Source organism: Barbatula barbatula, assembly GCF_947034865.1.
Source record: "Barbatula barbatula genome assembly, chromosome: 5".
In the NCBI taxonomy this organism is placed as follows: domain Eukaryota; kingdom Metazoa; phylum Chordata; class Actinopteri; order Cypriniformes; family Nemacheilidae; genus Barbatula; species Barbatula barbatula.
The window spans coordinates 21,162,223-21,234,311 of NC_136769.1; the positions used below are offsets into that span (position 1 = coordinate 21,162,223).

The 72,089-nt window shown below is 39.9% G+C and overlaps 2 protein-coding genes and 1 long non-coding RNA gene across 4 annotated transcripts; 1 reads left to right on the plus strand and 2 right to left on the minus strand.

Moving 5' to 3' along the window:
• Nucleotides 1–322: 322 nt before the first annotated feature.
• On the plus strand, nt 323–12,476 carry prpsap1 (phosphoribosyl pyrophosphate synthetase-associated protein 1). Of its 2 annotated transcripts, XM_079457015.1 has the most exons (11): nt 377–681; nt 1,182–1,234; nt 1,841–1,907; nt 2,082–2,254; nt 2,331–2,446; nt 2,555–2,610; nt 3,067–3,212; nt 5,681–5,719; nt 8,022–8,092; nt 8,804–8,950; nt 10,715–12,465. In XM_079457015.1, the coding sequence occupies exons 1-11, from the start codon at nt 599–601 to the stop codon at nt 10,871–10,873; spliced, it is 1,110 nt and encodes a 369-aa protein (XP_079313141.1). In that variant the 5' UTR covers nt 377–598; the 3' UTR covers nt 10,874–12,465. The 2 variants fall into 2 exon arrangements, with proteins under 2 accessions (XP_079313142.1, XP_079313141.1); XM_079457016.1 differs by lacking the exon at nt 5,681–5,719 and having other exon boundaries at nt 323–681; nt 10,715–12,476.
• Nucleotides 12,477–15,745: 3,269 nt separating this feature from the next.
• On the minus strand, nt 15,746–17,021 carry rasd4 (rasd family member 4). Its single transcript, XM_079455876.1, has one exon. The coding sequence runs from the start codon at nt 16,866–16,868 to the stop codon at nt 16,242–16,244; it is 627 nt and encodes a 208-aa protein (XP_079312002.1). The 5' UTR covers nt 16,869–17,021; the 3' UTR covers nt 15,746–16,241.
• A 14,579-nt stretch (nt 17,022–31,600) lies between these two features.
• LOC306894657 lies at nt 31,601–34,637 on the minus strand. Its single transcript, XR_013786715.1, has 3 exons — nt 34,163–34,637; nt 33,625–33,933; nt 31,601–33,367 (listed from the first exon to the last, which is right to left on the minus strand). It is a non-coding gene; the product is annotated as an uncharacterized lncRNA (long non-coding RNA).
• Between the last annotated feature and the right edge of the window lie 37,452 nt (nt 34,638–72,089).

A 72,089-nucleotide genomic window follows, 5' to 3' on the forward strand; every position in this document is an offset into this window, starting at 1 on the left:
TTTAAAAAAACGAAATGCTGGAAATAAAGCAAACAGTGACTTCAGTTTCATCTGTTATTAACAGATGGTTATAGGAGTCATTCTCCTGGGACTTTACAATAAGCTTTACACTGACTCATCCGATATGTTTGAACACAGACTGAAGACCTCAATTGTCCGAAGCTGAACACCATTTTGCCAACCATAGATATATATGGGTTTTGCCAACATACGTTTCTTTTAAAGCATACTGAAGCATCTCCACTATCCACTGACATCCATTCATTCACTAAAGCAGCTTTTGTGCACCGTGATACAGATGTGTTTGTCCTCCACGCCGGTTGAGGGCGCTGGTGATTATTGTGCGCTCCCAAACACACCGGCAGAAATCCCCTGCACTCCCTGCACTGGTTGATACTGTTTAGAAACCGCAGTAAACTTCAGAAGCTGCGCACACAGTCACTAGACTTCAATTAGCTCATCGACCATCATTCACTTCTCGCTTTACTGCATGAAGACGAAGACAAGACCGCGCATTATAACTCACAGTGTTGCCTTATCCGCAGAGCCGAATCAAAGCGTTACGTTAGATCTGTTGTTGATCGTTGAGTAGGTGACAATGAACGTGGCTAAAAGCGGCTATCGTGTCTTCTCCGCGAACTCTACTCCAGCATGCACTGAACTTGCTAAGAAGATCACAGAGTACGTATGGCGTTGCAAACACCATATTTGACCCGCATCGTAATTTAAGTGACTCGTTGTAACTTATGTGCGTGCAGTGATGTTATTGCGCATTTTTGGCCTTTAGATAAGCAGAACACATGACAGGTCGATCTGGCCCTGGTTTCTTCGCATTATCGCTCTGATTCCAAAGGCCGGAGAACAGGTTGTGGTGGTCTGGACCAGATGTTTAAGGTCTAGGCCACGTCAGCCGGACTGCAGCTGTATTATTGAGTATACTGTCATGTGGGATGTGATGGTACAGATTCGAGTAACTCTTCGTGGTTTTACACGAAGAGGCCATCATCGGGGTCTGTGGTGGGCTTTGTGTCACGTGACCTGATCTTGTGACTGTCTTAAAAAATCATTGCTTTCTGTAATGACAGCTGTTCCCAAAATAGCATCAAGTGCATTTTAAAGTTACATTATAATGATTCAAAATATATGTTAATCCTGACTTTGTGGTTGTTTTTTCACCTCAGGCGTCTCGGTGTGGAACTGGGGAAGTCTGTCGTTAACCAGGAAGCGAACAGAGGTGCATTACAGAAGTTATATTATATGTCATATTGTAAGCCATGCAACATTGTTGTGCGTCATGGGATATTTTTGAGTATTGTAACAAGATTTCGTCATTATCTTATTGCAATAGTAAGAATGATCAATTTGTACAGATAGGGAACGCACAAAAACATTTTGACACATTACAGTAATGACAATGAGGTGCTTTCACGTTAAAGCAAAACGAAATCGCAGGATAGTTCCTATACTATCCATTTTTATAAATCTTAACACTTCTAATAGTCAACTTTATTTTCTTTGTGCAAAATATACTCGTATTTGGTTTCGGTTCTTAAAGCGATTCAACCACGCAACACATGCAGGTGTAATGCTGGTCCAGAAGAACCCCCTGTTGCCTTACGCAAACATTTGAACAACGTACAACCAACAGAACATTTATAGCTGATTTAAAATGTTAAACCAATATCTCAATACTTGTAAGTCGGATGATTTAAAACGCCACTATTAAGTAAATGAAAAAGACCTGTGTTACATCTTGCGAAGTGGTTTATATGATATTGTTCATTTCACATAAACTCTCTTTATCTGCTCTTGTTCTGATGAGTTTGCTCTTGTCTGACAGAAACCAGAGTTGAGATCAAAGAGTCTGTCAGAGGACAAACAATCTTCATCATTCAAACCATCCCCAGGTAACAATGCCAATCATTAGAAGGATTAAACTACTGGGTTAAATTCATAACAAGAAATGATTGTATCGCATGTTAAGACATAGTTTGAGCCCACCTATTGCATATACCTGCATATACAGATATATTGAATAAACTACCATCTTAAAATAAAGTTAACGTTTCTGCATTTTGAAGAGATGTTAATACGGCCATCATGGAGCTGCTGGTCATGACGTATGCGCTGAAGACCTCCTGCGCCAAGAACATTATCGGCGTGATCCCATACTTCCCCTACAGTAAACAGTGTAAGATGAGGAAGAGAGGATCTATAGTGTGCAAACTGCTCGCTTCCATGTTAGCTAAAGCAGGTATTGGCTTTTGATGGCTTCTGTTTTCATGCGAGCTGTGTGCAGAGTGACTTCATCGATGCGTTATGTTGACTAGGTCTGTCTCACATAATCACCATGGATCTGCACCAGAAAGAGATCCAGGGTTTCTTCACTATCCCTGTGGATAACCTGCGGGCGTCTCCGTTTCTCCTGCAATACATTCAGGAGGAGGTCAGCCGTTATGTGATAGAGAATGACTTCCTCTTACTAACAAAGAAAAACAGATGTAGTGAAACAAATCATGTTGTGTTTTTTCGTTTTGTTTATCTTCCAATGTAGGTTCCTGATTATAGAAATGCAATCATCGTTGCCAAGTCTCCATCTGCTGCGAAACGGTAACAAGCTCATAGGTTGGGTTTGCATTACATTTCACATTCGCAGCGATAATAAGCAGTCTTTAAATTCTAAATTGACACGTGATGAAATGTATTCGATCGAGCCAAGAGTACTGAACTCAAACGCATTTTCTTTTTAGACAATTATACTGAGATTTGTGTAAGATATGTGATACGTGGTTATTTGTGCATTATTTGAGAGAGATGGTTCATTTGTAGTTCAGCTAAGTGTGGTTATCACAGATACATAACACATAAGGATAAATGTCTAGAATCCCAACATACAAACATTTTTTTATGCACTCTTTCTGTCAACACTCACACCATATAGACATTTTTAGGCATTCTGTTCTATGTTTTTTTACGGGCTCTTACAATATTGCTCATTTGTCAGTCACTTTGGAGAAGCATCTGCTAAATGATTAACTGTAAATTCCCTTGGCACGTTCTTTTCAGGGCGCAGTCATACGCAGAACGCTTGCGTCTTGGTTTGGCCGTCATGCACGGTGAAGCTCAGTGTTCAGAGTCGGACATGGCGGATGGACGTCACTCTCCTCCCTGCGTCCGCAACACCACCGGACATCCCGGATTGGAGCTGCCATGTAAGAACCATCACATGCATGTACAGGTTTATAAACCTATAGACCAGCAACACAGTAGATGTTTTGAAATGGACATCAGTGAACGTCACGCATCATGCCTGGGTCATATTTCACTCCAAACACAAAAGAAAGAAGTTTAGGCATAGCGTCATTTGTGGTAGGGACATGTCCCCACCACATTTTTGAAGAAATCAAGAAATTCCTTCGGAAGGTGTGTATTGTTTAGGACTAGTAACATCTAAAATTTGTGGAAAATGCAGAACGCGCTGCTTTCTCGCCGTCTCCCATTGCTCACACACTCGTAAGTTATGTTTACAGAAGACAGAGAGCCGCGACTCCAGAAACGCGGCCAGTATGAAATGCGTGAAGCATCCGAGCTCGCATTGCAAAAAAGTAAAATTTTTAGTCAAAGAAATAAACTGTTTTTAAGTGTAACCCACCGCAACAGCCAAGTGACCTTCCCTGAATGACAATTTTCTGAAATCTCATTCTTATTACTATAGTATAAACAAAATTATTTATTATTTAAATTGTTAAACATGAATACATGATGGAAGATTCGGTCATAGGGATGTAACAATATCAAAATCTACCTGTACTATAATACCTTGGTGTAAAGCCCATGGTAGGATATGTATTGCAGTATTTTAAATGGAAATGTGCCATTAAAAACTGTTGCTTAGAGGAATGAGTTATAGTATGAGATGGGTGAAATGACATAAAGCCCTTTTATAAAAAAATCATTGCACCAGAGGGACATCGACAAAGATAACATCTATAATTTTTTCTAACATTCTCTATCGTTTCATACAGTCATGTGACCAAGATAATATTGAGACATTTTGCTATATCACTTATATTGTTACATCCCTATTCGGCCTCGATTGTTGCCACAGGTGTAACTAACAAATTTGAAAGGTGGTCATGTTGATTTCCATGTTTTATTTGAGGGTGAGTGATTTATCATTACAATTCCAAAAGACTAAATAACTTTCAATTAAGATGTTACATTTCTATTGTAGCGCAATTGGTGTCATCATGTAAAAAATGTGCTAGAATGATGCAAATAACATCCTAGAAGGGCTGTTTTATTTTCTTCTTTTGACTTTGGCATGAAAAGTGACCCGGTGTGTTTTCATTAGATTGACCTAGAGTTCACACAGTCTTATAATGAATGGGTTCCTTAGCATTCTGCTCTCAGGATATGTAGCTCTCAAGATTGGTTTCAAGTTGAACGGAAGGTAAAGATGTTTTTTCACTTGCACGTCGTCTCAAAACCTACACAACCGATATCCAGCCGTCTAGACGGCACTGCTCTCTTCCAGCTTGACTGTTAGAGATGGTTAGAAGTTCTGCAAAACAACAGCCATCTGTCATCAAACATTTCCTATATCAAAGATATTGTTTGGTGGGTGAACTCTTTCAACCTCATTCATCTCAAAATGTTGATAACCAGAGGAAATAATTTGAACCTCACAGTTTTACATGCAAATTAAAATGCAAAGCACAGCCTGCATCTGAAAACGAAGCCAGATGACTTGTTTCCTCGCAGTGGCTTTATAGTCAGCATAAGGGAGTTCTATTTGAAGGATTGGTAACACTTTAACATAAGGTTTTATTTCTTGACAGCAGTTAATGCATACGCTTACATCAACATACAATAAGCATTATTTCTACAGCATTTATTCATCTAAGCTCATGTTCATTTCAGCATTTACTTAAATAAATAAATATTTTTTAACATCGAACGTTGTAATTGTTAACATAAGTTAATGCACCAGGAACTAACCCAAAAACGAAAATTCTGTCATCATTTACTCACCTTCGAGTTGATCCAAACCTTTATACATGTATTTGTTGTGATGAACACAGAGACAGATATTTAAAAGAATGCATGTAACCATACAGATCTTGGACCCCATTGACTCCCATAGTTTTTTTGTTCTGTTGAAAACGAAAGATATCTTTAAGAATGTAGGACAGCAAACCATTCATTGTATTTTCATCCTATGGTAGTCAATGGTGGCCAAGATCTGTTTGGGTACAAGCATTCGTCCAAATATCTTATATATAAAAATAAATGATATCATTTATACATGTTTGGAACGACTAGAGAGTAATAAATTCATTAAAAGTTAGTTAAAATAAAAGTTCACTCAAAAAAATGAAAATTCTGTCATGAATTAATGTTAACAAATACAACGTTATTGTAAAGTGTTACTGAAATATTAATAGAGCTTCACAGACAACATTTTATGGAGCTTCAGTCTGTACCTCAGCAGTCCTCGAACCTTTGCTGTATTTTCTTTCAAAATTGGTATGATGTCTTTTTATAATAAAAGCTTGCTTGAAAGCTTTTAAAGTATATATTACTATGGTTGTGTGGATTGTTGAAGCTTTCTACTGTATGTTCTGTCATTTTTGTGTGTGGATTTTTGTGTAACATGATGTTTATTTATTGCTAATAGGCAAACAACAAGCTGCGTTTCCAGGCATAGAGCTTCCAAGTACGACAGTTAACTCTGTTTGTTACCGATCACAGCCGTAACGCTAAAATGGTTCCTTATTGCATGTGTGCTGTGGCTCTGTGTTAGGTTTCTCAGCGTCTGTAGTCCAAGCACTCTGAAGCACTTACACTATTCACCATCGGCAGTGATGAGTCTTTCATAGGGATGTAACAATATTATAGATATCGTGTTATCGCAGTAGCAAAATTGTCTCCATTTTACCTTGGTCACATGACTGGATGAAACGATAGGTCTTCCGGGACTATCACAGAGAATGTTGGAAAAATGAATAATGTTATCTTTGTCAAGGTCCATCTGGTGCAATTATTTTATTTTATAAAAGGGACTTTTAGGTCATTTGACCCATCTCATACTATAACCCATAGCAACAGTTATGATGAGAGGTTTAAAAAAAGAGGACGTTTCCATTTAAAATATTGCAATAAATTCTGTACCGTGGGCTTTATATGGAGGTATTATCGTACAGTGAGATTTGGATATTGTTACATCCCTAGTCTTTCATTATTACTGTGAACAAAGGAGAAAACATAATATAAACATGTATTCATATAATGTAAAAATTGTAATGTAGATTGTATTTACTCTAATGTATATCAGGAATATTTCATGAAAATTCTCTCGTAATTTACTCGCCTTCTTGAAACAATAACAAGCAGATCTGAGTGGCAAACGTGACGTGTCAATAAGTTATTTTGAATCTTATTGGTTGTTGTCTGTCATATGATGTTTTCTCATGAGTCACTGAAATGTGCTGAAGTAAATTTAGCCATCAGGTCTGTTTGTTTATTTTTCCGCTCAATAAGCTCAAAAGGAACTCGTTTTCTTATATTATCATTTTCTTCAGTCACGTTTATCAGTCAACTGGAGTCATTTGAATTACTTGCATCTGCTTTTTGGAGCCTTTACATTTTAAGTCCCATATGTGATAAACATGACACAGGAAAGGGACTCGTATACACCTGGGATGGAGTGAAGGCGGGTCATTTATGAGAAAAGTTCATGTTTGGATGTTTTGTAAGATTGCGGTGGAATATTTACATGTGCAAACTTCAGAGGGCTTCCATACAGAACTAAGAAGCCTCAGATGGAGTGCTTATTGTTAAAATCCATGTAAACGTCATTGTTCGAAAAGGGAACCATTGAATGTCTGTCCTGAAAAATATGCCTTTGTTTGTGATCCGGGCTCATCTTGCTGATCTACACCTCATGCCTGCTAGAGATTTTACACTGTGATCGATGAGCGGCTTGTGAGCAATTCTTCTGCATCATCTTAGAAGAGCATGACCTTGAGAAACAGATGAAAGTTTGGTGCATCTGTCAGATGTTAGATCAGCACATGCTTCTTGTCCGCATGAGCTTGAAGAAATACACAGTGTGACAATAGTGTTCATATGTTACTACTGTAGGTGAGATCGTTCTGCTGGAAAGAAATCGTATTTACAAAATGTAGTACATATTGTGCTATCGGTTTGAAGGTCACGGTTCCATTCCCAGGAAACACATACTGATCAAATGTAAAACATGCAATAGGAATGATCTTTTAATTTATGCAACATATTCTACCCTGGGAAATAACACATCAAGCACGTGTGAGCAAGGCAGTATTGATCTTATTCTGACATATTGTGGCGAACTCTTCAGCATCACTTGTTTGTCCTTTATGTGATGGTCTGTAAGCTAAAACGGAGTCATTGAAAGTGGAGACTTTTCGAGGGGTTGCGTTCTCAATGAAAGGCATGAATAACTCCTTTAACCCCCATGTGTATTCTCAGAGTGACCCTGCAGTCTTCCTCTCTCGTCTTTTTTGGGTTGAAGTGTGTGTTGTGGTGTTTGTTTTGGCTGTGTGTTCCTCTGTCTTTCCTCTGGCTGAATGACATTGCGATCAGGTCCTGGAGTCTGTCATATTAACTTATGACTAAGGGTTAATATAGCTGAAGTTTCCTGCACTTCTTGATCATTCCAGCGGGCGTGATGGGGAGCGAGCGGCCGATTTGATTTTTGCATGGCATGTGGCGCAATGAGTTTCTTCATTACTAATTTGTATTGAATTGTAGGTGGGGTAAAATGGGATGCAAACCTAAATGAGTTGATGTTATGTGGACTAACAGAGTCCCTGCAGGACTCCTCAGATTTGACATGGGTGAGATTTAGGCCATTAGATACGCTTAAGCCCATTTTACCCAATCTACTCTGATGGTGGAATTTGATTGATTGAATTTTGCTTTAATATATTTTCCTGAAATTATTATTTTGACAAAATAGTTGTTGATTTTCTTTTTAGTAATGATGGCCAAGGAGAAGCCACCCATCACTGTTGTCGGAGATGTCGGAGGTCGCATCGCCATCATTGTTGTAAGGATTTTGTTTTGTAGTTACCAGCATTGTTTTTCTAAAAATGTAATATACATTTATAATGTAATGTGTAATCTAATCTGATGTATTATAATAGAAAATAGAATATTATAGTAAAACGTAATGCAATATAGTATAAAGTAATATAGTATATTATACTATATTACGTTATGTTATAATAGAATGCAATATAATGTTAAATGTTATATAATATAGCATTATCATAAATTATTTAATTAAGAGGTAATGTACATATTATGCTTCCTCATCAAGGTTATTTTTTAGTTTACTAAAATGAAAACTTTGAAAATTGTACTGTTCATAACAAATAACATATTGAGCTAAACATTATTGTAGTAAGTTTAAAGCTGAATTATAATAAAAAACAAAAGCTAAAATAAAAATAAATTAATCATATATACTGTTATATACATAAACCAATAAATTATAAAATCACAAAAGCATTTACTAAAATTGAATTGAATAAACTAAAATTAAAACACAAAATCTTAATATAAAAGCTCATTTAAAATATTAAAACTAAAATCAGAACTCTGTTCTTTTTATATTCCTTTTAATAATACTATGATTTCTAGGATAAAATATTGCTGTATGTTTTTAATAAGTTGTTAGGACTAGCTGGCTTGTATTTATATTTTGATATTATTTTAGATTCCCTGATTAGTGCATGATGTTTGTTTTCTCCTGTAGGATGACATCATAGATGATGTAGAGGACTTTGTGGCAACGGCTGAGATTCTTAAAGAGAGAGGAGCTTATAAGATCTACATCATGGCAACTCATGGCCTCTTGTCTGCAGATGCTCCGCGTCTCATCGAAGAGTCGGCTATTGATGAGGTGAGTCTGTGGGGGGACCAAGATAACAGGGGACGGAGTTACACCTCAAATTTTCCATATTTTTTATGAAATAGCCTCCAAATCACATCAATAATAAAAGTTTGTTGTTACATAATATATGTGTGTATTATTATTATTTATTTATACACACATATTCATGTTTATATTTATATAAATGACAATCAAAATATTCTAAATATATACACATGTGTATGTGTTTATAAATACAAAACAAATATGCACAGTACAGAGACATATATTATGTAAACTTGGGCTGGGAAAGTTAACACATAATTATCGCATTAATTAATGCAGACAATTATTTTATCCTGCATTTATGCAGTTTTATTATATACATTTATTATATTAAGTATTATTTTATTTTGAAAGTCCGTTGCTCACTGGCTCTGAAACCCACAGAAGGGGTGGGGATGTTGATCGGGTGGGATGTTGACCTGCACTGCCTGGGAACGGCGTCGCCATGCGTCTCAACCAATGAGAGCATTTGGGTTTGGCCTAAGACTGAAGCGTGCGTGCACATGAACCAGGAACACCAGAACTGAATGGAACAGTACATAACACATACATGGACATTTAGTTTTAATTGTCTTCCTAACGGCGGAGTTGATAGAACAAACCACTAAATTTCGTCTCCCCTCCAGACATGCGCTTATCTATCAGTGCCCTCGACCCACAAAGATGTATTATGTGCGGTTGTACAAGGCTTATTAAATGCTATTGATGATAAAGCAGAAGGAAATCAACACCTGCATAATACAACAAATTCCCTGCAGAAACATGTTTAAACATACGCGCCTGGAGTCAGAGCGCAAACTACCAAACTGAGTTCTCTTTCACATCTGCTTACTCTGAAACGGACAAATAAACACAGAAATATGTCAAAATTTCCATATTAGCAAGGGTCCACGTAAAAGTAGTCCGTTTTATGAACATTAACAGCCAGGAAAAAAAACAGACACGTCACAGTATATTAGATCCGTATATCTGTATAGAGCGCTCTTAAAGGGGTAGCAGCATATAATAAAGATCTCTGTTTATAATGTTCATCAAACAACAAAGGAGGGTCCCAAAACACTCAATTCATATTAAAGGAATTGTATTCTCCTTATATATACACGTGTTCTCCATGAATAGAAAAAAGTAGCATACAATAATTTAGATATGCTTTAAATAGAGTACACTCCACACTTTGTGTTGAAAGGGTGTTGAAAGAGAGATTATGTATAGGGAATAAAATCAGTAATGATTAAAACTTGTTTTTCTATATCAAACTAGACAGAACGTTTATGCCCTGGCAGTGGCAGATAGCTTTAGTTTGATGTTTAATTGGATTACATTAATGTTTAACTATGTAAAGGAAATACTGTTGTAAAAAAGCACATTATTTGGTTTAAGTGTTTGCAAACCAAATCTTAAAACACTTTTGTTCATATAGCAGTACTTTTAAAATAAAACTGCACAATACTCTACTTTTGAATGCATTATTGAATTTTACACTTAACAATACGATTAATCGCGACTAATCACAAGAAAATCGCATCAATCGCACAACTTTTCTATCGTTGCCAAGCACTGTAAGCATGTATGCGATTAATCACGATTAATAATCGAACAGCCCAAAGATCTAGTGGCATTTTCTGCATCTATACATTGATTTGTTACACTTCTAACAACCAGATGAAAAAGTTTTAAGTGAAAACTTAATGAAATGTATAACTGTCACATGTATTTTTGGTCTTTCAGGTGGTTGTGACCAACACTGTTCCTCATGAGGTGCAAAAGCTGCAGTGTCCTAAGATCAAGACGGTGGACGTCAGCATGATCTTGGCCGAAGCTATCAGACGCATTCACAACGGCGAGTCCATGGCTTACCTGTTCCGTAACATCACAGTAGACGACTAGCCATATAAAAGATTTGTGTTAGAGACAGGTGTGTGGAGTTTACGCAAAGCCTCTTGCACACGTGTGAGCTCTGCCAAGCACAGAACAAAATATATACATGTATACCTTACGTTGATATCCCAAATAAATCTCTTTTATTCTTCAACCAAATAAACACCCGCTGACAGAGTTGAAGCAGAAATACATGAAATGAAGAGTTACTGAGATCTTTGAATTGTCATTTTGAATGTGCGTATACAATCTAATGCACAGAAGGCTTCAATTACTTGATCTGTTTTGCATCTTTGTAAATCAGATGTGCAAATGTTCGTTTTATTTTGCCAGATGAACAGTTGGTCCAAAAATTAAAATGCAGTCATCGTTTACTAACATTCATGTTATTTCAAATCCACACAATCTTCCACCTTCTGTATAATACAGTAGAGGACATTTAAAAAAATATCCTGGCTACTCTTTTCCACCAAAATTAATATTTAGGCTTCTAGAAAATGATCCCACACAAAGCTTTCATTTGGTCTCTGAAGACTCGCATGAAGTCACATGAATTTCTTATATGATACTTTTAGTGCATCCTTGAATGGACAGCCCAGTCCTGATTTACTTTCATTATATGGAAAATTGGCTAGAATGTTCTTTTATAATTCACCATTTGTGAAAGACGGCAATAAAGGCTTATGATTTTACAACATAAGGGAGCGCACACAGTGACAATTTGAATTTTAGGAGTAAACTATTGCTTGATCATTCCTACATTTTTGGATTCAAACCGTTTTAGTTGGTTTATAAAGTGTCTTGAATGTACTGTGTACTGCAGAGCAGATGCGCGCCAAATGAACCAAGTACTGTGAATACTTCTCCAAAAGAAAACATCTGTACTCCTACACCACAAGACAGAGGGAGCAAAAAGGACGTGTAAAAGTTGTCTCGTCTACATCCGTTCACTAATATCTGTATTTGCTGTCTTGCCTTGTGTTGAAGACTTTAGTTTAAACCTAGTGGCCCAGTTAACTAGTGCAGATATGTGTTGCATTAACTAAAAACCTAATCCATGGATTGGCTAGTTGGCCGTTCAATCCACGTATCAGATAACATTCTTTAGTTTAGCTTCCTAATTCACCTGTGAAACCTTAGAGGTCCGCTGTAAACTCTCTTAATCAGGAATGTCAAGCGAAAAGACAACAAGTATACAGAATGACAGGTTTTGGAGACTCGGATGGCAGGGATATGCGGAAAGCATGCACCTGTGCTGCATGTAGGCCTGTGCTTTTGTCTCCGGTGTTGTGTCCTTTTGCACAGCTAAACTACTCTACCGTGACTCCTTGTGTTCATCAGTTGTATGTTCAAAAGCAGTTCATTGCTCCAGACGTTGCATCTGCAGGGCTCATTTATGTCTCTTTGAGAGCTAGAGTGGTTGCTATGGCAACCTTATTTATGCTGGTACGGTTTTCAGCTCTTATACCTACATATATTTTTGCAGTTGTGCAAACATGCGATCCTTATGGAGGACATAGAGTCGTTTTTTTGTTATGATTTTATGTACTTGCCTTTTGTTGAATTGCAATCATATTTTTGTAAATAAACACAAATTATTTGCTTTATGGTTTGCCCTTGTGTCTTTATTGAACTGGTAAATTGCAATTGTTACACTGTTTAATATAGTGCAGTGAAATCGTTTTCCATGCTTCCGTACTATGACACATTTCCCAAATTAATGAGTAAAATGGTGGGTGTGCCTTCCGTCTTTTTCTACAATTTGATTGGATGTATAGAAAACAGCCGTTGCATTTTGATATGGCACTGGCAGCAGACTGACAGCTGAAGAGGAGGAGTTAATGGATGCTCCGCCCAAGCCGTCTAACATGCTTAATTTACGAAGGAAAGTGATTACAGGAAGGAAATGCATTTAACTAAAGATTATAAGGGAACACAATGTTTTTAGAGACAACGACCCAAATTGATAAACTATTTACAATAAAAACTTCAGTATTTCATGAATAAATAGTCATTGTAATTTTTTATGTCACTGGGACTTTAAAAGTGCTGGGTTGTTTTCAAACCATGGTTACGTAAAGTATGGTGCACTGCTAAAGCCATACCGGCATAATATTCACAAAATACATTCACAAATATATTAGTGCTTTTATTAAAGAATATTGCAGAAGAAATAATACCACATTTTACAATTCATAGCATGCTATCCCTGACAAATACACTCTTAGGATTGTCTTTCATTATTTAGTTTTTTAAATGAATCAGGTGTTGATGTACCGGATCCAGTTAAGTTTCATCACGATGAGATCATCAGCGCTCTTGAGGGGTTGAGTTGGTAAAGAACCCTTTACTTGCTCTAAACTCCTCAGGTTTAGTCAGACGGCACTGAGGAGCTTAGACCAAGTCAAGGGTCCCTAACAAATCTACAAAATACACAAGAGAGAAGCGAAGTGTCAGATGTCGAAAACAGTCAGATGTCGAAGAAACATACCTGCGATTGTGAAGAGTTGTGACAGAAATGTCATCTTTTATCGGAGAGACCAGCAGCAGTCGTCTGTGGACGACTCTCAGTTTGGTCTGATGTAAGACAGCTGTGTGTTTAAACAAGACCCAATGAGGAACTAGACTTGCAGGTCACTTCCCACTTTTGGCCTCAGGAAACAATACACCTTGTTTCTACTTTTCGTATGAAAGGGGAAATGCTTCAAGTGTGTGCATACAGAGACAACTGTATCAGCAGGTGCACATTTTGGGAAACTATTAATTTCATGTAGGAAGGTGTTTGGTGGCATTATGATTGGCTCAACTTTGTGTCGCGTTTGTCTAGTTTCCTCAAAATAAGATCAATGATTAATGTTAGTCAGTATGGAGGATGAAAATGAGGCTGTATTTGAGCAGTCAAATCAGACGTTTGTATTGCGCTGCATCTTGCTGTCAACATATCAATGAAAATACACCATGCAATACTCAGGTAAATCTACTAAGAGGGGTTCTTTTGACCCGTTTGAGATAACCGGCTAAATACAATCCAGGAATATTGATAAACGGAATTTTAAAACTCATCTTCCACGTTATGCAAATCTTACAAGCAGCTACTGTATATAAAACATTTGGTGGTGGTTGTTGCTGAGTGAGAATCTACAAGTTATTATAATAAACGAATAGTTCACCCAAACTATTCTTAATATCCATCACTTTCTCAATTACTGAAGCACATACAGTATAGATCCATTAAAGTAATGCGAATGACTCTAATGGGTTAATAAATGAAGTGACAGTCTTGCGTGTTCGAAAATGATTCATATTTTGAGTTCACTGTGCAAAACTGAATCCAAAACAACCCACTTCATGGCTTTTGTGATGGACGTATGTGCTTTTTGGAGACAGTTTGGGACCTATACATAATATGGTGAATCAATCTGTGTAGATAAAATAGTGCTGAACTGGGATGTCAAGAGAAATGTCCTTTAAAGAATTTCATTTATTTATTTATAGATATACTTATGCATGATTGATTACTCATCAAAATGTGTAAACCAGCTCTAACATTTCCATTCAAAGGGCCATTGAATGAAAAGCATGTTTTATAGGAACTCGTTTACATCCTGAGAAGACAATATGCATGTTGTTATCACAGTTATTTCCTCTTTGCTCTATTGTTCACTATAGTGTAGCTGTAATACATGGAGCTTATAACGAAAGAATGTTTGGCTTGTTCACCACAGGGTGGCGGTATGAGACAGCTCTTCTAGTACTGTAATGTGGGGTTAGGCTTGAATTTCTTAGAACGCATCTCTCTTAAAAAGTATAAATTACTACATTTCTTTTCATAGTCTGTGACATTAACACAATTACTCTAATAATGGTTTAATTCCAGTGACTTCTTTAAATAATTTGTAGTAAAACCATAGTAAACACAAATATTGCAAGGTTTCACCACACAACCACAGTTTAACAATTGTATTTGTAGTGTACCAAAAGATAATACAAATGTAACCATCTGCCAAATGCAATCACGATAAAGGGATAGTTCACCCAAAAATGAAAATTCGGTCATCAGTTACTCCTTCGAGTTGTCTTTGTTCTGATGAACACAGAGAAAGATATTTGGAAGAATGCTTATTACCAAACAGATTGACTCCCATAGTAGGAAAAATTCTGTTGTGTTCAGAACAAAAAACTATGGGAGGCAACAGCAGTCAAGATCTGTTTGGTTACACGCATTCTTCTGAATATCTTTCTCTGTGTTCATCAGAACAAAGACATTTATACACATTTGGAACAACTGGAAGGAGAGGAAATGATGACAGCATTGTCATTTTTGGGTTAAGTATCCCTATAAATATTTTTTATTCTAATAAAACCATGGTTAACTTTCCTTAATATTGAGTTAATTTGTTTTATCACTTTAAAAAACTGCTCATCTATCTTTAAAATGTAAGCACATTTATGAAACAAACATATATGGTGCCTGTGTATGAAAAGTACATTTTATCAAATAAATGTATTTTTAAAAGCATACATTGGTCTGCATCGTGAAGAAAACACATCCAACATACATCATAAAGTCTAATAATGTTGAAAAAAGATCCCACGATGCACCTCGTGAATCTAGTTGAGATAATGACCATTTTAAAATAAAATGTCTTATTTATTTTTTTACAAAATAGTTTGTATTTTATTCATGTATATCATGGCTTTACAATAATATTTTAAAGTCCTAGTTCTTCCATCTGTGTCAATTTACAATTATGATCAATTCTAAGACAAATATTAATACAAAAATGCATTGGTGTGTGTAAAGAATTACACGAGCTCTTCTGTGAATCTGCTGTCAGAACGCTTTTGATTTTCCATTTATTTAATTTTTTTGTTGATCAATATACCAAAAACAAAATAAAAAATATCAGTGCAACATATTACTTACATGTTTTTGACATAAAAGTGCATGAATGGATTCTTACGGTCCAACAATAAACACAATAGCTTTAATACGCACAATGACTTGTAAACCAATTAATGTGTCTTTCATTCTGTGAACGAACATTAATACTACGATATTACAATAATGAAATGGCGAACACGTTTTGCAGTAACTCTTAACACAGATCACACAACTGAACTTCAGGAACTCGACACCACTGTCAAAACACATTCTGCAAACTCAATCCTTTTCCCTCTTCTCGGTTATCAGTTTCCCTTTATCGCTGGGAAAGAAGATGATGCTGATTTCGGAGCAGGATTATAAGGAGTTGTCATGAAACAAAACCATCAATCCGTGGCTTCAAAAAGCCATTCACATCTTCTTTTGCCTCAACGTGAGCGTTGAGAAATGGCTCTACCCAAGCCTTCCTCTGCCTGCTTTTTCTTGCCGACTTTAAGAAATCGAGCAACTGTTGGTTTTGTTCATGGGCGGCCGTACCCCAGTGTCCTTGGGAAATGTCTCTCTGCGGTGGCGCAGAGCCGGGCTCAGACGGCTCGGGAGGTTGGCTTGCTGGAGCAGCTCTCTGAACACCTCCATCACGTTGTCGTTTTCTTTGGCCGAGGCCTCCAGGAAACAGTTGTTCCAGTCCAGCTCCACCATGGCCAGGACGTCATCCGCAGACACCCTTCGCTCCTGCAGCCGGTCTTTCTTGTTGCCCACCACCACGATGGGTGTGGACTTGTCCTCCTTGACCTCCAGGATTTCCTCACGCAGGCTCTTGACGGCTTCAAGCGATTCAGGGTCATCCACCGAATAGACCAGGGCGAAAGCGTCGCCGTTTTGGATGGAGAGCTTACGCATGGCTGGGAAGGAATAACTGCCACTTGTGTCCATGATGTGGATGGTGACTTTCACCCCGGCCACCTCGTACTCTTTGCTGTGAAGCTCCTCCACCGTGCGTCGATGTTTGGGCTCAAAGGTGTCCTGAAGGAAGCATCTAATAAGAGCTGTCTTTCCCACGCCGGCAGCACCCATGAACACCAAACGCACTTGTTTGTTCTCTTTTACGTCCAGAGACATGCTTCTAAATCCCAGTTGCTTGTTTTTTTAAACACAGAAGCTCCCTGTGAAAGTCTTGGACTCTTCTTCTTTCTAGTATTGCTTCTGAAAACACACTGGATCGCTAGTACTGACAGTCTTATATGAGATGTTGAATGGGAAGCTCTTGCGGCTGCATCTGTGCGTGGTGTGTTCTTGTGCCCTATTTATGGATTTTCTCAATTGTAGAGACTCCGTCCCCTCTTCTGCTCTCAGCCAATCAGCTTCCAACAGCAACTCATATTGTTAACCCGCTGACCAATCATCTTTTCGGCAGTGTAGCATGCAGAACACATACACGCTCTTTAAAGAGAGCTGATGTTGTGAAGACCTGTCATGCTTTTGCTCTTCACGTGCATTGGTTACAGATGGGTTTAGACAAGGTTTTCCAGATTTATTTTGTATGGACTGTTTTTCATAAACATCTGCTTAACTGTCTTTAAAAAAAGAAAATATTACGGTTGTCTCCCTGTTATTATCTGACGTCTGGAAATTGTTTTTACCTCATTTAAGGCATGCAGACTTTAAACCCAAATCTCAGTCGCATAGGAGCATCCTTGAAATTCATGAGATTCATGACAAATGTTCGGTTACATATATGGGTGAATTACATGATACCTGTCAGGACTATATTCAGGCCGAACCAAAATAAAAAAGAAATAAAGAATTATAATGTGCATACAGAAGATGCTGTCTGTTTTTATGAGCATTTATATTTCATTAATATTGTTTGCAATGACATCTTACACAATGTTTGTGTACATTGAACCTCAAAATATAGTCAATGAGATATTATGTCATGTTTAATAGCATATAACACTACAAGAAGTAATAATGAATACGTAATTCAATATAAATATGTTAACATTTACATTTACATTTACTGCAACACTGCAAACCATGCAGCTTTGAAGTTTGTATTATTTGTATTGGTGCTTGTGCAGAATTTTTTACAGGCCTGTTTCCCATGGACATTCTGCACAAGCAGAATGTTTATTTGATTTTATTTTGGTTCGACCTGAATATGGTCCTGACAGGTGTCATGTAATTCACCCATATATGTAACCGAACATTTTTCATGAATCTTATGAATTTCAATCATGAACCATTTACATTCACTCGCAGTGGTGGGTCCACATCCTCTACCACATTCACACACTGTGATAATGTTGCTCACAGGTCACGTGCCATCGTACATGCTAATGAAATGCTCACTCTGTAGAGCCCTGATAACTGATATTGAGTTCCCCGAGCACTCATTTGTGAACATGTTTTTTCCTCAAACATGTAAGAAGCTCGCAGTTCTTTCATGTCTTTCAGCTTCAGAGCCTACAATTGCACTGGTGGAGACTACTAATATGCTGTCTTAAACCATGATTCATTTATTCTATTCTATTTGGAATAGATCATTAAAACGGTTGTGTGTTTCTAACATGCATCACGTTTCCTATAATGGAGCACTAACATTTTATTATCAGACTGAGTGAACAGAGATGGAAATGAAAGATTCCCAGTATCTGAATGATTCAGAAATGTTCAGGAGGCTGAGAAAAAGCCCTTTTTAAGTTTCTATGGGTTACCCATTTGATTTTCTGTTCCAGTAGGTTTGCAAGTGTCATTGAACTGTGAACGTTGAACTGATCTTGCAGATGAAATGCACGTTCTTGCAAACAATTTGCATTTTAATGACGCTAATAAAATAGAAATGTTAATATGTTCCAGAGTTTGGAGCTTTAATTCATATGCGCTGTACCTCAGTCTGAACAGAAATGAAGCTTCTGATCATACAGTGTATTATGAGAGGGTTATTTTCAGAGCTAAATGTGAGCCATTATCACACGTTCACCTTTCTTGAATGTGTGAACATTAGTGCACGGTATCCAATGATTATCACAGCCACCGGTTCTTTATTGGATCAGATGAAAAGAAAGAGGTCAGCTCTGAATCTACAATCTGCCTGGAGTACAATTCCAGTGAACTGCCATGAAAAAGAAACATTCTGCACTGTTAATCTTTTTCTAGTTGTTGGTGTTTGTCGGATCAATGTCATTGTTCCAACAAACACTGACATTCTAAATACTCAATGTAGTTGCAAATTTAGAATCTTGGTGTTTGTTGGATCAATGTCATTGAGTATTTAGAATGTCGGTGTTTGTTGGATCAATGTCATTGAGTATTTAAAATGTTGGTGTTTGTTGGAGTTGGTGTTTGTTGGATCAATGTCATTGACTATTTAAAATGTCGGTGTTTGTTGGAGTTGGTGTTTGTTGGATCAATGTCATTGAGTATTTAAAATGTAGTGGTTTGTTGGAGTTGGTGTTTGTTGGATCAATGTCATTGAGTATTTAAAATGTAGTGGTTTGTTGGATACATGTCATTGAGAATTTTGAATGTTGGTTTTTGTTGGTGTTTCAATTTCTTTGTGTTTGCTGACATTTGTTTGATCCGTGTAAATTAGCATTTAGAATGATCTGCTTTTGCACCATTGACAGTATGATTTAGGGGTGGGCATTCATTATAGAATTTTCCTTATTCACATCATACAAATACACACAAATTCACAACCTCCTAAAAGGACTGGACAGTTCTTCGTGTAAATGTAGAGATGTTCCGATACCCCTTTTCCCTTCCAAATACAGATTCCGATACCTGGGCTCCGGGTTCGGCCAATACCGAGAACTGATCCGATACCTGGGTGTGTATCTGTATACAGCTGAATATACTTCTAGCCCTGTGTGAATTGATATAATTATATTATGGTGTTTTTCAGACATATCGCTTAATAAAACATAAAAAAACACATACAGTAAACTAGAGTATTTTTATTATCTGACAGACATTTGACAGTAATATTCAGATTTTTTTTTCTGGCTGGTTGTACCACTCTGTGAAATACTGGCAAACAGGGGACATACTGCTAGCATGTTTTCATTTCTTCTTTCTTGCTCTAAACGGTTGCTTGTGATGACACAGCTAAACTTCCTGTGTTTGCATTCTAAGCAGCGAAAAAGTGATTTACCATTTGCAGCATTAAGCAATGCTAGCGGGCATAACTACGTAGGTCCTATTTAAGAAAATGGTATCGGATCGGTAAATGGATTCAAGTTCTTGCCAATATCGATACCAGAATTGTATGTGGTATCGGTGGCATTTCCGATACTAGTATCAGTATCTGAACAACCCTACTTTTATGTTTCATTAACATCACCAGTGCTGACTGAGAACCAGCTTCAGCTGACGTGACACATTGACCCAGATGTGTCACAGTGATGCTACTCTCACTTGCATCTGCATTTTTATTGTCCTGCATGAGTTGATAACAGATCAGTTGTGAAGTGTTGAAGAGGTCAATCATATACATCAGTGTTTTGAAGGAAGTCCAAAGCTAATAAAAGAGAAGCCCTCAGGACCGCAGATATCAGCAACGTTATTCAGTCATGAATTACAGGCGATCATGGTGTGGGAAGGCTAACCCTCATATTTGACCATGATCCACAACTATAGTAGTAGAGTAGGACATCACACTGATGATAATTTGAGGTAATGAGAACACTGTGCACATCATCATTAACACCGCTGACTCATCATCTGGCTTACGGCAGAAATAGACGAGGGGCTTGAGTTTGTCAGTCGGCCCCTGACCTACATGAATCATCCAAAATATTAACATGAAAACTCTTATTTGCAAACAAGAACTTCCTGAACTCTGACCTAGTTTCAGATACTCGGTCTAACTGGAGATTTGTGTCCGAAAGCATCAGGGCACTGGACTGTTCTGTGAGACAGAAACAAACATGTGGACAGAAGAAACATGTCATCAGTTCATTCAACATGCTGGAGAACAGGATCTTCTGATGGTTTAATCGTACGAATTTAATCTAAAAGGAAATCTAAAGTATTCATTTCAAACTATTTTCCATCATTCTCCAGAAACCAAAGTTTCACATACCTGTATATGCAATAAAAAGAATGTCAGCCAATTTACATGTTTTTATTTATAAACTAAATATATTATGAACAAATTCACATTGCCGTATGAAGCTCCATCTACACGTGTGCTTCTGCTGTTTGCTCGTGTGTGTAAACCCTTGCACCTCTGTGGTTTGTTGGCTGTGGAAGGTAGTGAACTGTGAAAAGAAAGTGTTTCCTGGAAACCAAACACTCTCGTCTGGAAAAAGGAAGCCCTTCAGCGTGTCTTTAAGATCACAGCCACACGTGTGTGCATTAGAGTTTATTTACCCTCATCAGTTATTGTAGGTCATGGTGCCCTCGATGGAGGAAAGCGTTTGGCCAATGTGGTGAAGGGGTTCACAACAGAATGAAGGGTCGTTTCGGTGTGTTTGTTTTCCATGCAACTAATAGACTGGACCGGGATTTACCTCTCGTGTCTCAGTCAAGCATTTCTCTTTCCATTTTTCCATCTCATGATCTTCTATTTGATGTTTACACAGTTTCCAGCCTAAGGCCCCATGAAACAACATTCACCTTACACTATCAATTATTCAAATCCTATTCAATGTTATTTATTTTATTAAAAGATTTATTTATTCACAACATGAATAAAGTAATGTATTTATGGCATATTCATTTTCTCAGAAACAATTCAACAACTAAAGTTCATCCTTTTAGAATATCCCCACTTTTGAAGCACTGATCTGGACGACATAAAGCAGATTTTAACCGAATATTATTCAAGATTATTTGATTTAAAATGTATTGTACTCATCTTTTTTTAATCGAGAAATAAATCATTTTTGTAACACACATCACGACACAAATTCTGTCGAGCTTAACAATTATAACAGGAAGAAAAAAAATCCTCTCAATCCCTTTGAAGCACTGATGGTTGTCACTTTGATTCAACTAATTTAGGCCTTAAGAACAGATGATGTCATATGAGACATATAAATGATATAAAAAGCAACTGCTTTCTATATCATCAGTTACACAACAGGTTATAAGAGCAGATCATTGCATGTAGGTCACTTTGCAAAGGCATCGCTTCAGTTGGAATACTGAAACGTGGATCTTCACTAACCAGTTTAAGTCAGGTACGTTGTTTTCATTGAATCATAAATGTTAAGTTGTTCAGCATTTATTGAAAATATAGAGTGGTGAATCCTATGGTGGTGAAAATATCTACAATTCAGGTCCAGAATATATCCATATGAATAAATTCAGTATATCCAAACATTGAGTGCACATGTACATGTATTTTTAGGGATGTATCTCGCATGTGACAATCTAATGTGCACATGTTACTGAAATGCATGGTTTCTTTGATTCCTCAAGTGCAGACCTTTGCCCATGAGCTCCAACTTCATCTTGTTGTCTTGGTAACAACATAATCCTTGGAAGAACTTGGAAGTTACATTTGAAAGAATGACCTGAGGATATAATTGAAACCAATTTAAAGAAGTAATGTAAATGCAACGTTCCTGCAATATGCCGTATGAATATTGTTTCATGATTTAAGCATGGGATTGGTAGTTCCAGGAGGTTTGAATCAGCCGTTGTCAATCACAAATCTGGATGTCAGCCTGTTTAAAGGCTTAGAGACAGCAGGAGTGCTATTATCAGTGAGGTTTGAGAACATAGCCTGCAGATGTGTGAATTGAATGGTCCCACAGCAGCCGGATGCTACAGGAATAACACATAAACTCGTGGAATTGATTCTTCTCCCAACTCAAATGAGTTCACAGCAATACTGTAAGATCTGCTATCAATAGTCATGAGATACAATCACAAATATAATTTACATATCTTTTTTATCATTTGGCCTTGTTTACCTTTCTGTCTTCATATGAAGCAAATAGTGGTTTGACAGGAATAGAACTGTGTAACCAGGACTAAGGTACGGCTGATGTCTTTGATTTGGGTTGGAGCTCACAGGGCAATTTTTCAGTTCCAGTGAATGAACACAGCTCGCTGTAAAACCTTAATAACCTTAATATACCTCTCCTCTCTACTGCAGTCCTCAGGGTCTATCACAACAGCAAGACAAATAAAATAACAACACAACAGTAGACATAAAGATTAAATGCAAAGGGTCACTGTCAGAAGTCTCAGAATAATGGTGTGTTGCTTGCAAATTCTGTGTAGTTTATATGTGTTTTGTAATCATGTAATACTGAAGCAGTATACATTTATGCAAATGTTAAAAATGCAACCATCAAAATACACATTTTATTACACATCAGTGGCTTAACAAGTCAGGTCCGGGCACATTTGCAAAAACTTTTAACCGGCCCCTCCGTCTGTTCGCGACCACGTTGTACATTACTGGACATCAGTTGTTTACTCAGCTTTGTTATTTTAATGTTCATGCGTGTAAATCACATTCAAATAACGGCAGATTCAAAGGGAGCGCAAACTCCCAAGCACCAGAAAGATGGATAAAACAACGCAGCCAGTGTTTTTTGCATGCAACATGCGAACAGCCCTAACATTTATATGGTGATACATGTAATGAACCACCAGAAGGCTGAGGATCCATTTGCAGTATTTATTGTACAGAATGGTCAAACAGGCAGAAATCAACAAATGCGTCAGGTATGTCAAGGGATATCCAAAAATCATCAACAGTCACAAGCAGAGGTCGGGGCAGGCAGCAGAGAATCACAGTCAATATCAACAGTCCAAGATAATACACGGAAGGAATAAATACATGGAAACGCTCAGAAATGTCAGACTGGCTGAACAAGACTTCGCAATGATTGAGAGTCCAAACACAGTATATATAGAGGAGTGGTAATGGGGAACACCTGGTGGTGGTTAGCATGGGATTATGTGAAATGGAGTTGGAAATGGGAATGGACACAAAATGCCAGAGTCCTGAGTGGAGTGCTATCATGGGCACTCCAGCTGACGATCGTGACAATACAGTTGTCAAACATTAAACATTTAGCTACCTACATGATCTGGCTCTTTCACGCATGTGGCCTCTGTCCATACAGCAAATCCCGCCTTCTTTCATTTGATTGGAAAGTAATCCTCGCCTTCCTTCATTTGTTTGACCACCTCAATCAGATTGACATTGAGGAGCTCAATGACTTCATTCCGTTTCGACACAGCAAAGTAAAAAAAGAAATTTTGCACTATACATTTTACAATAGAGTGTATAATATGTATTTAATGTATGCCAACTAATTGGGATGATAAAGACCTCTCTGCTACCCCTGATCTCACCGTACACTTTATTATTAAACACCTGTTAGCCATTTTCAAACATTTTCTTCATTTTGTTGAAAATAAATGCCTGTATGAGCCGACATGTGATGAGAAAATGTAGTTCGACAAATGGCCATTGGTGGTCCCTCCTTAAATAATCACATAATTTGCATAAAGTTGAGCAATTCTCAACTTTGTCATGTCGCTAGACGCGCCCACTTCCTGTCGCTAGTGTTCACTGTAATGCAAATGTAGGCTACCTGTTGTGATCGATGACACGACGTGACACAACAAACTCTTTTAAGAACAAGCCGTTTGTCGTGTCACGTCGGTTGCGTCTGGTGTAGACACGGTGTAAGGTTTTGTCATGTTTTATGATCGCATGAAAACCATTGACCTCTAAACAACCTTTCTTACTCCAAAAGGTTATCGGATGTGAAAAAACGGTTTTGTGGATTATAAAAAGGTAGAATGTTTGACTAAGGGGTTCTTGGGCATCCAGAAACGGTGCTTCTATCGCTGCAAAGAAACCTTTACTGTAAACAGTGTAGAACACAGTGATGTCTTCGGCTAGAAAAAGATTGGCTTCTGTTTCTCTAGGGCCTACAGATCTCAACACTCGGCAGACATCAGGGTTTATATTTAATCCCTCACACACCGGGACAAATTTCATCATGTAGGAAAACTCTCCAAGCAAGATGAAGCCGCCATGACAAAAACAACCAATTACACAAGCAGCTTATACAAGTGTCAACATACCTAGCCTGAAGCACATCTTAACTTTCAGATAATATTCTGAGCTGATACCCAGAATCATTTAATGTAGGGCTTTTTCTATTTAAAAGATTATTAAGAAAAATATCTTAAATTGTCTACAATACATAAAAGATCAGGACATCACAACATACAACATTTCCTCTCACACGTGCCCTTCTACCGCACACACTATAAAATAAACCTGCACACAATGTGAGTTAATGGCACCATAACAAACCCTTGCCCTTGAATGTCTCAAGCTTTGCGTCATTGGGTCAACACACCGAAGTCAACCATTCTGAGTCTGTGTTTGGGTTTGTGCTCGCATGATGTGTTTGCTGGTTTAATGTGGCATAGTAATGGGCTACAATGTGAGCGATGACGTTAACAACGACAGGGTCAGATGACCACATTTAAAATCCATGTCGCAGCCCTAAATGAATGCAGTAGAGTGGCAAGTGGCCTTGTCAATAGAGGTGTATCGGTGGACGACCCCGTTGTGAATGACCAGTAATGTATGATTTAAAATGTAGATACAACTGACTCGTTCTCGCTGTGTAACTGGAGAAAAATAAATGCAACGTCTCCTTAAAAAGGCCCAACAGTAAAATAAACAGTAAGCAAACTAAGGGAGAAAGATCAGGGCTTTATCTTTGAAGAATGGATATTTAATAACCCGATATCTCAAATCTATTTTAGGCGCTAGAATAATTTGTGCTCTGTTTGATCAAACAAGAAAATACTCATTTAAAAAAATGGAAGAGTTGAATGTCACTTCAGGACAAGAACAGGATTTAGCCAAAGAAACCCTACTATTGTAAATGTAGTGTGAAATAAATCATGTTAAGACTTGTCATGTTAAGTGTGCTCCCTTGGAGAACGCCTGGGGCGTTCTTTAAGGTGGGGGGGTCCTGTCATGATCCTGCCTCTCCTTGTCTTGGTTTTCGAGTCTCGTGGCTGGATCATGACAGACCCATGTGTTGTATGTGGAGAAAGGGCATGGCATTGTTTGTTTTTTTGTAATGCCATGCTCTCTCTCCGGTGTCACCTCCTTCAGCCTCGTCCCCTTGTTTCTCCCGTTAGCATCCGCTTAGTGTTTCATTCCAGTCACCTGCCTGTCACTCTCCCTGTGTAATCATGCCTAGTTAGTGTTTCCCTTTATATTGTCTTAGTGCCACTTTGTTCCTTGTCGGTTCATTGTAGGTACTCCCGTAGTCTGCATTGCATACCCGCCCTCGTGTTCGGATTAACTTTGTGCCTGTTGCCAAGTTTGTGGATTTATAGTTTATTTTATTATTCTAAGTAACTTTTTTGGGTTTGTCCCCCTTTGTGGGAAGTTTGGGTTTGCCTTCTTGTTTTGTTCAAATGTGGTGCAAATCGAGATCAGCTTTCAATTAATGTAATTTATGCTGATATTTTAATGAATTATAATTATGCATTACAATTATCACCAAAATTACATGACCGGATCAATGGGGAAGAATTAGTTAACCGCTAAATAAAATGGGAACACTTAAAATGTGTATATTTAAATTTGCTGCAATTGAATAGCTTTGTTTTCCAGCATATCACTTGTAAACAATCACTCATAATTTTCAGTGCTTGCATTTTCAATTTGTCCAGAAACCTAAATGACACTGGGAAGAATCACAATGCATTCAGGTTGGTTTGCTGGCTTGCATGTTTTCAAAAGTAGCCTTGGCAAACTTGTAGGGCATTCATGGTGAGTTGAGTACATTTTATGAAACCTGTGCAACTAAGCATGTGGGCTATTTGTATTCTTTCTAAAATGACGAGTGGTTATGCAAAATGGATGGTTTGTGAAGGCTTTCTGAGGTTTTTACAAATATACATTTAAATAATAGTACATATATAAACAACATGCTTTACAAATGCTGTGAGAAACTGTGAGAAAAACGTATTCTTCTTTGTTTATCCTCCAGGACTATGAAAGGGAAGAGGCTAAATCTGAGATTGTACAGTACCGACAGCATCAATAAGAATCTACGTAATTTGGACAGAAGGTGTTGATCCTGGAGACGAACCTACAGATGTTGGTATGGTTGAATGTTTATACGTTCTGCCAAACATGCTGAGTGTTACCCTTGGATGTGGAATGCCTTTCAGACTCATTTATGCCCTTAATCTTAACAGTCAGAAAGACCTTAAGTACACGTTTGAAGCATTTTAGAAACTCCTGATGGAACTGGATAAAACCAAGCTGTCACAAATGTCCAAGCACTGGAAATTGCGATGCTTTATATTTTATATACACTGATATTTCCTTCTTCAAACTATTTATTTTCTTGTAAGCCTTTCACATTGCTGACCTTTAAGTTTTGTTACTCCCAAGGTTTCTAAATGTCTTAAAATACTCAGAAACAAATGTAAAGTATAAGGCAATGTTAGTCGCTTTTGCAATGCAAAAATGCCTAATGTAAAATATGAATAAATTGATCAAATATGAAATGATGTGGTCTGGATGTTCTTTTTTGTGCGTTGTAGTAAGATTATGATGTATAATATTGTGAGTGTCAAAGAGTAAATATATACAAATGTATAAATTCATTTTAAAATAGCTTTTATTTAAGAATACCTTATCCTGTTTCTCATGAATTTGAATCAAACAGATTTATTGATACAATTACATGAATCTCATTATTACTTGTTTCATTTATATATGACATACAAATACATATCACAAACAGTTTGTGATATTCAGGTCTGCTATTTAGATTGTTGTGGAATTTTCTTATTCCTTAAACTAGGTGAGTCAGCCCAGACAAACGCAACGCACAGAGAGGCATGAGGTTTCTTTGCAAAGTATTTTTGTATTTGTCATAAGCAATGAGCATGGTGCAGAAAAAAGGACCACTTCTCTTCTGCCCACACAGTTTATATAGGATTCAAACGTGACCCCCCCCCCCGCCTTTCCCCTTGAGCAAGAACGCTTCTGTGGACTACACAATATGTGAGGACCCCTTATCTAAAAATATAAAAAATGACATAAAATTTGAAATCCACATGGATGAAAATTCTAAATGCAATCAAAATGCATAAATCTATATTATTAGGCCTAAATATTTTTTGAGTGTGAAAGGGTTTAAAATCATTCATACAGAGACCTCCCTGTTCTCTGAATATAATGAAAAAGTAACATCCATCACAACGGACCTCTGTTTCACACAGTCTCTGCAATGAATAACAGCTGAATTACATTTGGAAGGTATTATTGTAATGATAGACATCTTCAGATACAGGACATTGATCTCACAATACATGTGAAATACTTTCTATAAGCACAGTTTTGAGAATTGACTGCAAGAGTTTGCCATACACATATAACCAGATTGTTTTTTCAGCAAATTCTTTGCTGGTCCATTTGGGTCAGTTATTCACTCCATATTTATATTATACCCTTCAGACTTGCTATTGACTTAATAAATAAATCAAACACATTATTCGATAAATCAAACATAAGAAATGAAAAACATAATTAGCTGTAGTTTTGACATTGTTTAAATATTAAAATAATATTCCTTTCATTTTGACATGATTTAAACAGGCTTCAAAGATTGTTTGTATGGTAGTTGCACAAATTTCCTAATATAATTTTATAACAGATGCATATTAGGCCTACCTATTTTATTATTTACTGTATAAAATATGTGATAAAGAAATAATGCAGCAATGTAAAGTAAGGACCAGAGAGGGTCCTTTATATTGATTGGACAGTGGAGAGAGGGACAGAAAATTACAAGATGAGAGAGATGGGAACAGGAGCCGGAAAAGTACCACATGATAGAAAGATGGATGGATGGATGGATAGATAGATAGATAGATAGATAGATAGATAGATAGATAGATGATAGAGAGAGAGAGAGAGAGAGAGAGAGAGAGAGAGAGAGAGAGAGAGAGAGATAGAGAGATAGATAGATAGATAGATAGATAGATAGATAGATAGATAGATAGATAGATAGATAGATGATAGAGAGAGAGAGAGAGAGAGAGAGAGAGAGAGAGAGAGAGAGAGAGAGAGAGAGAGAGAGAGAGAGAGATAGATAGATAGATAGATAGATAGATAGATGATAGAGAGAGAGAGAGAGAGAGAGAGAGAGAGAGAGAGAGAGAGAGAGAGAGAGAGAGAGAGAGAGAGAGAGATAGAGAGATAGAGAGATAGATAGATAGACAAACACTAAATGCTTAATGAGGATTTTTATTTGCGGCACTGTTGACTTTTACCACCTTATGCAATACAGTAAATAGAGCATAACAGCTTTTCATCTTTCTGTTTACACACCTCACTTTTCAGTGGAAACAGAGGCCATTTACCACCCTAAACATTACGAATAAAGTCAAAAGTAGATTAAATATCTTTCAAAAGTGTTCAAGGATTTTAGTTTATATGCATTCTGTGTTGTTTTGATGTTTTTAATGTTTTAGTGAATTAATGTAGTTGTACTGACTGCTTGGAAAAAAAGAAATCTGTATCTTGATTAGAAGTAAAAAGCAAATATGTGACAGTGGATCACAAAACCCGTCTTAAGTAGCACGGGGACAATTAAGTAAAACCCAAAAATGCATTGTGTGGGTCAAAATGTTAGATTTGTATTTTATGCCAAAATCTTTTGTATATTAAGTAAAGATCATGTTCCATGAACATATTTTGTCAATTTCCTACCCTAAATATATCAAAACTTTATTTTTGTGAGTGGATGGCCTGCTACAGCGTCTCTGATGGACAACTTCAAAGGCGATTTTCTCATTTTTTGCACCCTCAGATTCCAGAGTTTTAAACAGTTGTATATCTGCCAGATATTGTCCTATCCTAAGAAACCATACATCAATAGAAACTTCTTTATTCAGTTTCAGGTGATGTGTTGACCCATACGATTGGTTTTGTTGTCCAGGGTCACATAGGCGAAATTGAGAGTTGCAATAATTTCTCTCTTCTTTTAGCTTCCGGGTATTTCCGTGTATTGTATATGTCAGGCAGGTAAGGCAGGAACTGTTTAAGGATGTCTGTGGGCTGTCAATGTGTTTTCACCTGTGACATGCATGAGACGTGAAGAGCAGGTGTTGATCGTTAGTGTAACATATGCTGTGGAAGTCTGGATTAGAAACACTCAAGGAAACGCTCCAGTCTTCTCTCAAGTGAAAGAGTTTCAACTTGTTTATCTGAAATCAATCTAGTCCAACCACAAATGATAGTTCTGGTGCCCCAGAACTGTTTGGTTTCCCACATTCTACACAATATCTTATTTTGTGTTCAACATCAGAAAGAAAGTCATGCAGGTTTGAAGCAACCTGATGAACTGTCTCTTTAAGTCACAGTGAAAAACGAAAGTCGTTTGTCAAAATATATGGAACACTGCTTTTAAATTTGGACTGACGGAGGAATCATAGATGAGATCTGGAATCCATCACTATTGTTTTGTCTCACTGGACTACCGCATGACAGATTTCTGTGCTGGTTTTCTGTCGTTGACTAATTTGGAGTGCTTTTTGAAGAGGATGAAATAACTGGAGCTCATCAGCTGTGGTTGTGTAGCAGGCATTCAGAAGCATCGTCAAGCTGAGGTCACCATGGCAACAGAGGCCGACGCTCAGGTGTGTGCGTGCGTGTGATAGTCGGCCTTTAGGATCAATCAGTGAAACCATTGCAAGGAGAGCAAAGTGTAGAGAATCAATTTTACACTCTGTAGTATTATGTCACATTATTGACACACTTTCATTTTATGGTGTCATATTTGAGCCAATTCACTCCATCCCTTTGCTTCAGGAGAAACGTATCCTAAAAACTACCAATTATCATACATCCCTAAAAGATACTTCTATTCTAAATAATCTTTGTTATGTTTCCCAGAATAAATAGCGAAACATCCCTAGGACAATATCAATTTACATACATTTTCTTTATTTGTACTGTTGGCAATTTTGTTTCAATTTTTCCACATGGCTCTTTATTATATCCTACAGGTATATCGTGCTCTTCACTTAGCAATGTTTTTAAGAAATCAATGTTTTTTGCACTGTGGGTGACCTAAAACATCAGAATATTGTTTTTCTCTTTTGTTAAAGACAAAATAACTGAGACACACAACTCAGTGAAAATAGACTCAAGACCGCCTTTATAATAATAATAAATACTTACGTTCCTCGTGACATTCTCTCTATGTGAGTAAGATCGATAATAATGACGATATGGATCATTATGGGTTATTCACACCTGAAATGGTGTGACAAAATCACACTTGTAAATTCAATAGCAGGAATCTGCAGTAATGGATGAAGATACTTTACGAAAACCTTACAGTGTGAATCCTTTACTTTTCTTGTTCTCAACAATTGATCATATTTTTTATATTCATGGACTCACACTGGTAAGAATCTATTGTGTTGGGTGCCGCTTGATGTTCAGTATGACATAAGCAAAACCAGTTGAGAACCTGTAGCTGGTGAGGTTGAGAATGGTGTTGGTGTGACCTCTTGTTGATCTAAAAAGAACTGCACACAAGAAATGATCACAAGTGGCAATGACAAATGCTCAATCTAATACAGATGCATTGGCAGTGGATGATGTCCCAGAACTGAAAACTGCTGACATTCTTCCAAATATCTTCTCTGTGTTCTTTGGAACAAATACATTTATACAGGTTTGAAACAACCTGAGGGTGAGTTAATGATGACAGATTTTTCATTTATAGAAGAACTATCCCTTTAAGGTACGAAGAGCGAGTAGAGATGAAAACACCCACCAGGAGGCGTAAAACACCCAGCAGATCTATAACATTCAAAGAGCTTTATTGAGTGTTCAAACACATCAAATGGCCAATACTATATTATATTTTACATCGTGGAAACGTGTAAGTTGCATTTTGTGAACATATGATGATGCCCTACAACCGCAAAATTCATATACTGCAAAAACACAGAATTCAACTGAATTCAATTTGACATTTAAAAAATTAACATTTGACATAAAATCAATTTGAAAAAAAGGATAAAAAAGAACCTCAGCTCACATTTCCCATCCCCAAATGAAGGTAATTAAAATGTACATTATTTGTTGAATTCTACAAGTTCAAATTTTTCCATTTCAACGGGTTGTGTTTGCCTTTTATCATTTCATTCCATTAGTGTTTCACATCCTAGCATAATGTTTCACATTATTATAGATTTACTATCTTACAAAACAAACTAGTATACAGTGTACTGTCTACAGTGCAATAAGCATGTGTTGACTCTGTCTGCCACAAAAATGTACAGAAAGGAGTATTTACATTCATCTTTTTAAAAGTCCCTTATGAAACAAAATAAAGCAAATCAAATAGTTTCCCTCTTAAAGCCACAATATGTAGATTTGGAGCGCTAGATGGTGCACTTTCTAAACAATAACAAAAGGCGAAGCTAAATTACGTTATGTAGGAGAGGAATTATGGGACATGTGGTTTTCACCATCCAGAGGCGTATGCAGATCGTATTCACGGAGGAGGTAATAAATGAATATTATTTGATGTCATCGCAATGAATTTGTTTGCAAGAAAGGTGGAATGTAATGCCACGTTAGCCCGCGAATGATATTGGACTTTGTCAGTCCATTTGGTAGCAAAATGCTACACAGTTTTACGTGATTAAAACAGTCATACAGTCGTTCAAAAAGTAAACTATGTTTACGTTATTTTGGGTTTCTTTTACTAGCCAAAGAGTAATCGTGATCCATAATAACAGAACAACAGTTGCTGCGTCCCAGATGCTGTATGAGCACTTCTGCATTTGCGTGTTGCTGTCGTTTCTCCAACTGTAAACTGAGGGTCGTGCGGAGCAGCGGATATTAATCACTGATATGTGACAAATACAAGGGAGACAAGGGACGGGCCATTATCTTAAATAGGAATTTCTCTCATTTTTGGGAACATTTGGGATAATGTAAGTACACAACTGCATGGAATCAATCATACTGGGCAAGTAATTTTGTGATTTTTTTCATAACAAAATTCTTCAATATTGTGGCTTTAAGGAAAATCTCATTCTATTCGTTTATTTCCGTTTGAGTTGTTAATAGTAAATAGTCATGATTCAGGCTCAGCAAGGCAGGAAAATGTTCAACCACTGAATGACACAAATGTTCACTGATTCACAAAATATCTTTCATTTACTTAAAAGTCAGCAGGCTTTTCTCTGGATATTAAGGTGGGTTTATGAAGACTACAGAAGCAGAAAGATTCTTAACATCAGTCCACTGAGAAGAAGTGTCCATGAGCAATGCAGTCTGTTGATTCTGGACCTCATAGCCAACTGTAGCGTTTCAATGTATTGTCCATTAATGGGCAACATCAGAAAACAATTACACGTGTGTTCATTGTGTGGGAGCTGTAGGACACTGGTGATGTTAAATGTCCCATCAGTGTTGAGCAAGCTTGTGATGTTCGAGTAAAAAGTGACATTATCACCATTGTGAAACCAGTGTATTGTGCCCTCTGGGTAAACGCCAGTAAAGGTACATTGCATCTTTTCGGGCCCAGCCATCGGAAAGAATTCTCCAGTGCATTTTCCTGTATAAACAGAGTGGGGCAAGATGAGTCAGTGGGGTAAAATGTGTAAGCCTCCACTTTGACACTAAACCTTTAGAAAGGGACTATCATATAGCCTATATCTGCCAACTTTAACTTTATCTTAGTCTCCTCCAATACACCTGTCTGTGGTTTTCAAAACAATGTTTTGACAATGTTAAAACATGAAGACACAAACAAGCTAATGAATGAATAAATGAATGACTTTCCCCAAAGGTGTAGTCAGAGGTAAAACTTACCTACTACAGACACATTAAGTTCCTTGAAATCATGTCCAGTATCTGTTTGTATCCTACAATAGTATATTCCCATGTCTGCTGGTTTAGGGTGTAAAATAGTTAATGTTAATGCTTCCGTCGTGTAGTTACATTCAAATGCTGGAGAGGTGCTGTTGGTGGATCTTGGATCACATTCAAAATTTTCTTTATGTTTTCCCCACTTTATATCTAAAATGTTAAATGACTTCGATGAGCTGATGTTACATTGTAAGACAGCCTTCTCGTTGCAGTTTATCATCTGGTTTCCATGAGCATGTAGCGTAATAAAACCTGCATGCATCAAAATATATAGTTAGCATTTGCTTTCCTTAGTATGCATTATTTTAGCCTAAAACATATGCATTATAATGACAATCTGTACAGTGGGTTACAACAGTTTGAGACCACTAATGAAGCGTTCCCTTTTTACACTTTTCAGTATATTCTTGGATTTCATATTATAAGCATGAAAAATACAAACATTTTTGACATTTCACAAAATAAACCACTTGAATCTTACCTGCACTGTTGACTAATTTCAGAAGAATGATCAAATATGCTGCGGTGACCAGCATTGTTTTAGGGTTTTTCCAAACATCCATCTTAAGTTGAATGGGAGATGAAATTCATCATGACGGATCCACAGCCTGCTGTCTACTGATCTCACTGAAAGAAGAGCATGTAGGGAATTTCACCCAAGGTTTAAACAAGCAGTTACATGCTCACTCGGATTATAAACCAGCAAGACTTGGCCACACCTCCTTTGCACAGTTTTATGGGCATCCTCTTTCCAATAAATCGGGTTTCTCGGAAGAACCATATAACTGTAACTACCTTTTAGTTATCAAGGTGTTCTCTCACATGTCCAGCAACCTGTATTTCCTTACATCTGATTGTTAGCCTGTTTTGATGGTCAACAGTTTTACAAAAAGGGCAAAAAGGGCATGGGAAAGAACACAAACACATACTCTGTCTTTCGTGCTTCCCTCTTCTTCCTGCAAGGGGTGGAGTATTTGAACTAAATGTGAAAACCAGATGTTTTGAATTAGTCATCACACCACTTATCATACGCAATACTGTAGTGTATAATTAATAATACGCATCAATTTATAAACATAAATGTGTGCTATAATGTTTTTTTGTTTACAGTATATTTAAGTCAAAAAATCAACCATTAAAAGTCTTACTCTATTCATGTATGAAAACCCATTTCCAAATTTATTTCACTGATTGGAAAAAGTATTCAATCAATCAAACGGGTTAACCAAGCACTTTTATAACACAGTATAGATCTTTAAATACCTTTACAGTACATAAGATCTATACATATTTTACATTTCAACAGTAAAAACTGTAGTTCAAAAGCTGCCTTAACTTTTTACTTGGAATTGAATTGGCTTTAAGTCATCTGAACTTAAAATATATTCATTTTAGCAAACGTAGTTGTACTTCACATCACTTATTAAGTCAAGTCAACTAATATAGCGCTTTTTACAAATTTCATTGTTACTAAGCCGCTGTACAAGAAAACGTATTGACTATACGCACAACATAAAAGGTTATGCAAGTCAAAACACAGGTCAAATATCAGACAGACTATAAATTCCTATATGCAGTGTTAATTAAATAAAACTATAACATTCTAGCACCCCCCGGCCAGGCAAACAGTTATTTTAAATGAAGTTATTTACGAAATACAACACGTTTATAGTTTAATAGTCAGTTGGGGTGATATTTGTTTTACAGTAAAGATTTTTAAGTATACAACTGTTACATTTATTTGTCACAACATGGTAGTGGGGTTGTAAGGGCCATCCTGCAATGGCTCTCTCCACCACTAGTTGGCACCAACCACTATGAACTATTTCTAAGCATGGCTCATGATTTGCACCACCTGCATGTTGCCCTATTTAAGTTTAGCAGTTTCATTGATCTGTGTTCAGGCTTGAGCCTTCCCTGTGTTGAGGACATGAGGTTTTGTGAAAGCAAGTGTTATCGTGTCGCTATTATTTCTACCTTTGTTATGGTTTTATCTGAAAGGTTACTTCAACCTTTGTTTGTTTTATAGAAACCAACACAAAGTACAGTTTACCTCATGTGAGCTGTTTGAGTCTCCTGGTCTCTACTTTGGTCTGCAAATGAGTCTTCTGTAAAGTGACTCCTCAGTGGGCTAGAGGTTGTGAAGTTGTGCTCTCAACAGGTAGACCTGGATTCTAGACCCACCTCAGACACAATTGGCCATTATAAGTCTGAACAGGGCACTTCAGACTTATAATATCCACAGTGGGAAAATGTATCAGTATTAATATTTTATAAAACCTTCCAAAAAACATCTTTGTCTTTTCATTTTGTTCCAGTGATGTCATTATGCCTTTAAAATGTCCTCCTCCACCCCATTGCTTTAAATATAAAACATAGAAACATTGGATTCATGATTGTGTATCTAATCTAACTTTTCCATTCTCAGTGGAAAATTTTCAAACCCTATTCCTTAGAAGGAATTTCCCTTGATCTGGCTATATAAAAGGGGAATTGTGCTCTCCTATTCACTCATATTATTAAAATTCTCTCATTCAAAAGGATCTTGCAACACACAACTGGTGAATGGATGCCTGCCTTATCGTTGCCCTTTCTGGGAAACTTTCACACTGACCGGTTGCAATGACTCATTCATTACATATAGTAACAATGTATTTTTCACACTTAAAGCTGATGCCCCCCAGGTATGTGTATTGAGCCCTCCCCTCACACACGACTTTGCTCCAACATTGTTGTGAGAGAAGCTGATGACAAAGTAACATTTTGAGGAAGTCAGAGCACTGACACTATAGTGTTTCAGGAAAACTGTATTTCCGTCAACAATGGACTTCAGGAAACAAAAAGGAGTGGCAATGATACTGTGGAGAAGTTCAACTTTTTGAAGTTTTCTGGGCATGCATGTCACAGAGATCCACTGGACACACAGAAGGCTTTGCAGAAGGAATAGATCAAATCTCAAATAAAGGACCTGAACTAATCGATGAGTCACCCAGCATCACATGATCATACAAAGCAAAATGAAGTTGTATTTGAAGTCAGTACAGTTGTATTCAAACAGGCATTAAACCTTTTTGAAGGAATCTTTTGAAAATTTTTGACACTTTGAACAGTTAAACAAATCTTCCTTTGTGTCTCATCAGTGAGACCATTATATGAAGTATATAAGAATACAACAGTTTTTTCACTTAATGTGTAATATTAAATAACGCCCTATATTGTGGGGTGTTCTGTGCCAAAATAACATGTTCCATGTCTCCCACTCTCAAGAATGACGCCACTTTCCATCTTGATATTTACCTTTTATTATCGAAGTCCCATTTAATGATGCACAACTAAGCTTGGAATTTGCACATATGGGGACAACAGGGGAGATGAGAATGATAAGAGCCCATGAGAAACTCACCAGAAAAACAAACACAACTGGACTGAAAAGCCTCTAGCCCATTTATATAGTGTATATAGCTTCATGCTATTAGAAAGCTGCTTTTAGTACGACTTGATACATTGCATTTAGTTAGTTTATAATGCAATGTGACATGAATATGTAAGTGTGGTGAGGAAGGTGGTCGTAGCGTTAGAGTTATATGTAATGTCACAATGTTGACAGAATGAAGAGAATATAAAATTTGTTATTTTTGTTGGTATGTATTTTGAATGAGATGGTGGAGATACATTAGTGTACATATCATTTGTAGCAAATACATTAAAGTTACGAATTGGTCAATGTTTCTTAGTATAGATGTATGTGGTCTATACTACATTAAGTAATGGGATAGTTATGTTTGGGCGATGGAACCTGGGGTATCCTTGATGACCGCTAAACCTATTATATTTAAACATTATAAATACATTTCGTGTGGAAGAATGTGGGGAACCTAACAGTTCTGGGCAACCAATGACTACCACAGTAGCCGTTAATAAAACGTTAAAGGCTGTAAACCGATATAATTGCTAATGCAATAATTCGACATCTTAACAAAAGATCCTAATAACCTCCATAAATGCCACAAGATCACTTGTCACTTGTCATGTCAACAGGCTTTCAGCAGTATGACTGTTTATGCACTTTCACACTTTCATGTACAGTCGACTTGATCTTCACACAGAAGTGCCTGTAAAGGCTTAAGGTTTCTTGGTCGCAATGGTAACCTGAGCTTTGTGCTGGGTGGTCTGTGTTAGCGGCTTTTATTTATATATATTATTCACTGTGTGCAATTGTCTCTCAAAACTGTCCTCTTTTTGAAACTAAAGGAGATATTTTGATATTTTATCCAGTAGATGACACTGTTGCTTTTACTGTGAAATCGCTCAGGACATAACAACGTGACCATCATCTTAAGACCATCATCATATTATCATTTTCAATTAGTATTTCAAAATAATGAAATGTCATAATTCTTGTTATGTCTGTGGGCTACAAAATAGTTAGCAAAATGCCAAACAAACATCAAACAAGAAGCCCTTTAGTGTTCACACTTCACTTCTTTTTGAAGTTGCTTGTGTCTGTTTTTCATCATTATCCCATGGAATAAACTGTGTTTTTCTGAGCGCTTTTTTAAACACCAGCACCAGCGTCTTTTTCTGCAGCACAAAGCTTCTGAATTTTCTTTCCTGTAGCTCAGTGGTAAGAGCATGGCACTAGGAATGCCAAGCTCGTGAGTTCGATCCCAAGGGACTGCACGTACTTAGAAACAAATGTATAGGACAATGCAATGTAAGTCTCTTTGGTCTGCCAAATGCATAAATGTAAAAAAAAACAGCTAACCAATGACAGAGATTCCATAACAACATGCGAGGAAATGCCTGTTGGAGCAGTTTTGTATAAATGTAAGTGTTTTATAAAAATGTGCATTTGCCAACTTTTTCTTTTAAAAAAAGAAGTAAAATGTGAACAGAGCCTAAGAGATTTGATAACAAATTATTTAAATATTTTATTGAATTATATAACTAAAACAAACATAACACCCAATAATACAATACACACACAACTAGTTTATTTAATAGTTTGTAAATGACAAAAGCAGATAGATCAATAGCGCATGCAAATATAATTATTCATATTTTAATTTTTTATACAACATCATATTGTAAAATATCCCTCTTCTGATGATTTATTTTTATTGTCTATGCTGACCAGAAAAAGATTAAACGGACCTCACAAGATCTTAACTTTTCTTTTTCTCATTGGGCTTCAGCTTTGTGTTTGATGGCTTAGCCCTATGTACAATTCGCTCGACCTGATTTTGCCTAGTGGTTGATGTCCTCTGGGGAACACATTTTATTGACCTAAGGATATCATTTTTATAAATAAAACCTTAACCCACACCAAAGCATATCACACTGAAATGGTAAGTGAAAAACAAAGTTCTAGAAGCACCTACTCCTGTTCGGAAGATTAAACTTAAAATAAACTGTAAACTTATTTCTGAAATCTGATTGGTTGATGTACAGTACATGTTGTCCCAGGGTCAACATGATGTTGCCCTCAGGACATCAACCACTTGGCAAAAACAGGAGAGCCGTACAATTCCTTCAATGTTGGCAGTGCGTGACAGATCATCAGCTTTCAGCAAAGCAAAGCTTTTTAAAGTGTTAGACAGTTTATAAGTATTGTATCAAATTGTATTAATTTATTCAATATATTTGACATTAAATGCATATAATAAAGAAATGTGATGTGTTGAGTTTTAGCATGCATTTTCCCTCAGTGACTCTGCAATTCAAAAAGTTAAATTTACGTCATAATACTTCAGAAGGCTTATGAGCCGGAAGCTGCAAGACCTTTCATACAGTATATGTATTTATTAAATATTCACAATTTATAAGGGAATGCTGTGTTGTTTTGGAACAAAGCACCTGATCAAGACTGTAGAAACAGCCCAATGATGTCTCTGTCTCTAGGCAGCTGGCAGGTTTTGAAGCAGGAGGGACATAGACTAATTTATTTCTCCTATCATTGGCATTGAACCCTGAAATTGCCAAGGGCAAAATAACACTTTTGTATCACCATTAGACTCATCTTACTGGAATTCAGAGATTCTATATAGTGCCTTTGATATTACTTGTCTTTCAATGATGTGCAAATGTAATTAGTTTTTTGACAACCAAAATCTTTTTATTCTGTTCTTCTTCAGTCATGTAGCCCAATAATGACTAATGTCAACCGTGGACACCTCATCAGGAAAAAAACATACTGAGCTCAATCAAAATTTCGGATTGAAAGAGAAGCTGGAGACTTTCTGCATGTTCAAACTTGGCTCATTGGTTACGAGATATGAGAGAGCAGATGGTGGTACTTTGTATGATGTGTCATCACATGCCCAGTTCAGTGTAACAGCTTGCAGTGAAGGGCAACAATTCTTCTTAACTAACATGCTTCTACTTTACCTTACGGTTCCAGACAACTCAACAATGTCAAAACTGAGCTCAGATTTGTCTGCAAACAGAAGTTAACACTGCTAAAGTTTTCAATGAACTCTTTCTCATCCAATTTACCCAAATCGACATTCCTTTTTTTCGCCTCCAAACTCACAATGTATTATAACAATTGGCTCTTTTGTTTCTATTTTTATATCTTCTAAACAATTGGAGGAGAAACATCAGAGACATCTGAAGTTAATGCTTAACCAAAGCATAACTGACAATCCCCTGAGGTCTAAAAGAGTTGAGCAAAATTTTTTTTCCTCTGGGTTCGTTCAGAAGACATTTAGACTATAAAGAATGATTTGTCAATGGATGTTTCGAGAGAGTTTCTTTGGAAAATACAAAATGAGATGTGTCTCTACACATCTAAAGCAGTAGATCAGACTAGTAAGCAGAGCCGTCGAAAAACAGAGTATGACACTCACATAGACGTCCTTTGGAAGAATGGAATGCGGAGGTGTCATGGCAGGACCAAAAGTTCCAAACACTGCACTGAACACATCTAATTTTCATAGATCGGATATTCATATACTCACCGGACAAAATGCTGCTATAAACGTAGTCAGTGTAATATTCAGTGTACACAATGTGCTAATATATTTAGCAAAATTTATGCAAATATAGATGCTGTTGTCTGTCCAGCTAAAATACATTTAAATAGGTTGACAGGAAAGCGTTGGTCAGTGCTGCTGGGTAGTGGCTCATTAATGTAACCAGCACCCAGAGATAAACATTTCTCTCTTATCTTGAAGCATAGCTACATCTACAGTAACTGAAATCATTATTTGATCCCCTGCCAAAGTTTGTCTGCTTACAAAGAAATGAAGGTTCTATAATTTTTATGACGGGTTTATTGTAACTGATAGAAACCGAAAATCAGCTGAAAAAAGTATATTAAAGTTATAAATTGTTCCCTTTCTGTCGGTTTCTCGACGTTGTGTCGAATTGCCGAATTCTACGACGCGGTAAAGCGGAGATTCCCCTGGGCATCCTGGCAGTTCCAGAGGTGTTTTTCTAAAAGAGCAATTTCCTCAGCGTGGCATTGCCCGCTGATCTCTTGGGTGCAGTACACTCATCGAGGACGGGGACAGACACGGTGGTTGCCGCAGGTGTTCGGAGGTCCGATCACTATGGCAGCCTCGTGGATTCGTCCTGCCCGCACTGCGGGCGGATGGCTATTCAGACGTTGCGTCACGGTGGCTATGTTCTGTCAAGATCCAGCCACCACCTCGTTTGCTTCCCGTGTGATGTGGGGATTATTGTGAGCGTTAATCCGTCAGCCGGCCGGCTCGCGGACCACTCGCGCCCCGTCTCGCTTGTTTAGCAGTTCCCCAAGGATGGTCCTAAGCCGTCTTATTCCTCAGCCACGCGCTCGGACACGAGCCGTGGAGATGAGGTGTCTCTTGCAACATCGGAGCGCGACCTGCTGGCATCAGACTCTGGCAATTCCCTGAAGCTCCCTCCCTCGGGAGGTCGAGCACAGGTGAGAGCAGACGTCAAGATGTCAGCCATGCTCACTCGGACCGGCGTGAGTGTCGGGTTGCGGTGCACCGCAGCCCTGGCGCTCGCGGCTGGGTACTTCGCACATTGGGTCCGGGCGCGACTCCAAGCCGTGCCCGGCTCAAGTGCCAAGTTTTACCGAGCTGCATAAGGAGTTCAGTAAGACCTGGAGCGCCCCCTTCGGCGCGCTTCCGTCTAGCTGACTCTATCTCCCTCTCTTCCCTAGTGCTGCTAGTTGCGCCTTACGGGCCCAACTACACTTAGTCCTCGGAGCTAATACTCCTGATGACAACTCCCCCTGGCCACATCCCCTGGCGAAGGGCCTACTCGCAGGGGATGGGCACGTTGTGGCATTCGAGCCGGACCTTTGTGTCTGGCTCCTGGATGGGACGAGGAGTTCCTGGATGATCAACCCCCCACAGTGGTGGAGACTATCACTCAGGCAAGGGCCATGCCCACAAGGCTGGATGCCTTTAAAGTGGCGCCCCTTCTCTTCCTGGTGCTCTTCTTGAGGAGAAGACCCACGGAATTGCTCGCTCAGGAACGTGCTGTCCTATTGCAGGAGAGGCTGGGGAGTAATCTCCCCTTCCACATTAGAGCGTGGGTACCCGCTGTTGCGGTTATCATGTACCAGTTGCTGGTGAGCCTCTGGTGCGGCATGACCTGATTATTAGGTTCCTCTAGGGCGCGAGGGGCTAAGGCCTCGTCCGCGCCCCGTACCCTCCTGGGGCCTTAAGGTGGACCTTTCGGTCCCCTTTTTTTCGGGCCCTGCGGAGAGCCCCCTTCCTCGTTCTGCGAAGGGGGGTTGGCTCTCCTGCTGGGGCTCGAGTCCATCCAGAGGGTGAGGCACCTGCAAGGATTCCGTGTCAACCGATTGCCAAAATTCAGGCCCGGTGACTCTCACATGATCCTGAGACCCCGGCCGACTTACGTGCCCAAAGTTTCGCCGCCCCCCTTTGGGAACTAGGTGGTGAACTTGCAGGCGCTCCCACACCGGGAGAAAGACCCAACCTGTACGTGGGGTGTCCAGTAAGCGCTTTGCGCCTCTACTCGAACCACACGGAGGGCTTCAAGGCCCTGATCAGCTCTTATCTGTTATGGAGGTCAGCAACGGGAGTGCTGTCTCCGAGGAGAGTTGTCGCGCTGGATCGCACACGCTGTCACTACAGCGTGCCGATCCTAGCCCGTGCCCATTTGAGTGACGGTACACTCCGCTCGGGATGTGGCCTCCTCGTGGGCATCAGCTCAGTGCGCCTCCCTGGCAGACATCTGTAGAGTTGCGGGTTGGGCTACGCTATACCTCGCAGAGGCTTGCAACCTCCGTGGGGAACCGGCAGCTCGAGTCTTGCCAAAAGGTGAGACCAGCGGTCGTAGGGCGTACGCCTGCGCATAGCGCCATTCCCCTTCTTAGGTGGATCAGTGCTCTATGGGCTGCCTCCCTTCTTTCCCCAAGGGTGAAGAATAGGCAGTCCGTCCATCCATCAATAAGCACTCAGGGCGGCGGGCTTGGCGGAGCAGCTTTGCCGCCTATGGTCGGGTATCAAGCTGAGTTATTACATATAGCTCTAACCGGACCTAGTGCCCCACATGAGGTAACCCCCCACTAGGGTGGTTCCGTCTGAGATGTCGTCATGAGATGGTTCCCCGCGTGGCAACCCATGACCTCCCTCAGGTGGACATCCACCTTGCGGCATTCCGCACATACCTCCCATGAGTTCTCCCCTATTTTGGTGAGACCATGTTGGTGTCTCCAATGTATTCCCCCCTATGGTGGGAAGTGGTCTCCGTAGCGCACGTCCACATTGAGGGAACAGCGCTTACCCAGTAGCCCTACGGTACCGGACGACTTCTCGTTTAGAGAACAAGGCCTCCGTCTGTGGTGGCCGACGGCAAGGGCTACTCATCTTTGCCAAAAGCTCTGGGAGCCCCTGTCAGCCCACTGCAAGGTTACAAATTTCGCAATAGCGCTCACGTGTGGCTCGCCCAGGCCGGTCAACGTCGCTTCGCTAGAGATTGTGACGCGGCTTAGTGCTGTGGCATTTTCAATAGGAGCCCCATCTGGCGGTTCGACACAACGTCGAGAGACCAACAGAAAGGGAACGTCTCGGTTACGTATGTAACCTCTGTTCCTTGATGGAGGGAACGAGACGTTGTATCCCTCATGCCACAACACTAGCCGTCCGCTGCAGCGATCGTTAGATGCTTTCAGGCTCCTCAGCACAAAAGGTGAATGAATGAGCACGCCCGCTCCCCTTTTATACCCGGATATCCGGGGGCGGAGCCCGGCATGCAGATTTCATTCGCCAATTTCATTGGCCTTTTCAAAATAGTCAGAAGATGATAGGTTCTCAGGGGCGAACCCCATCTGTCGGTTCGACACAACGTCTCGTTCCCTCCATCAGGGAACAGAGGTTACATACGTAACCGAGACGATTTGCATTTCAGTCAGTGAAATAAGGATTCTGGCCCCAGATTGGTTACGTGCCCATAAGGAATTTAAGAAGGTTCTCCTAAATCAGCTTATGTATATAAAAGATGCCTGCTTACAGAATCTGTATCTTCCATTTCAAATACAAAATAACTACCAATTGCCCTTGTTCTGGAGCTACCTGCAAGATTTCCCCAATGGGGTAAATAGGATCATGAGAAAGGTTAAAGAACATTTGACAATGAACATCAAAATGATTCAGAAAAGGCTTTGTAGAAAGTGCTGTGAGACCAAAATGTTCTCCTGTTTTTGGAGGGAGAGAAATGCTGACTTTGACCCCAAGAACACTATCCCTACAGAGAAGCACAGTGTATAGCAAGGTGGCAGACTCCGATGCGGGAAATAACAAATATACTAATTTAATAAACAAACACAAAAAACTATACAAGAGAGGCACCACAGAGATCGGCGGGGAGAGGCTTGAACCGCCGAAGACCAGACACCCTCGTCTGGGAGATTGGGAACCACTGAGATCACGGTGTGGGGAGAACACTCGACACGACAACTCACGAGGTAAGAGTGCAGGAACCACTGAGATCCCAGAGCGGGACACTCTAACCGACTACTCGCGAGGTGAGAGAGAAGATTCTGCCCCAGTCTGGGGAATGGTCGCCAGGCATGTCTCGCCGCTGTAGCCTTGGGTGCGACCGTACCATCTTTGAGACAGACAGGCACGATACCTGTGTCACATGTCTGGGTCTATGGCATGTTGTGGTCACGGCTGGCATGTTCGTTTTGGACACAACACCTTTACCTTCCTGCCCAACAGCGGCTAACAAGCCGGCAGCAGTGGTATGGGAGTCCCGGTGGGCGTTACTCCGTCGCAGCATTGCCGCGGACCGCCCAGGCCCCATCACGCTCACCAAACCTGTCTCCTATATGCGTCGCCAGACAGTCCCATAGCAGATCCACGCCGTGGTGTGCAGAGGATGAGATTTTGGTTGCAACATCGGGTGGCGATTTCCTGACATCAGACGCTGAAGACTCCCTGCAGATTGTGCAGCCTTCCCCCCAGTTCACGGCCGGACTCCTGGTACCTCTCGCACAGCATGGGCTGCTTGGTGAACCGAGGTTACATCCGTAACCGAGACGTTTCTCCATCAAGTACAAAGTTATGTTTTGCTCGGGGATCTTTTTTTATAATCTGTCTCTATCAGCTAAAATGAAGCTACCATCAAAATAATAGACCCTTCATTTTTTTGTAAGCAGGCAAACTTACAAAATCAGCAGGGGATCAAATAATTAATTCCCTCACTGTATGTTTTCCTTCAAGTGCTTTATGTACTGTGGCTGGCAGAAAGTAACACAGACACAGTTGTTCACGGTTTGTACCCCTTAGGGTAATTTATTTGTAATTAGGTGCTGGGTGTGAGAACTAGCTTAAGTCCCAGCGAGTACGTGGTTGTGCGTGATCTCCGGGGTGGGTTGTACGTCTCTAACGATCATTAAGCGCTGGTCTCTGAAACAAGAAAGACAAGCAAGGCGTTAGTCATTCAGTGACCAGGAGAACCAGCTCACCCTCGCCTCTTCTGCCGCTGTTTATATCGGGCTGGCTTGATGAGGCGCAGGTGGGAATGAGCGGCAAGGGCTTCCATGGCGACGCTGACTGGCCATTGACCCACTCGCCACAGTACTTTCTTTATTATTGTTTTTTTCATTGGCCTTTTTTATACTTTATTGTTCTTTCATTTTTTTCGTGTATTTAGTGAATATAACTCCAGCCAGCATGCAATTTGTTTTTTTATTTTTATAAAAAATATCCATCCCTGACAGTCCACAACTGAAATGTCTCTGCAGCCAGCATCCATGGCATCCAGGAGGGACATTTGGTCTTGAGGCCGATGATCATAAACTTTCCACCTCCAAGCAGAAGAAAATCCTGAATGGGGTTGAGGAAAGGAGAGTACGAAGGAAGAAAAAGACATCAACAGTGGCCCTTTTCCCAATTACATTTCTTCCTCGTCTACGAGTTTTTGCCAGGTTAAACCCTGCCTCGTCTACATAAATGAATTCATGTAGTGTCTGATTAGCCTCCAACTCCATAATTCTCTGAAAGAAAAAAAATCTAACAATTTTTACATAAATGTTTTAGAGTAGCAATAGAGAATAGTGAAAAAAAGAAGTGTTGACTGTAGTCACTGTAGAATCAGACATGGTGTATAGACATCATACCTGGATGTATTGGTGCCGGAGTTCCTTGACCTGATCACTGTTTCTATCAAATGGAACCGTGTACAACTGTTTCTTATGAATTCTGTGTTTGCTCAGTGCGAGCAATGGTAGCCAGGCTGATGCTTTCCACGTTTTAGAAAACCAGGTTGTCCTCTACAATTCTGGTCTGAATTTCTCTCAGTTTCATTGCATTGTCAGCAATGACCCATCCTACAATTGCATGTTCTTTGTCTTCACTGAGAAGCTTTCTTCTTCCCCCAGAGCGAGGAAGTCGCTGTGTCCTTTAGAAGAACAAAAATGCAACATATGTATTTGTAACTTCTGGTGGCCAGCACACATTGTGATATTTTAATACAGTAAATAGCAACTGCATTGATAGTTCTAATCAAACGCATGACTTACCTGTTGGTTTGTTGAAAAATTTGGATAATGGAAGCAACGGTTGACCGTCTGAGATTAAGTTGGACTCTTTCACCAGCCACTCTCAATGATAGACAATGGTTTATCACATGGTCTATGATGGTGGCTCTGATTTAATTTGTGACAACAGCTCTTAGTCTCCTTTGAACAGCACCACACATTCTTACTCCTTTTCCCCTACCTCTCCTTCTCCCTTGTCCTGGTCCAACTAGTCCATCTCTTCCTCTCCCTGGTCCATCTTGTCCTCTCCCTGGTCCCATACCAGACCTGGACAAGATCGCTGCTTGTGTGCAAAAAACGGATGAAAGAGTTGAGGATTTCTTGGCCAGGCTGGAGGAAGTATTTAAAGAACATTCTGGACTTCAACCTGATGCAGATGGATCAGACATTGGTCCATTTGAAGGACATCTCAGGTCCGCTTTTCTGCGGAACCTCAGAGAAGAGCTGAGACGAGAAGTGGTAAAATCATGCCTCGAGCCAGATCGCGCGAGAATGAGTGAGAAAGTCCGTCATGCTGTACACTCCGAAAAACAATAAGACAAGAAACAGCTTCAGAAGAAAAACACACAAGATAAAGAACTCCACATGGCTCTAATGAATATCGGAGTAGAGCATGGATAAGAGGAGGTCAATGGCGTGGACGTGGAAGAGGAAAGGGAGGTTTTAAACCCTCTGTCGATTATGATCCAGAAAAGTGTTTTAACTGCAAAAAATTGGGGCACTGGCGAAATGATTGTCCTGAGCCTCTGAGACCACTTAGGTCAAAATAAATGGGAGATTGAAGTGAGGAGGTGAGGCATCATTCCGAGGGTGGTGAGTATGATTTCCCCTAGCATATGCAATGAAGAAATGCTTTTTCCTACTGTATGCAATAAAGATCTGCTTAGCTCACATTCCATGATGAATGAAACTGCTTTCTGAACTTTGCTAAAATGCACAATACTTGTGTGCAACAAACCGCTTGAATTTTTAATAGATTCAGGGGCAACAAATAGCCTACTGTGATTCACAAGAAGTGTTTAAATTTGCCAGTGTCTAAACTAGCTGTGTTTTCCACAAATGCTAGTGGCTCTAATGTAAAATAATTTATGTCAAAAGGGTGCAATGCAAGTTGGGGAGTGTCAAATTTCAACACAGGTTTCTCATGTCTGACTGCTGCCCGATTCATTTGTTGGGCAGAGTCATAATGTGTATGATGACAGATTGAGCATGATACCAACACGACCCGAGTGCAGCACTCGTACAGCTGTACGATGTAATATTGAATTACGTAAGTACGATGTAGAATGTTTTGCCTCACAGAGCCTCATGGCGTTGATTACAATGGTGTGGGGAGCTGTGGGTGTTTTGCTGACAAATATGCGCACGCCATAGAATGGGTTAAAAGGGATGACGTGCAATATTCAAATTTGTTGCATGCCCATTGTGAGAATCATGCCTGTCTGTCAGCAACAAAGGGGAATCAACTGTTCGAGGCGGGGACGCATCGACCCCCGAGAAATTAGAGATTATAGAATTTTGTTTCTGTGCAACACTATATTCCAAGTTTAATAAAATGGAATGGGGAGGGACAGAGTTACCCTAATTCTGCTAGGTACTGGGGAACAAATATGTATTTGTGTAGAGGTACGTGTACCTCAGGTGATGTTGTGGATAAGGCAACAAAATTTGAAAATGTGGGCCATTATGTCCCCTGGGACGGCCAAATAAAAAGGAAAAAGATAAACTTTAGACTAGCTCTAACTAAGAAAAAATTTAATTATGAGGGAACGGGAGCAACTTCCCAAATGAGAGTAAGAATATGTAATCTGACGATGGAAGATGCAGGGCAGTACTGGTGTATGTGGTCAACAAAGGGGACAGACACAGGTCAGAAGGTTTGGATATCAGAGCAGCCAAGGAATTTTCAGGCAGAGCGGGCAGAAAAAGAGGAGAGACAAACGTAGACACGAGAAAGACAATATACCACTGCAAAGGCAATAAGGCATGTGCATTGGCACTGATAGAAAAGAAAGAGGTTGGAGTGAATGACAGTTGTTGGTGGTGTATGCGACTCGAGTAGGCATGGAAAGTCAGTCCTCTGAGATTAGAGGACCGGAAAAGGCTGAAGGGTCACCCTGCAAAGTCACAACCCTGTTGACAGTTGCAAACAGCACCAACAAGGCCGAAGAAAAGACAGAGTCCAGACAACCAGGTGGTAAGTAAAGTACAGAATTGAACCGTTTGGAAGTAGGGAATTTGGCATCGCGAAGAAAAGCTTTGTGCGTGTAAAATGTTTGGAGTCAGTTATTGTTTCTACATTCCGGATTATGCTGATAATGTAACCGACATTATAAAACACATGAAGAATGCAATCAGGGAACCGGATGATATGACTAACAGTCTGTTGAAATGGTGGAATAGCCAAGGTTGAGGGGGCGTGGCTGATACAGGTGGCATTACACATTCTAGTGGGATTGTTGTTGATTATAATTATGTTACCATGTTTAATTTACTGTTTTTAAAACTGTTTAAATAAAATACTATTAGGGAGCATGGCTGCAATTGAACAAAGGTTCATGGTGCAGACCATCGATCTCACAGAAGGGGAATTTATTGAGTACGATGACAACGGCCTATGAAATCTGTAGGAGAAAGGGCAGTGCTCATCTTACAGGTTGAGGCAAAAAGATTTTGGTTATCATATATGATAAAAGATGGGAATGTGGCGGAAATTTTCATGAAGTGGGTTTCTTCACTCTAATCTCTGTAAAAGTTTATTCAAGACTGTCTATCTTGTTGTTCTTAAATTCCTTAGAAATGTTTTGCTACGTGGCAGACCACTCAGCTCCTTTGCCCTTGAGCAAAGACCAAGAGGTTCTGGTGAAGATAAGAGATGGCGACACATTTTTGTTACCAAAGATACGTTCTTGCTCGAGGGAGGGGAGAAGAAGGGGTGTCACGTGGGCATCATATAAAAGCCCTGTAAGTGGAGAAGGAGGGCACCTTCTCTCTGCACAATGCTTGTGATGCAGACTGAATGTCAATAAAATATAAAATACCTTGCAAGGTAACTCATGCTCTCTGTGTGTTGCATTTGTCTAAAGTATGTCAAACTCACCTTGATTAAGGAATAAGAAAATTCCACAACATCATCACAAGCTACATCCATGGCAGCTTGAAGGGTCATCTGTGTATGCGGCTGGCGTCCATATACTTTCCATCTTCATGCTGAGAAAAAATCCTCAATGGGGTTAAGGAATGGAGAGTAGGGTGAGAGGAACTCCATAAACGTCCTGTTGTGGGCAGCAAACCATTGCCTGTTGATGTTGGAGCTATTGACTGACTTTTTCGCTTCAGTCCTGCATGTTCAAAAATTTGAAGAAAGCCAAAGAGACCGTTTTTTCCCAATAAGTTTAAGTAAAATTTATTATCAGATGTAAAAGCTTCTTTCCAGCTGGGGTTGCCTCTCAACATACATATGAGCAAACAACTGAAAAACACACTTCCGGGTTACAGATATTTATAATATATGTGACGTCGATTCTCTCTTCAGGCTCCTCCCCTTCCTTGGGCGGGCGTTCAATCCTCTGGAACCAATCACCTCGGGACATGTTAAATCTGACTCCATTCCCCCCAACCGTTGGTTCCCTGCAAAACATTTTGAAAATAGCCGTCCTGCCGAAAAATGCGATTTACGCACACACACACACACACACTCGTTATCCGAAACTCCGCTTCTGCATTCCTCAAAGCTCTCGTTTCACACTCCTGCCAACAAGTTTTCAAGATTAGAAAACCCAGCACAGCATGGACATACTCATATCATTATATTTGACAGTAAAACAACAGCAAACATAAACTTATAATACATAGAACATCGTAACCCCAATACTATGGAAATTGACATTGTCACAAACTGTCACGTACTTTGGCATGTCATCTCCAATCTGACCCATGTTTTGTTCAGGGATGAGATCCCTGTAGAGAGTGTCTAAAAAGGTGACAAGAAGTTCTGTTTTGTATGGCCCAATAGTGTGTAGCAGTTTTAGCTGCATGTTAAAATAATGATGAGCTTAGCTCACCAAATAAATTCTCCACCAGATCTGTCTAGATCAAATTAATGAACTGAGTCATTTAAACATCAGTACAGTCAAGGAATTAGTTTAGCTCAATGTACAATATGTATAATAATCGTTATTAAATATACATATTTTACAGTCTCTGATTAGTAATGTACAGTATAACAATATTGGTATTCATTCGTCCAGTGAATGCATCAATTATTAATACACTTTACGTTATCTCATGGCCATAAGTTATGTTACTTCACTAAACAGAGGCTGGAGCAGAGGTAGCCTGGATCTAACACGGTTGAATTTACTTTGCGTTGTGAGCATTGATCACAGAAACCCATCACAGATGAATATATGGTTGTTTATTAAACTATATCTAAATGGTACACTTAACGATCGCAAATACAAACAAACACACAACATGAATAGACATATGGAGAGAGGAGAGATAGACATATGAGAAGAATAGATTGTGAGATTAGCATGGAGAGTAGCATCTGAACACCAATAAAACATCTTTAACAGAGGCACAAACTTAACGCAGCTATTCTATGAATAGGACGGAATACTTGCGAGCTCTGTGCTGTATTTGTATCCGTAGCGTTTGGAGGGATGGCAAGGTTGCAACTGGTTTCAGAATGCGATCTTGATGGAAAAGTTCTGGCCTCGTGGCTCAGTGGTAGGCCGCAGTCCATTGTTCCTTCTCCCACCGTCCGATGGGGGTGAAGGCAATCTCCGAAGAGACTCCAAGAACTGGTTTCTGGTCGAGGCAGGTCCAAAGGTGAAAAACAAGGAAGAGAGGGCGAGAAGTGAAGAGAGTGATCTCTTATTTAAGTTGTGAGGAGGTCACGCCCTGTACCTGTGACTGACCCAATCAGACGGTGGCACCTTTGGAGGGAAAGTAACTTGTCTTTGTCTGTGTAAGGTGATGGGGTGTTCTCATAAAACTTAGCTGAAATTATTTTGATCTTAAAAAGTTCTTCTTGACAAACTACAAATGCAAACAGAGTCTTCTCATATCTCCTTTTGCTTGCTTTGAAGCTTAGGAGTAGTAAATACCTCACGGAGAAGCAAAAGGGTTTGTCCTTTGATGATGGCAATCAAGGAACCAGAAAAAAAGGGAGTGGGGGGGGTTTATGGTATTCCTCTCAATGATCCATACACTACAATGGGAATATGCGTTAGCACACCATTCTCAGAGAAAGCAGCACCCATGGTTATGTTCCCGGCCCTCCTGTTTAGGTGTGAAAGGTTCCTTCTGCCACCCTGTGAAGTTGTCTTGCAGTCCTATGTGGAAAAAATATGTAGTAATGCAAACTACTAATGTGAGTCTGATAAAATGTCACCACTTACGAAAAAGTATACTTACTGTTAATTTTAAACTAATGCCTAAATTTCGTGGGGATGATACTATTCAACAAAGACCCATTATAATACATTTTGATCAACATGACATAATCAATTTATAATGTAGGAAACAGCAGAGAATTGTACAAAATCATTTGCATGGATGAACTCTGCTGTTTCCTACATTATCAATTGCTAATGTCATGTTGATCCAAATGCATTATAATGGGTCTCTGTTAAATAGTATAATCGCCCACGACATTTAAGCACTAGTTTTACAATATACAGTAAGTATACTTCAAGTAAACAGTGGCATTTTATTTAACTCAATTTAGTTTTTTGCATTACTATATTCTTTCCACATAGGACTGCAAGAAAACTTCACTGGGTTGCAGACGGCCCCTTTTCACACCTAAACAGTCTTTTGACACTCTCTACAGGGATATAATCCCTGAACAAGAGAGGGGGCAGATTGGAGATGACCTGCCAAAGTACATGTTAGTTTGGGACAATGTCAGTTTCCATCGCTCCAACATCATCAGGCAATGGTTTGCGGCCCACAACAGGATTCTGGTGGAGTTCGTCTCACCCTACTCAACCCCGTTGAGGAATTTTTCTCAGCATGAAGATTAAAAGTATATGATCGCCAGCCGCATACACATATGACCCTTCTGGCTGCCATGGATGTAACGTGTGATGACATCACAGCTGATGCCTGCAGAGGCTAGATTAGACACTCTGAAAGATGATTTTCATGCTGTATCGCAAAAGAAGATATTTGTTGTGATGTGGATGAGAATCCGTTGCCCAAAAGACAGGAACGTCAGGAGGTGTAGGAAGACTGCACTGTAATTCCACTGCACTGCATGTACAGTTTTCCCTAAGGAGATTGTCTTATGTTCAGATTTCTACATTTGTTTGTGCTGGGCAGTGCTGTCTTTTCCTGTCTGCATCGCAATGACACTGTCGGTCAATAAATTATTGTACAAACAGTAAAAGCGTTAACGTGAATAATGTGCCGTCTCTTGCAATCAAACAATCAAAACCAGAAATGCACTTACTGTTTTGCAAATGTCAAGGATGATTCGAGAAATGCTCTACGCATCACTCTCAGGTCACTCCGCTGCACACGTCTGCTCACTTCTTTGTCACCCCCGACCTCACCACTCCAGACAACGCAGATGTCTTACCGCTGGTCACTTTCCGGCGCTACCTACGGTCCCTCCCTCCTGCTTTTCCTCTGCTGTCTTGTCTGCACTCCCCCCCTCTGAGGATCTCTCTCTTTTGAATACCAACAGTGCCACAGACACTCTGTGTTCCACGCTTACATCCTGCTTGGACAACCTATGCCTTCTTACATCTGGACCAGCCCGTGCATACCTGTCTGCCCCCAGGTTATCGGATGTACCACGTGAGCATCGCGCCAGCCTCCAGTCAGCTGAGAGAAAATGGCAAAAGTCAAAAGACCAAACTGACCTCTCTCTCTACCAGTCTCTTCTCTCTACTTTCTCCGTTGACGTCACCTCTGCAAAAACTGATTATAACCACTCGAAGATCATCAACTCTCCTGTCTCTCGCACACTCTTAAAAACCTTCTCTGCTCTCCTCTGTCCGCCTGCTCCCACACCTTCATCACAGTTAACGCACATCATCAACTCTTTGCTCTCCAATGGGACATTTCCCACTGCGTTCAAAGAGGCCTGCATCACACCGCTACTGAAGAAACCCACTCTCAACCTTACACAGCTAGAACACTACAGGCCGGTGTAGTGTGTGAAAATGAATATCTTCTGTCAAAATGTAGATGACTGATTTTAAGCTCTAATTCTTTTCTGTCTTCTTAAAAAAAAATTTTTTACTTACCTGACTATTCTTAGCTTTGTATACTGTGCTAGGCTTTAATGGACTGGATTTAATTAACTTATGCATTTTGTTGCCTATATTGTTATAGTTTGTTCCAATGTTTCCTCGTCTCTAAGTCGCTTTGGATAAAAACGTCTGCTAAATGACTAAATGTAAATTTGATGAAATTTGTAATGTCATGTGTAATGTGTAGTGTGTGGCCTTGAAATTTCAGCATGTCTACGTAATCATGAATAAATGCTTCTTGAGACACACAGTGTTGCTTCTTTGCATGAATCAAACGCATTGTTTCTGGCTATATGCATCCATGGATCAGTTTGAGAGGGGTGGATATGGGACACTTGGGTGAAACAAAACTGCCCCAAAAATACCCCCACCCACTTTAAATACAGTTTTTTCTAAGTCAATTTGGTACATTTCTCAGATCCGATTTGAAATTCTCAAAACTTCTTGTTCAATCCTTACATCCTTGTGTCACTTGTGCACATCAAACAAGCATTTTCTTATTTCTTTGAACAAGTTACAAATGCTTTGGTACATCCATGCAAGTGAATATGACACAATTCTGTGCAGATTCCTACATTATCAATTGCTTATGTCATGTTGATCAAAATGCATTATAATGGGTCTCTGTTGAATAGTATAATCCCCCATGACATTTAAGCACAAGTTTTACAATATACAGTAAGTATACTTCAAGTAAACAGTGGCATTTTATTTTACTCAATTTAGTGTTTAGCACTACTATATTCTTTCCACATAGGATTGCAAGACAACTTCAATGTGTTGCAGACGGCCCCTTTTCACACCTAAACAGTCTTTTGGCACTCTCTACAGGGATCTCATCAGGATTCCCTCCTTCCTGCTTTTCCTCTGCTGCCTTGTCTGCACTCCCCCCCTCTGAGGAGCTCTCTCTTTTGAATACCAACAGTGCCACAGACACTCTGTGTTCCACGCTTACATCCTGCTTGGACAACCTACGCCCTCCTACATCTGGACCAGCCCGTGCATCCCTGTCTGCCCCCTGGTTATCGGATGTGCCACGTGAGCATCACACCAGCCTCCAGTCAGCTGAGAGAAAATGGCCCAAGTCAAAAGACCATACTGACCTCTCTCTCTACCAGTCTCTTCTCTCTACTTTCTCCGTTGACGTCACCTCTGCAAAAACTGATTATAACCACTCGAAGATCAGCAACTCTCCTGACTCTCACACACTCTTAAAAACCTTCTCTGCTCTCCTCTTTCCACCTGCTCCAACACCTTCATCGCAGTTAACGCACATCATCAACTATTTGCTCTCCAATGGGACATTTCCCACTGCGTTCAAAGAGGCCTGCATCACACCGCTACTGAAGAAACCCACTCTCAACCTTACACTGCTAGAACACTACAGGCCGGTGTAGTTTGTGAAAATGCATATCTTCTGTCAAAATGTAGATGACTGATTTTAACCTCTAATTCTTTTCTGTCTTCTTAAAAACATTTTTTTTACTTACCTCACTATTCTTAGCTTTGTATACTGTGCTAGGCTTTAATGGACTGGATTTAATTTACTGATGCATTTTGTTGCCTATATTGTTATAGTTTTGTAATGGAAATTTTCTAGTCTAGCTTCTTGATGTGTCTGTCTATATGTTTTGAAGTGTTTATCTATGTTTTCTTTTTATTGTTATCATGTTTTTCTCTATACACGTCATACCACTCTGCCTTTGCCCTCGAGCAGAGGCCAAGATGTTCTGTTTGGAATAACGGAACTTCTCGTAAACCAGCTCGGGATTCTTGTTAGGGGGCAAAGGGAGGGCGTGTCACGGTTTTAATATATAAACTCTGGGTGCAGGAGGAAAGAGCGCCTTTGCTCTGCACCATGCTCATTGCTTATGATGCAGATTAAACGACAATAAAATACTTTGCAAAGTACCTGATGTCTCTGCATATTGCGTTTGTCAAAATTGACTCACCTTGATAAAGGAATAAGAAAATTCCACAACAATTTGGCGACGAGGTATGGGATCACAAGGCTGACGGAGAACGGACTAGAGTTGACTGATCATCCTGGACATAGCAAATCCAGCTCTAACCCCATACAGGGACGAGAGAACTCTACTCTGGACTCCAAGCTGACGTGATCCCAAAAGAACTCAGTGCAAGGCACAAAAGTGAAAAACGGTGAGTCAAATATATATATATTTTAAAGAGTCTGAAAAGAGAAGTGACTACTCTAAATCGAGATAGATTTTAAAGAGTCTGAAAAGAGAAGTGACTACTCTAAATCGAGATAGATTTTAAAGAGTCTGAAAAGAGAAGTGACTACTCTAAATCGAGATAGATTTTAAAGAGTCTGAAAAGAGAAGTGACTACTCAGAAATTAAAAATGGGACAAGGAAGATCCCATATGGATATGGATAAACCAACATACAGAGAAATGAGGAAAAGGTGGGGAACGGGAAGTTTACAAGGTGTACCCTATTTAATAGAAAAAGCTAGCTTTCCAGAAAACGGTACATTTAGTACCACAAAATTAGAGAAAAATAAGAGAACACATGGGGAAAAAAGACATATTTAAAATGTCTAAAAAAGAAATGGAAACATATGATGAAGCGTGAAAATGTTTAGAATTATGGGAGAAGGAAGCAAATAGACGTGACTATGTTTTTAAAGAAAAGGCATTGGAAGAACTGCCACCACCGAAAACTCCATTGTACCCTGTTTTCCCTGAATATAATGATTTAACCCCTCTGTCTTCTTTACCCCCATCTATGACTTGTTACAAACACCAACCGGAGGATGATTGTGTCCCTCCTCACCGACATCTGAACCCGATCGAGGCAGCTCCAGTGCCCCCACCAGTGTCTCCACCAGCACCAGTGCCGTACATGCCACAGCCCGCGGTGCGTCAAAAGCAAGAAAGAGTGCATCCAGCACCGACAAACAAAGAACTTTTGACCTTTTGCAAAGAATTCTCACCCTCAATGAAAGAATTAGAGAGACTGTTGAAAGTCAAACTGAAACCATCTGACCTGAGAAAGCTACAGTGTAAATGACCTGTGGAGGAAGTATTTAAAGAACATTCTGGACTTCAACCTGATTCAGACGGACCGGACATTGGTCCGTTCAAAGGACATCTCAGATCCGCTTTTCTGCGAGATCTGAGAGGAGAGCTGAGGCGAGAAGTGGGAAAATCGTGCATCGAGTCAGATCGTGAGATCGTCCGTCATGCTGTACACGCCGAAAGACAAACAGGCAAGAAAGAGCTTCAGAAGAAAAACACACAAGATAAAGAACTCCACATGGCTCTAATGAATATCGGAGGAGAACACGGAAGAAAAGGAAGATGGCGAAGGAAGAGGAGGTTTTAAACCCTCTAGTAATTATGATCCAGAAAAGTGTTTTAAATGCAAAAGATTGGGGCACTGGCGGAACAACTGTCTGGAGCCTCTGAGACCAATGGGGTCAAAACAAAAGGGAGATTGAAGTGAGGAGGTGAGGCATCATTCCGAGGGTGGTGAGTATGATTTCCCTTAGCATATGCAATGAAGAAATGCTTTTTCCTTCTGTATGCAATGAAGATCTGCTTAGCTCACATTCTATGATGAATGAAAACGCTTTCTGAACTTTGCTAAAATGCACAATGCTTGTGTGCAACAAACCGCTTGAATTTTTGATAGATTCAGGGGCAACAAATAGCCTACTGTGATTCACAAGAAGTGTTTAAATTTGCCAGAGTCTAAACTAGCTGTGTTTTCCCAAAATGCTAGTGGCTCTAATGTAAAATAATTTATGTCAAAAGGGTGCAATGTGAGTTGGGGAGTGACAAATGTCAACACAGGTTTCTCATGTCTGACTGCTGCCCGATTCATTTGCTGGGCAGAGTCATAATGTGTATGATGACAGATTGAGCATGATACCAACATGACCCGTGTGCAGCGCTCGTACAGCTGTATGATGTAATATTGAATTACGTAAGTACGATGTAGAAAGTTTTGCCTCACAGAGCCTCATGACGTTGATTGCAATGGTGTGGGGAGCTGTGGGTGTTTTGCTGACAAATATGCGCACGCCATAGAATGGGTTAAAAGGGATGACGTGCAATATTCAAATTTGTTGCATGCCCATCGTGAGAATCATGCCTGTCTGTCAGCAACAAGGGGACTTGAAGTGTTTTCACACACAAAAAGATTAATGAAGAGTATTTAAATACCAGAAATTTTGGGAAAGGTGCCCGTTCAACTGATGGTAACAGGAAAATATTATTTGGGGTGATTAGGAACTGTGAGCCTGTTGTGATAACGCCCAAGGGTAATTTTCATCCACGCAAACAGCAATACCCCCTCAAAACAGAAGCCTCAAATCAGAAGACCTCAATGGCATAAGGCCAATATTTAATGAGTTTAAAAAGATAAAAAAAGGAAAAAGAGGCATAGTTGTGCCATGTCCAAATTTACCGGTGCGCAGGCCTTTGTTTTCCAGTTTAAAAGATAAGAGAAAAGAACACAAAGTAAATGTCTCCAAAGTCCAGCTGGCAAAACGATTTGTTCATTTTTGGGTCACGAAATTACTGACCGCGGCAGACAGCTGTCCGCGAAGCGTGTCTACAGACATCGCAAGTCCAAAAGCAAAGAAGCAATTGATATCATTTTTAGGGACCATTTCTCTGCTCAGACAGCAGAGCTCATTGCACTCACACACGCATGCAAATTATCAAAGAATAAAAATGTAGACATTCACACAGATAATAGATATGCATTTGGTGTAACTCATGATTTTGGCACACTGTGGAAACACAGAAACTTTTTAAAAGCTGATGGTAAAAACATTCTTAATCACACACAGGTTGCTGATATGCTATCTGCCATTCTTCTCCCATCAGTCATTGTTGTGTGTGACTATGCCACACACACTTTTGTATCTGAAACTTTTTGCAGGGAGCCGACAAGCTGACCTTGCAGCAAAGCAAGCAACACCGGAGCCACAGACAGATTTTCTCCAGAAATCACTAACAAAACTTTTTCTCTTGCAGAGATGCAAACATTTTGCAGAACCAGCTGAGCGTGCACTCTGGAAGAAGTGCTCATGTAAATACACAGACAATGTGCTTCACCTGTTTGCCAAAACATTTTTTCCCTGCTTTTGCGATTTTGACGCATGGCCTAGACCACGCGTCAAAAGGGAGGATGTTACAAGGCAATGTGTTTTTGCTCTCAAAATATTTGTGCAGGTCAAAAGAGCAGTAGCAAATGGAGCTGACAAATCATTACACAGCTTCCAGGAAGTCGTAGGAAAGACATGCCTCCCACTGCAAAAAGGTGTCCAAGGAGTGGCAACTCCAACCGTAGGCCATCAAAATGGCATCCACAATGGCTCTTCGCAATGGTCGTGCTGACAAAGGGTATCAACTGTTCGAGTCGGGGACGCATCGAACCCCGAGAAATTAGAGATTATAGAATTTTGTTTTTGTGCAACACTATATTCCAAGTTTAATAAAATGGTATGGGGAGGGACAGTGTTACCCTAATTCTGCTAGGTACTGGGGAACAAATATGTATTTGTGTAGAGGTACGTGTACCTCAGGTGATGTTGTGGATAAGGCAACAAAATTTAAAATGTGGGCCATTATGTCCCCTGGGACGGCCAAATAAAAAGGCAAAGGAGAAAGTTTTAGACTAGCTCTAACTCAGAAAATTTTAATTATGAGGGAACGGGAGCAATTTCACAAATGAGAGTAAGAATATGTAAAGTGACGAAGGTTGAGCAGGTGATGAATGTTTAAGCAGGTCAGTATTGGTGGATGTGGTGGACGAAGGGGAAAGACACAGGTCAGAAGCTTCAGATATAATTTCAGCCAAGTAATTTTCAGGCCGCAGAGCAGGCAGAAAAAGAGGCAGGAAAAGCAGAGCTAGAAGGTAGACATGAGAATGGCAGTATACCAATGCAAAGGCAATAAGGCATGTGCATTGGCACTGATAGTAAAGAAAGAGGTTGGAGTGAATGACAGTTGTTGGTGGTGTATGCGACTCGAGCAGGCATGGAAAGTCAGTCCTCTGAGATTAGAGGACCGGAAAAGGCTGAAGGGTCACCCTGCAAAGTCACAACCCGGTTGACAGTTGCAAACAGCACCAACAAGGCCGAAGAAAAGGAAGTAGGGAATTAGGATTGCAGGGTAGGTTAGTTTTAGATGTGATCACCGCAGAGAAAAGCGTTGTGTGTGTAAAATGCTCAGGGTCAGTTGTTGTTTCTACATTCAGGGAGCCGGATGATATGACTAAACAGCCTGTTGAAGTGGTGGAATTGCTAAAGTTGGGGAGTGGGGCTGATGCAGGTGGTGTTACCAATTCTAGTGGGATTTTAAGAACTGTTTAGATAGAAGAATGAAATCTTTAAGGGAAAGGGCGTTGCTCATCTTACGGGTCAAAGTATAAAGATTTTGGTTATCATATATGATAAAATGGGGGAATGTAATGGAAATTTTCTAGTCTAGCTTCTTGATGTGTCTGTCTATATGTTTACGAAGTGTTTATCTATGTTTTCTTTTTATTGTTATCATGTTTTTCTCTATACACGTCATACCACTCTGCCTTTGCCCTCGAGCAGAGGCCAAGATGTTCTGTTTGGAATAACGGAACTTCCGGTAACCAGCTCAGGATTATTGTTAGGGGGCAAAGGGAGGGCGTGTCACGGTTTTAATATATAAACTCTGGGTGCAGGAGGAAAGAGCGCCTTTGCTCTGCACCATGCTCATTGCTTATGATGCAGATTAAATGACAATAAAATACTTTGCAAAGTACCTGATGTCTCTGTATATTGCGTTTGTCAAAATTGACTCACCTTGATTAAGGAATAAGAAAATTCCACAACAGTTTCTTCCAATGTTTCCTCGTCTGTAAGTCGCTTTGGATAAAAACGTCTGCTAAATGACTAAATGTAAATTTAATGAAATGTGTAATGTCATGTGTAATGTGTAGTGTGTGGCCTTGAAATTTTAGCATGTCTACGTAATCATGAATAAATGCTTCTTGAGACACACAGTGTTGCTTCTTTGCATGCATAAAACGCATTGTTTCTGGCTATATGCATCCATGGATCAGTTTGAGAGGGGTGGATATGGGACACTTGGGTGAAACAAAACTGCCCCAAAAGTACCCCCACCCACTTTAAATACATTTTTTTCTAAGTCAATTTGGTACATTTCTCAGATCCGATTTGAAATTCTCAAAACTTCTTGTTCAATCCTTACATCCTTGTGTCACTTGTACACATCAAACAAGCATTTTCTCATTTCTTTCAACAAGTTGCAAATGCTTTGGTACATCAATGCAAGTGAATATGACACAATTCTGTGCAGATTCCTACATTATCAATTGCTTATGTCATGTTGATCGAAATGCATTATATTGGGTCTCTGTTGAATAGTATAATCCCCCATGACATTTAAGCACTAGTTTTACAATATACAGTAAGTATACTTCAAGTAAACAGTGGCATTTTATTTTACTCAATTTAGTGTTTAGCATTACTATATTCTTTCCACATAGGATTGCAAGACAACATCAATGTGTTGCAGACGGCCCCTTTTCACACCTAAACAGTCTTTTGGCACTCTCTACAGGGATCTCATCAGGATTCCCTCCCTCCTGCTTTTCCTCTGCTGTCTTGTCTGCACTCCCCCCCTCTGAGGAGCTCTCTCTTTTGAATACCAACAGTGCCACAGACACTCTGTGTTCCACGCTTACATCCTGCTTGGACAACCTACGCCCTCCTACATCTGGACCAGCCCGTGCATCCCTGTCTGCCCCCTGGTTATCGGATGTACCACGTGAGCATCGCACCAGCCTCCAGTCAGCTGAGAGAAAATGGCCCAAGTCAAAAGACCATACTGACCTCTCTCTCTACCAGTCTCTTCTCTCTACTTTCTCCGTTGACGTCACCTCTACAATAACTGATTATAACCACTCGAAGATCAGCAACTCTCCTGACTCTCGCACACTCTTAAAAACCTTCTCTGCTCTCCTCTGTCCGCCTGCTCCCACACCTTCATCGGAGTTAACGGCTAATGATTTTGCATCGTTCTTCGTAAAGAAAACTACCGCCATCAACAGCCAGATTTCTACACCCACATCACCCGCCTTTTCTCCTCTGTCTGAAAATGATGTTTCCAAGGTCATTGGTTCCAACCACCCTACCACCTGCCCACTGGATCCCATCCCTACCCATCTCCTCCATGCCATCTCTCCAGCAGTAGTGCCTGGTCTGACCCACATCATCAACTCTTTGCCCACCACTGGGACATTTCCCACTGCGTTCAAAGAGGCCTGCATCACACCGCTACTGAAGAAACCCACTCTCAACCTTACACTGCTAGAACACTACAGGCCGGTGTAGTGTGTGAAAATGCATATCTTCTGTCAAAATGTAGATGACTGATTTTAACCTCTAATTCTTTTCTGTCTTCTTAAAAAATTTTTTTTTACTTACCTCACTATACTTAGCTTTGTATACTGTGCTAGGCTTTAATGGACTGGATTTAATTAACTTATGCATTTTGTTGCCTATATTGTTATAATTTCTTCCAATGTTTCCTCGTCTGTAAGTCGCTTTGGATAAAAACGTCTGCTAAATGACTAAATATAAATTTCATGAAATGTGTAATGTCATGTGTAATGTGTAGTGTGTGGCCTTGAAATTTTTGCATGTCTACGTAATCATGAATAAATGCTTCTTGAGACACACAGTGTTGCTTCTTTGCATGCATAAAACGCATTGTTTCTGGCTATATGCATCCATGGATCAGTTTGAGAGGGGTGGATATGGGACACTTGGGTGAAACAAAACTGCCCCAAAAGTACCCCCACCCGCTTTAAATACAGTTTTTTCTAAGTCAATTTGGTACATTTCTCAGATCCGATTTGAAATTCTCAAAACGTCTTGTTCAATCCTTACATCCTTGTGTCACTTGTGCACATCAAACAAGCATTTTCTCATTTCTTTCAACAAGTTGCAAATGCTTTGGTTCATCAATGCAAGTGAATATGACACAATTCTGTGCAGATTCCTACATTATCAATTGCTTATGTCATGTTGATCGAAATGCATTATAATGGGTCTCTGTTGAATAGCATAATCCCCCATGACATTTAAGCACTAGTTTTACAATATACAGTAAGTATACTTCAAGTAAACAGTGGCATTTTATTTTACTCAATTTAGTGTTTAGCATTACTATATTCTTTCCACATAGGATTGCAAGACAACTTCAATGTGTTGCAGACGGCCCCTTTTCACACCTAAACAGTCTTTTGGCACTCTCTACAGGGATCTCATCAGGATTCCCTCCCTCCTGCTTTTCATCTGCTGTCTTGTCTGCACTCCCCCCCTCTGAGGAGCTCTCTCTTTTGAATACCAACAGTGCCACAGACACTCTGTGTTCCACGCTTACATCCTGCTTGGACAACCTACGCCCTCCTACATCTGGACCAGCCCGTGCATCCCTGTCTGCCCCCTGGTTATCGGATGTACCACGTGAGCATCGCACCAGCCTCCAGTCAGCTGAGAGAAAATGGCCCAAGTCAAAAGACCATACTGACCTCTCTCTCTACCAGTCTCTTCTCTCTACCTTCTCCGTTGACGTCACCTCTGCAAAAACTGATTATAACCACTCGAAGATCAGCAACTCTCCTGACTCTCACACACTCTTAAAAACCTTCTCTGCTCTCCTCTGTCCGCCTGCTCCCACACCTTCATCGGAGTTAATGGCTAACGATTTTGCATCGTTCTTCGTAAAGAAAACTACCGCCATCAACAGCCAGATTTCTACACCCCCATCACCCGCCTTTTCTCCTCTGTCTGAAAATGATGTTTCCAAGGTCATTGGTTCCAACCACCCTACCACCTGCCCACTGGATCCCATCCCCACCCATCTCCTCCATGCCATCTCTCCAGCAGTTGTGCCTGGTCTGACCCACATCATCAACTCTTTGCCCACCACTGGGACATTTCCCACTGCGTTCAAAGAGGCCTGCATCACACCGCTACTGAAGAAACCCACTCTCAACCTTACACTGCTAGAACACTACAGGCCGGTGTAGTGTGTGAAAATGCATATCTTCCGTCAAAATGTAGATGACTGATTTTAACATCTAATTTTTTTCTGTGTTTTTAAAAAAAATGTTTACTTACCTCACTAATCTTAGCTTTGTATACTGTGCGAGGCTTTAATGGACTGGATTTAATTAACTTATGCATTTTGTTGCCTATATTGTTATAATTTCTTCCAATGTTTCCTCGTCTGTAAGTCGCTTTGGATAAAAACGTCTGCTAAATCACTAAATGTAAATTTAATGAAATGTGTAATGTCATGTGTAATGTGTAGTGTGTGGCCTTGAAATTTTAGCATGTCTACGTAATCATGAATAAATGCTTCTTGAGACACACAGTGTTGCTTCTTTGCATGCATCAAACGCATTGTTTCTGGCTATATGCATCCATGGATCAGTTTGAGAGGGGTGGATATGGGACACTTGGGTGAAACAAAACTGCCCCAAAAGTACCCCCACCCACTTTAAATACAGTTTTTTCTAAGTCAATTTGGTACATTTCTCAGATCCGATTTGAAATTCTCAAAACTTCTTGTTCAATCCTTACATCCTTGTGTCACTTGTGCACATCAAACAAGCATTTTCTCATTTCTTTGAACAAGTTGCAAATGCTTTGGTACATCAATGCAAGTGAATATGACACAATTCTGTGCAGATTTCTACATTATCAATTGCTTATGTCATGTTGATCGAAATGCATTATAATGGGTCTCTGTTGAATAGTATAATCCCCCATGACATTTAAGCACTAGTTTTACAATATACAGTAAGTATACTTCAAGTAAACAGTGGCATTTTATTTTACTCAATTTAGTGTTTAGCATTACTATATTCTTTCCACATAGGATTGCAAGTCAACTTCAATGTGTTGCAGACGGCCCCTTTTCACACCTAAACAGTCTTTTGGCACTCTCTACAGGGATCTCATCAGGATTCCCTCCCTCCTGCTTTTACTCTGCTGTCTTGTCTGCACTCCCCCCCTCTGAGGAGCTCTCTCTTTTGAATATTAACAGTGCCACAGACACTCTGTGTTCCACGTTTACATCCTGCTTGGACAACCTACGCCCTCCTACATCTGGACCAGCCCGTGCATCCCTGTCTGCCCCCTGGTTATCGGATGTACCACGTGAGCATCGCACCAGCCTCCAGTCAGCTGAGAGAAAATGGCCCAAGTCAAAAGACCATACTGACCTCTCTCTCTACCAGTCTCTTCTCTATACTTTCTCCGTTGACGTCACCTCTGCAATAACTGATTATAACCACTCGAAGATCAGCAACTCTCCTGACTCTCGCACACTCTTAAAAACCTTCTCTGCTCTCCTCTGTCCGCCTGCTCCCACACCTTCATCGGAGTTAACGGCTAATGATTTTGCATCGTTCTTCGTAAAGAAAACTACCGCCATCAACAGCCAGATTTCTACACCCACATCACCCGCCTTTTCTCCTCTGTGTGAAAATGATGTTTCCAAGGTCATAGGTTCCAACCACCCTACCACCTGCCCACTGGATCCCATCCCCAACCATCTCCTCCATGCCATCTCTCCAACAGTTGTGCCTGGTCTGACCCACATCATCAACTCTTTGCACACCACTGGGACATTTCCCACTGCGTTCAAAGAGGCCTGCATCACACCGCTACTGAAGAAACCCACTCTAAACCTTACACTGCTAGAACACTACAGGCCGCATTATAATGGGTAAATGCATATCTTGTAGTGTGTGAAAATGCATATCTTCCGTCAAAATGTAGATGACTGATTTTAACATCAAATTTTTTTCTGTGTTCTTAAATTTTTTTTTAATTACCTCACTAATCTTAGCTTTGTATACTGTGCTAGGCTTTAATGGACTGGATTTAATTAACTTATGCATTTTGTTGCCTATATTGTTATAATTTCTTCCAATGTTTCCTCGTCTGTAAGTCGCTTTGGATAAAAACGTCTGCTAAATGACTAAATGTAAATTTAATGAAATGTGTAATGTCATGTGTAATGTGTAGTGTGTGGCCTTGAAATTTTAGCATGTCTACGTAATCATGAATAAATGCTTCTTGAGACACACAGTGTTGCTTCTTTGCATGCATCAAACGCATTGTTTCTGTCTATATGCATCCATGGATCAGTTTGAGAGGGATGGATATGGGACACTTGGGTGAAACAAAACTGCCCCAAAAGTACCCCCACCCACTTTAAATACAGTTTTTTCTAAGTCAATTTGGTACATTTCTCAGATCTGATTTGAAATTCTCAAAACTTCTTGTTCAATCCTTACATCCTTGTGTCACTTGTGCACATCAAACAAGCATTTTCTCATTTCTTTGAACAAGTTGCAAATGCTTTGGTACATCAATGCAAGTGAATATGACACAATTCTGTGCAGATTTCTAGATTATCAATTGCTTATGTCATGTTGCTCGAAATGCATTATAATGGGTCTGTGTTGAATAGTATAATCCCCCATGACATTTAAGCACTAGTTTTACAATATACAGTAAGTATACTTCAAGTAAACAGTGGCATTTTTTTTACTCAATTTAGTGTTTAGCATTACTATATTCTTTCCACATAGGATTGCAAGTCAACTTCAATGTGTTGCAGACGGCCCCTTTTCACACCTAAACAGTCTTTTGGCACTCTCTACAGGGATCTCATCAGGATTCCCTCCCTCCTGCTTTTACTCTGCTGTCTTGTCTGCACTCCCCCCCTCTGAGGAGCTCTCTCTTTTGAATATTAATAGTGCCACAGACACTCTGTGTTCCACGTTTACATCCTGCTTGGACAACCTAAGCCCTCCTACATCTGGACCAGCCCGTGCATCCCTGTCTGCCCCCTGGTTATCGGATGTACCACGTGAGCATCGCACCAGCCTCCAGTCAGCTGAGAGAAAATGGCCCAAGTCAAAAGACCATACTGACCTCTCTCTCTACCAGTCTCTTCTCTATACTTTCTCCGTTGACGTCACCTCTGCAATATCTGATTATAACCACTCGAAGATCAGCAACTCTCCTGACTCTCGCACACTCTTAAAAACCTTCTCTGCTCTCCTCTGTCCGCCTGCTCCCACACCTTCATCGGAGTTAACGGCTAATGATTTTGCATCGTTCTTCGTAAAGAAAACTACCGCCATCAACAGCCACATTTCTACACCCACATCACCCGCCTTTTCTCCTCTGTGTGAAAATGATGTTTCCAAGGTCATAGGTTCCAACCACCCTACCACCTGCCCACTGGATCCCATCCTCACCCATCTCCTCCATGCCATCTCTCCAGCCGTTGTGCCTGGTCTGACCCACATCATCAACTCTTTGCTCTCCAATGGGACATTTCCCACTGCGTTCAAAGAGGCCTGCATCACACCGCTACTGAAGAAACCCACTCTCAACCTTACACTGCTAGAACACTACAGGCCGGTGTTGTGTGTGAAAATGCATATCTTCTGTCAAAATGTAGATGACTGATTATAACCTCTAATTCTTTTCTGTCTTCTTAAAAAAATTTTTTTTTACTTACCTCACTATTCTTAGCTTTGTATACTGTGCTAGGCTTTAATGGTCGCTTTGGATAAAAGCGTCTGCTAAATGACTAACTGTAAATGTAATGGACTGGATTTAATTAACTTATGCATTTTGTTGCCTATATTGTTATAATTGCTTCCAATGTTTCCTCGTCTGTAAGTCGCTGTGGATAAAAACGTCTGCTAAATGACTAAATGTAAATTTAAAGAAATGTGTAATGTCATGTGTAATGTGTAGTGTGTGGCCTTGAAATTTTAGCATGTCTACGTAATCATGAATAAATGCTTCTTGAGACACACAGTGTTGCTTCTTTACATGCAGCAAATGCATTGTTTCTGGCTATATGCATCTATGGATCATGTTTGAGAGGGGTGGATATGGGACACTTGGGTGAAACAAGACTGCCCCAAAAGTACCCCCACCCACTTTAAATACAGTTTTTTCTAAGTCAATTTGGTACATTTCTCAGATCTGATTTGAAATTCTCAAAACTTCTTGTTCAATGCTTACATCCTTGTGTCACTTGTGCACATCAAACAAGCATTTTCTCATTTCTTTGAACAAGTTGCAAATGTTTTGGTACATCAATGCAAGTGAATATGACACAATTCTGTGCAGATTCCTACATTATCAATTGCTTATGTCATGTTGATCGAAATGCATTATAATGGGTCTCTGTTGAATAGTATAATCCCCCATGACATTTAAGCACTAGTTTTACAATATACAGTAAGTATACTTCAAGTAAACAGTGGCATTTTATTTTACTCAATTTAGTGTTTAGCATTACTATATTCTTTCCACATAGGATTGCAAGACAACTTCAATGTGTTGCAGACGGCCCCTTTTCACACCTAAACAGTCTTTTGGCACTCTCTACAGGGATCTCATCAGGATTCCCTCCCTCCTGCTTTTCCTCTGCTGTCTTGTCTGCACTCCCCCCCTCTGAGGAGCTCTCTCTTTTGAATACCAACAGTGCCACAGACACTCTGTGTTCCACGCTTACATCCTGCTTGGACAACCTACGCCCTCCTACATCTGGACCAGCCCGTGCATCCCTGTCTGCCCCCTGGTTATCGGATGTACCACGTGAGCATTGCACCAGTCTCCAGTCAGCCGAGAGAAAATGGCCCAAGTCAAAAGACCATACTGACCTCTCTCTCTACCAGTCTCTTCTCTCTACTTTCTCCGTTGACGTCACCTCTGCAAAAACTGATTATAACCACTCGAAGATCAGCAACTCTCCTGACTCTCACACACTCTTAAAAACCTTCTCTGCTCTCCTCTGTCCGCCTGCTCCCACACCTTCATCGGAGTTAACGGCTAATGATTTTGCATCGTTCTTCGTAAAGAAAACTACCGCCATCAACAGCCAGATTTCTACACCCCCATCACCCGCCTTTTCTCCTCTGTCTGAAAATGATGTTTCCAAGGTCATTGGTTCCAACCACCCTACCACCTGCCCACTGGATCCCATCCCCACCCATCTCCTCCATGCAATCTCTCCAGCAGTTGTGCCTGGTCTGACCCACATCATCAACTCTTTGCCCACCACTGGGACATTTCCCACTGCGTTCAAAGAGGCCTGCATCACACCGCTACTGAAGAAACCCACTATCAACCTTACACTGCTAGAACACTACAGGCCGGTGTAGTGTGTGAAAATGCATATCTTCCGTCAAAATGTAGATGACTGATTTTTATCATCTAATTTTTTTCTGTGTTCTTAAATTTTTTTTTACTTACCTCACTAATCTTAGCTTTGTATACTGTGCTAGGCTTTAATGGACTGGATTTAATTAACTTATGCATTTTGTTGCCTATATTGTTATAATTTCTTCCAATGTTTCCTCGTCTGTAAGTCGCTTTGGATAAAAACGTCTGCTAAATGACTAAATGTAAATTTAATGTAATGTGTAATGTCATGTGTAATGTGTAGTGTGTGGCCTTGAAATTTTAGCATGTCTACGTAATCATGAATAAATGCTTCTTGAGACACACAGTGTTGCTTCTTTGCATGCATCAAACGCATTGTTTCTGGCTATATGCATCCATGGATCATGTTTGAGAGGGGTGGATATGGGACACTTGGGTGAAACAAGACTGCCCCAAAAGTACCCCCACCCACTTTAAATACAGTTTTTTCTAAGTCAATTTGGTACATTTCTCAGATCTGATTTGAAATTTCTCAAAACTTCTTGTTCAATCCTTACATCCTTGTGTCACTTGTGCACATCAAACAAGCATTTTCTCATTTCTTTGAACAAGTTGCAAATGCTTTGGTACATCAATGCAAGTGAATATGACACAATTCTGTGCAGATTCCTACATTATCAATTGCTTATGTCATGTTGATCGAAATGCATTATAATGGGTCTCTGTTGAATAGTATAATCCCCCATGACATTTAAGCACTAGTTTTACAATATACAGTAAGTCTACTTCAAGTAAACAGTGGCATTTTTTTTACTCAATTTAGTGTTTAGCATTACTATATTCTTTCCACATAGGATTGCAAGACAACTTCAATGTGTTGCAGACGGCCCCTTTTCACACCTAAACAGTCTTTTGGCACTCTCTACAGGGATCTTATCAGGATTCCCTCCCTCCTGCTTTTCCTCTGCTGTCTTGTCTGAACTCCCCCCCTCTGAGGAGCTCTCTCTTTTGAATACCAACAGTGCCACAGACACTCTGTGTTCCACGCTTACATCCTGCTTGGACAACCTACGCCCTCCTAAATCTGGACCAGCCCGTGCATCCCTGTCTGCCCCCTGGTTATCGGATGTACCACGTGAGCATCGCACCAGCCTCCAGTCAGCTGAGAGAAAATGGCCCAAGTCAAAAGACCATACTGACCTCTCTCTCTACCAGTCTCTTCACTCTACTTTCTCCGTTGACGTCACCTCTGCAAAAACTGATTATAACCACTCGAAGATCAGCAACTCTCCTGACTCTCACACACTCTTAAAAACCTTCTCAGCTCTCCTCTGTCCGCCTGCTCCCACACCTTCATCGGAGTTAACGGATAATGATTTTGCATCGTTCTTCGTAAAGAAAACTACCGCCATCAACAGCCAGATTTCTACACCCCCAACACCCGCCTTTTCTCCTCTGTCTGAAAATGATGTTTCCAAGGTCATTGGTTCCAACCACCCTACCACCTGCCCACTGGATCCCATCCCCACCCATCTCCTCCATGCCATCTCTCCAGCAGTTGTGCCTGGTCTGACCCACATCATCAACTCTTTGCCCACCACTGGGACATTTCCCACTGCGTTCAAAGAGGCCTGCATCACACCGCTACTGAAGAAACCCACTCTCAACCTTACACTGCTAGAGAACTACAGGCCGGTGTAGTGTGTGAAAATGCATATCTTCCGTCAAAATGTAGATGACTGATTTTAACATCTAATTTTTTTCTGTGTTTTTAAAAAATTTTTTTACTTACCTCACTAATCTTAGCTTTGTATACTGTGCTAGGCTTTAATGGACTGGATTTAATTAACTTATGCATTTTGTTGCCTATATTGTTATAATTTCTTCCAATGTTTCCTGGTCTGTAAGTCGCTTTGCATAAAAACGTCTGCTAAATGACTAAATGTAAATTTAGTGAAATGTGTAATGTCATGTGTAATGTGTAGTGTGTGGCCTTGAATTTTAAGCATGTCTACGTAATCATGAATAAATGCTTCTTGGGAGACACAGTGTTGCTTCTTTGCATGCATCAAACGCATTGTTTCTGGCTATATGCATCCATGGATCAGTTTGAGAGGGGTGGATATGGGACACTTGGGTAAAACAAAACTGCCCCAAAAGTACCCCCACCCACTTTAAATACAGTTTTTTCTAAGTCAATTTGGTACATTTCTCAGATCCGATTTGAAATTCTCACAACTTCTTGTTCAATCCTTACATCCTTGTGTCACTTGTGCACATCAAACAAGCATTTTCTCATTTCTTTGAACAAGTTGCAAATGCTTTGGTACATCAATGCAAGTGAATATGACACAATTCTGTGCAGATTCCTACATTATCAATTGCTCATGTCATGTTCATCGAAATGCATTATAATGGGTCTCTGTTGAATAGTATAATCCCCCATGACATTTAAGCACTAGTTTTACAATATACAGTAAGTATACTTCAAGTAAACAGTGGCATTTTTTTTACTCAATTTAGTGTTTAGCATTACTATATTCTTTCCACATAGGATTGCAAGACAACTTCAATGTGTTGCAGACGGCCCCTTTTCACACCTAAACAGTCTTTTGGCACTCTCTACAGGGATCTCATCAGGATTCCCTCCCTCCTGCTTTTCCTCTGCTGTCTTGTCTGCACTCCCCCCTCTGAGGAGCTCTCTCTTTTGAATACCAACAGTGCCACAGACACTCTGTGTTCCACGCTTACATCCTGCTTGGACAACCTACGCCCTCCTACATCTGGACCAGCCCGTGCATCCCTGTCTGCCCCCTGGTTATCGGATGTACCACGTGAGCATCGCACCAGCCTCCAGTCAGCTGAGAGAAAATGGCCCAAGT

Bases quoted from the DNA above. Each gene is read 5' to 3' on its own strand.
- rasd4 (XM_079455876.1), bottom strand. From the start codon at position 16,868: ATGTCTCTGGACGTAAAAGAGAACAAACAAGTGCGTTTGGTGTTCATG.
- prpsap1 (XM_079457015.1), top strand. From the start codon at position 599: ATGAACGTGGCTAAAAGCGGCTATCGTGTCTTCTCCGCGAACTCTACT. The intron at 2,255-2,330 runs GTATTGGCTTTT...TATGTTGACTAG, and splicing joins TTCCATGTTAGCTAAAGCAG to GTCTGTCTCACATAATCACC. The intron at 2,611-3,066 runs GTAACAAGCTCA...CGTTCTTTTCAG, and splicing joins TCTCCATCTGCTGCGAAACG to GGCGCAGTCATACGCAGAAC.